This window comes from Sardina pilchardus, chromosome 13, assembly GCF_963854185.1.
Source record: "Sardina pilchardus chromosome 13, fSarPil1.1, whole genome shotgun sequence".
In the NCBI taxonomy this organism is placed as follows: domain Eukaryota; kingdom Metazoa; phylum Chordata; class Actinopteri; order Clupeiformes; family Clupeidae; genus Sardina; species Sardina pilchardus.
In genome coordinates, this window is record NC_085006.1 from 23,958,970 (window position 1) to 24,031,058 (window position 72,089).

A 72,089-nucleotide genomic window follows, 5' to 3' on the forward strand; every position below is an offset into this window, starting at 1 on the left:
AAAATTAGCATTATTTGTTATTCAAATATGATGATGAAGACCCAGCGGTCCTTCCCTTCACTGCAAAAACTGCTTATTTAATACATTCTAACCAAGTGTTATTAATATCAAGATCAAAAAAACTAGCTGTGTATTAGTAACTAGGTATTGTTTTCAGTTATAAAAAGACTTATCTAGCACTTTCTCAAAAATCACCAAAATAAGGAAAGTATAGGAAAAGATGTGACATTTTGATAAGGGTACATGTTCAACATCAGTGTTCAATGTGGATTGAATTTCAATAGCCGTAATAATATTTGGATGTGGATTGAATTTCAATAGCCGTAAAAATATTTGGATGTTTGTTTATGTCAGCAAGAGAACTCAGTTGGGGGGGGGGGGGACAGAAAAATAGCAATCATACACTGACAGGGAACGCCAGGGAGAAGAGGTGTGTTTTTAGCCTGAAAAAAACCAAAAATATTGACTTTTCCAAAATGCTGTTGTGAACACAATATCCAGAAAGGCATCTTTAAGCTATATTAGGCTAGAGAAAGAGACAAAGCTTAGTCCACATATCTACAGTATTTCTATGTTGCGAGGCTTATGGTGCATTCCTTTTAGTGTTGTCAGTCTCGTAGGTTTACCCGCCCGACATGTGAAAGTTAGTGGCTAGCGTGAACGCTGGAGTTTGTAGTCTTTTGGGAAAGAACATGGATGCCACCAGGGCAGCAACTGTCTCTTAGTGCTGGACATTTGTCTAGAACACAATAAGATGTCCCTCACTCTCCCTTGTTGGGTATGGTAAATGTGAATGAATAATAAAAACATTTTTGAGCAATTTCAACAAGTGCTGTCGCATTTCTAATGAGCTAGATGGGCATTAGCAGGCTAGCTAGTCATTGTTACAGTTTGGCGCTATCCTCTTTAGCAAACCATCTGGAAAACAAATCATCACATTGTATTGCACGCGCACAAGACCGTTTCTTAAATGTATGAATTGGTCTCCCATCCAAGTACTAACCAGGCCCTGCTTAGCTTAGCTTCTGAGATCAGACGAGCGGGCGTGCTCAGCACGGTATGGCCATAAGCGATTACCTCTCCACTCGGACCCAGTCACCAAGCGCAGCTGGTGTGGCCGTTAAATGTATGAATTGGTGACGGGATTGATGCAGCAATGTAATCTAGTGTGTTAAAGCAGTCATTAAAACGACCAACACGGTACAAATACAAAGAAAACACATGTCATCTCATCTCAACTATGGGCGCAGCCATGTTTGTTGACAGGTCGTAAGCCCAACTCGGGGTACTCGCAAGTACTGAGGTAAAGGGGGCGTTCCTCCGTAAAATGGCGCAAGAAAGTTGGGTAATTTACACTTTTCAACTCGGGCGGGCGATTTACGTTACAAATGGATCGCAGGGTTATTCTTACCCAAGTTCTTGCAAATCTCCAATACCACACCCTAAGCTATATCCTTTTCACAGCTGGAATTTGTATCTTTAATGTTCGCAGATGCCCTCTTAGGTTTCACAAACAGAAGGGAACAGGGACCCACGTCTTCAGTCTGAGACTTAAAACGACCGACAGATGAAAACAAAGATCATCGAATCAAAGACATTGAAGAAACAATGAAAGAAGAGTGCAGCCCCCTTTCTACAGCCCCCCCCAGTCCTGAAGGATCATGGGAGCTGTAGTTGAAGTGCCAATACACAATATTCCTTACCATTTCATTCAACTCTTAACAACAGTGTTTTATCTTACACCATCACATTGATTTTTTGGCAACACTATAATAACTGCAAAAATCCATAATCTATTAAGCATTTGTTACCTATTAGTTAATGGTTTGTTCATCATTACTAATTTATTGATCATGTATAATTTATCATTAGTAAAGCATTTGTTCACAAAGTTATGAAAATGCAATGTCATATTGCTATGTACTTTCTGTCATTGTTATGTCTATATTGTCATGTCTAAATGTAGGCCTACTGTACACTGTGGGCCTGGGGTGAATGGGTTGTTCATAGTAATTAAAAAATGTTTGTAAATACATGATTTATAAGTGAAATAATTTCCCTATCATGAACCAGTTGCAAACTATTAGTAGGCCTAAATGCTTTGATCATATTTCACCAAAATGTGGTGCATTTCTAAGCGGGTAAGAGGGATAACTATGTTGATAACCAATTGTTATTCCGCCACACAATATAGTTATCCCTCTTACCTGCTTAGAAATGCATTTTTTTTGTCTCACCTTACTTGAATGAACTGGGCTAGCTAAGTGCTATCAAAGTAGCTAAACGGGCCAGAGCCAGTGACTGCATGCATTGAAACGTGAGAGGTATGTATCAACTCGTCTTACTTAAGGGGATAACATAGTTTACTATGAAAAAACGGTAAAGTGTTACTTTAAATTATAATCCCTTAAATGTATCAGTGTGTATTCTGAATACCACGAATTTAGATTGTAACTGTATACATAATCTGGAATAGCCTACATGTATTTCAATTACTTCCCAGCACTACCTTTGAGCCAGCTCCTATTTATATTATATCTATGGCGATATACCTTTTGTTTGCACCTCTAATGGCGTACCTTTTGCCACCCATAAATGCCCACATTAATTTTTTGCAGTTGCATGGTTCGCCCTTACCTTATTCTTTGCAGGTATTCCTATAAGTTATACTGTTCTTTTCCCAGCCTATGGGCCTTGTATCCATAAAGCCAGCAGAGACCCACTTCTGACTCACAATTAAGGAAACTGGGACCCGTGTTGATGAAATGGAGTCTTTAGACGGAGAGTGAAAAGATCTAACTCAGATGGCACTGTTGTAACTGGCAGAACAAGATTCACAGAACACCCTATCTTTCTGGGAAGTGGTATAGTATGTTTCCATTGGCTCCACGTCATGCCCACAGGCGAGCACAATTAGTGTGTGCGTCATAGGTAGGCGTGCTCACCAGGGCTGAACCGGTTTAAGGAACGGAAACGAAAACCGAAAACGAACAGAATTTTACGAGGAATAGAAACGGAAACAAAAATTATTTCAAGTGTATTGTATAGAATGCATACTTACAGTATGTAAAATCCTATCTTTTATTGACAGAGCCCTCACAAATAAACTGGTATCAGGAATTAACATACAGTAGATGGTGATGGTGGAAAGGGTGCCTTCACAAGGTAATTATAATAGGCCTATCTGTTTGTACACTTGATTGACTTGTCTTACTTTTCTTTTAATGCTTATTTTTTTTTATCTTGCTCAACAATAGCCCCTTTCAGACCGTCGGGCCAAAGCCGAGCTAGCCAGGCCGTGCCAGGGCTAATTGCTTTCACACCTCTTGGCGGGTGCTAACTGCGGGCCAAATCGGGGCTACTAGCCCCTGATTTCTGGCCCAACAAAATCGTTGGGCCAGTCGGGACTACAGTCGGGCCAGAGGCGGCGTCAAGGTGAAGGCGGAGTCAACCTGTTGCTGTGTGTGGAGTCCACAAACATTGCACATGGAATTTAGACATAACGTTACATCCACATAGATATTTGCCTGTCAGTAGGCTAACTCCGTCCAGAGATCACCATGTAGCACAGTAAAAAGTGAACTAATATAACTAACTAACTAACATAGCGTCCCACTAATTTAGGCTATTCCTGCCAGTGTGTTTTCTGCTATTGATACGACCAAAGATCCTTAAACAGTAGCCTAGATTAGCCCAGCTTCACGTTACATTATAAACTTTGTTTTTCATGCTAGCGCGAACTTCTCCTTTTAGTACACCAGAAGAATACATAAACGCCTGGACATGGTAGTGATTTTCACCGCTTAAAATTCATTTATTTTCATTTGGAAAGAAACATGGTGAGGCAATAGAAAATGCCATTGCAGGTCGTTTGTTTAGAACAGGAAATCGCGTTGCCGGGACAACCTGACATTTTCACTCACGCACTCCAGCCCCTTTCGTTCGGAAATTCTAAAATAACTCTGTTTGTTAATGCTTCAAAATAACATTTAATAAATTAACCTTACATTTTCCAGTAGCCATAGAGTTGTGGATTTAACAAAGTCCCGTTTGGTTCTTAGCAGGAGCGTCTACTACTGGCTTCAAAATATTTTCTTTAGCCTACTGCTTGGTGCTAGGCTGTGAACTCGTGGCATCGTCGTGAAACTAAAATTCCACTGGAGCTCCATGCGGATTTTACTGTCTATGGATTGTACACACAGCCTTACAAATGTTTACTGCTCTTCGAGTCAGGTAAAATGTCATTTATGTTACATAACTCATTTAGATACACTGTGCCATGCGTTTCTTTAGGAATCCACCGTCTTGGTTTGTATAGAAATGAATAAGTGACATACAAACGGACAATAAATGGTGACTGACGTCTAGCACAGCATAGGAAAGCCTACGCGACTTTCTGCTTATCCTGCTTGAAAAGGTGTGGTAATGGTGACGTTTTCACAAGCGAGGGCGTGTCGAGGTGTAATGCGGAGAGGCTATGGCCTGACAGTCTGAACGCAAAGGTGAGGCTTGTGGACCCGGGCTATTAGCACCAGTTTGGCCCGAAGTTAGCCTGGCCCAAGCTGGCCCGATGGTCTGAAGCCGGCTAATTACAAGATGTATGTATTTTTTAGGTGCCATTTCACAATCTCAGTGTGGAGCCAAAGGCTGCTATTGCAGGTCAGATGGGGGACGATCGATGTAAGACATCAGAAAGGTGGTGTACGTACAAAGGCTGGAGCTGCTGGAGACAGTGTTGCACTTAGGTATGATATCACACAGATATAGGCCTACTATTGCTCAGAACTGTGGGGTCACTTTGAAATATCCTTCCTATCAAAAGAAAAGCACCCGACATCTGCTTTACTTACAGTGCCTATAGAAAGTCATCATACCCTTTTGAAATAGTTACCGTTACTTTTTTTGTCTTACAGCCTGAAATCAAAACCCATTTTAAAAACAACCTTTTCCAGTTTTATTTACAAATGTAGCTGTGCAACATCAAAATAATAAAAAAAAAGTCCACCGTTCTGAAAATTAATAAAAAAAATAATAACAATAACAGGGTTGGAAAAGTCATCATACCCCTGACTTAATACTTTGTAGAGCTTCCTTTTACTTTCATTACAGCCTGACTTAAATCCTATAGAAAATCTGTGGATTGACTTGAAGGTAGCAGTCCATCGCCGTTCCTTACAGAATTTGACTGGATTTTAACAATTCTGCACGGAGGATTGGGCACATATTCCCCAATCTAGGTGTGCAAAGCTATAATAGAGACATATCCAAACAGATTGAGGGCTGTAATGAAAGCAAAAGGAAGCTATACAAAGTATTAAGCCAGGGGTATGATGACTTTTCCAACCCTATTATTCTAGTTTTAATTTTTTTATTAATTTTCAGAACTGTTGACTTTTTTTTCATTATTTTGATGTTGTACAGCTATATTTGTGAATAAAACTGAAAAAGGTTGTTTTTAAAATTGGTTTTGATTTCAGGCTTGTCATGTCCATGTGTAACGCACCCTGTAGAATGTTCAAGGTATTATGGGTAGAGCAGAGGAAGGAAGTTCATTAAAAGATTCGCGCTCAGTGAGTAACAACGGTGTCTACGTGTGGTCAATATTATTAAGATTAAATTGTGTAGTATCTCCTTAATTCATAAGTTAAGTAGAGATATAACATTGGCGACGAGGATTAATTTCCGTTAGTTAGTTAAAATTACAGTTTAGCTAGTTAGTATGGAGAAATCCGGAATTCAGCATTTTGCATGCTACACCGAGCCAGCCACGCTAGGCTCCAGATGGAAGCGATGGCTAACGTCGTTCGAGCTATATGCTGACGGCAAGGGGCTCATCATAACTGAGGATTCAACTGATGCTTTGAACGCATACTTCGTACCCAAGGTCAACACAGCGCTAGCAAGACACGCATTTCAAAAACTGCACCAGAAGCCAGGTGAGAAAGTGCAGCAATTTGCTACACGTCTGAGACAAGCTGTGAGAGACTGTGGTTACGGGGGTGATTCTGACAATCAGATAAGGGACGCAATATTGAGCAAAGGAACGTCAGACTATGTGAGAAGGAAACTTTTAGAAGAGGGTCGTGGATTGACGCTAGCATCTACACTGGAAATAGCTGCCCGTTGTGAGTGCATCGACGAACAAATGGCGGACATGGCGGGTGCGTCAGCTAAACATTCCACTGACACTGTTAACCGGATTGCATTTAAAGAAAAAAGGGGAAAGCATGGATATGGAAACGCAAAAGGTAAACCGAACAGAGACAATAAAAATGATGGAAAATGCTATAGATGTGGGAATACTGATCATATGGGCCGTGATCCAAAATGCCCTGCACGAGGACAAACGTGTCACAAGTGCCAAGGGAAAGATCACTTTGCAAAAGTATGCCGCACTAAAAGCGGGAAACCGAAACAAAACGTGAACAATGTTGATGTTCGTGAGGACTTTGCATTTGCCATTGAAAACAGCCACATGCCAGAGAGACTTAACTTTTGTGTCGGGGGAGTGAATATTAAAATGTTGATAGACTCTGGGGCAACAAGTAATGTTATGGGAGAGAATGCATGGGAGAACTTGAAAACAGAAAATATTAAGTGCCACTCCTATGTTCCTAAGACGGAGAGGAAACTTTTCTCATACTCTTCTAGTCAGCCATTAACAGTCAAGGGGGCATTCACCTGTGAGGTGTCCATAGGGGAAAAGAAAGAACAAGCAGAGTTCATTGTAATCAGGGGAAGTGGTGAACCGCTGCTGGGGAAAGAGACATCAATGAAACTGGGGGTCCTAAGAATAGGTGCCAACATTGCTGCTATTACAGACATTAAATAAACGCTACAGCAGCAGTACCCCGAAGTGTTCAGTGGAGTCGGAAAACTGAAAACAAGACAGGTCAGTCTACACATTAATCCAGATGTGAAACCAGTAGCCCAGCCGCTCAGGCGCATTCCATTCCACCTTAGGGGGGCGGTAGAGTCCAGAATCAAAGAATGGGTGGACTTGAACATCATTGAGCCGGTGGACGGACCCACTCCGTGGGTGAATCCGGTTGTGATTGTCCCAAAACCAGGGAATGATGTTCGACTTTGTTTGGATATGAGGCGGGCCAATGAAGCCATAGTGAGGGAACGCTTTCCAATCCCCACAGTGGACGAGCTACTTCAAGGCATGAACGGCTCAATTGTATTCAGCAAGTTAGATTTGAAATGGGGCTACCATCAACTTGAACTGACTCCTGATTCACGTGACATCACCACATTTGCCGTGCACAACGGAGTGTACAGGTATAAAAGACTCTTGTTTGGTGTGTCATCAGCTAGCGAACAATATCAGCACGAGATAGCCAATGCATTAGCTGGTATTGAAGGAGTAGAGAACATATCTGATGACGTGATCATACATGCACCTGACCAAGAGACTCACAACAGAAGGCTGCATGCAGTCATGGAAAGACTCAGGGACACAGGATTAACACTGAATCCGCAAAAGTGCCAATTCAACATGGATAGACTGATTTTCATGGGCATTCTGCTATCGGAAAAGGGCATTGGTCCAACAGAAGAGAGGGTGCGAGCTGTGACCGAAGCACGGGAGCCGGAGACCGCCACAGAGGTGCGTAGCTTCCTTGGGCTCGTTGGATACAGCAGCCGGTTTATCCCACAGTTTGCAACCTTGTCAGAGCCACTGAGGCGTCTGACCAGAAAAGACATGTCGTTCGACTTTGGACCAGAGCAAAAGCAAGCTTTCAGCGCCCTCAAAGCAGCACTTGCAAAGGCAACCACCCTTGCTTACTTCGACAAAGAAGCACCAACCCAGGTAATAGCCGATGCAAGCCCTGTTGGGCTAGGCGCAGTCTTAGTGCAGAACCAGAAGGGAATTAAGGTCCCTGTGTGCTATGTAAGCCGTAGTCAAACTGATTGTGAACGGAGATACTCTCAGACAGAGAGAGAGGCAGAAGGTCTAGTATGGGCCTGTGAGAGACTACATCCATACCTGTACGGGCGCCAGTTTGACCTAGTCACAGATCATAAGCCACTGGAAGTAATATACGGTCCCCGCTCAAAGCCATGCGCACGAATAGAGCGGTGGGTTCTTCGCTTACAGCCATACCAGTTCAAAGTAGTACACATAGCAGGAAAAAGCAATATCGCTGACTCACTATCAAGGCTCCTACCAAACACAGGGGAACAGATAAAACATGCGCACGGCGCTGAGGAGTATGTGAGATTTGTGGCAGTGAACGCAACTCCAAAGGCACTCACGACTCGAGAAGTTGAGGAAGCATCTGCCACTGATCTAGAGCTCCAAGAGGTGCGCAATGCCATAGACACTGGACATTTTGAGAATTGCAAGCCATATGCTGTTGTTGCAAATGAGCTTTGCAAAATAGGATATCTTGTTCTGAGAGGCACGCGTATAGTGCTACCCCAAGCCTTGCGAACACGTGCTCTTGCACTAGCCCACGAAGGTCATTTGGGCATAGTGGGAACAAAGCAGCATTTGAGGACCAAAGTGTGGTGGCCGGGTGTGGACAGAGCAGCTGAAAGACATTGCAAAGCCTCCCACGGATGCCAAATAGTTGCTAGACCTGACCCACCTGAACCACTGAGGCCTACGCCGCTACCTGATGGACCCTGGCGGGACGTCGCAGTTGACCTACTGGGACCTCTCCCGTCCAATCATTCAATTCTGGTGGTAGACTACTTTAGTCGATATTATGAGTATGATGTTATGACCACCACCACAGCAGAGAAAGTTATCGACAGTCTGGAGTCAATCTTCAGCAGACACGGATTGCCAGTCACATGTAAGTCAGACAATGGTCCACAGTTCAGATCCGAACAATTCAGACTGTTCTGTGAAGAAAATGGCATAACACACTTGAAAACCACTCCAAGATATGCTCAGGCCAATGGAGAGGTTGAGCGTCAGAACGCGTCACTCATGAAAAGGATCAGGATCGCACAATCAGACGGACTGGACTGGAAGAAAGAGCTGAGAAAGTATGTGACAGTCTACAGGAGCATCATCCATCCAACAACAGGTAAAAGCCCTGCTGAACTGCTTTTCAATCGGAAAGTAAGAGGTAAGCTGCCTGAACTGATTGAAGTGCATACTGATCAGGAAGTATGTGATCGTGACACAGAGCAAAAGACTAAGAGCAAGCTGTATGCAGACACTCGCAGAGGTGCACAGCTATCCGAGGTCAGTGTTGGTGACACAGTGCTACTGAGACAAGACAAAACTGACAAATTCTCCACCACATTCAATGCAACACCACACAAAATCATCAGCAAGACAGGAAACAAGGTGGTTGTGGAATCACCAGCAGGAGCAAAATATGCAAGAAATACCACTTTTGTCAAGAAGTATGAAGGGAATGGACTTAAACAAGGGACATTTCAAGAAAAGGGGGAGATACAGGAAGCCGAGGACGCCGGAACCATCGGCGTTAGAGGAATACACACACACCACTGACACAGACACACAGAGTCCACAAACCAAAAAGGATGTTGACACACAGATACAAACACACATGTCATCCAGGCCGCAAAGGATCAAACACATGCCCAAGGGGTTGTCTGATTTTATTCTCAAATGATGTTAAAAAAAAAAAAAAAAAAAAAAGAGAGAGAGAGTTGTCACATTGTTCATGATGTATAACCTGTGTTACAATATGCAAGAAACAGAATGTGTTTGATTTCTAACAATAGAAGAAAATATTACAGTTCATGATATTGAAGGTTTCTTAAATGATAAAATATTACAGTTCATGATATTGAAGGTTTCTTAAATGAGAGCAATACTATGTTCACTAAGCTATGAAGTGATTTTGATAACCTAACACATGTTCATTTGTGGAGATGTTATGTTACAGATCTTGATGCTCAGACAGTATGATTTAAGAATTTCTGAAATGTGAAATTATAATCTTGAGTTTTATTTTCTGTAACTGAAAGAGTTTAATTCTAAGAAAAGGGGGGATGTCATGTCCATGTGTAACGCACCCTGTAGAATGTTCAAGGTATTATGGGTAGAGCAGAGGAAGGAAGTTCATTAAAAGATTCGCGCTCAGTGAGTAACAACGGTGTCTACGTGTGGTCAATATTATTAAGATTAAATTCTGTAGTATCTCCTTAATTCATAAGTAAAGTAGAGATATAACAAGGCTGTAAGACAAAAAAAGTAACTATTTCAAAAGGGTATGATGACTTTCTATAGGCACTGTATAACTATTGCGTCTGACTTATAGTTTGCTAGTGTGGGTATGGTTTTCACACTAGTGACTAGTTTGAGTAGTTTGCATTAGTTATATTCATGGACAGGGCCTATTGTACTCTTTTACAGACACTTGACTTTTACTACTGAAGGTACCATGAGAGCACCACCCTACCCTGCAGGACCAGAAGGACAGGGGGCCAACATTTTTCACTCTGACCATTGACTATTTAAACCATTGAGGTAATGCAGACGTCTGATCACACTTGGCTAAAACAGAAGACTGAGGAGGAGTTTCTTTCCTCATGCCATTCGCATCCTGAGCACACATAACTCTTCATACTACATTACATGGACTTGCCATACTGCACTTACACACTGCACTATTTACCCCCTGACTCATTCCGTGTCAAATCAGACAAGGTTGTTGCTGCACCGTCTCAGGCCTGTAAAATATTTTTTTGTTCAGTCCTATGTCTTCATATTATAATGTTTGTATATGGCCTGCTCATTGATTTTCATTGAAAAATGTTCATTAAAAGTTAAAATGGTATTTTCTTTGTTGTTGCTTTTATTGACCTATACCAAAACATGTTGGTATAGGTCAGGTAAATCACAAATCAAATGTTCAAATGTACAATATCTTTCACTGTAAATTCACAGCAAATTGCTGGCTACTGAATTGCATGACTTTTACAGTAAAAATGAAAATATACAATATGGTATTGTGATTATACACAACATGATACTGTAAATTCACAGCAAATTGCTGGCTACTCAGTTGCATGACTTTTACAGTTAACACATGGAATTCACAGTAATTTACTGTGAGATAGTACCGGTAAATTACTGTGATGTTACTGTGAAAGTCATGCAATTAGTAGCCAGCAATTTACTGTGAATTCACACTGAAACATTTTACAGTGTAACCTACATGAATTGGAAGAAATTTAGGATTTGCCAATGTCCAGCAGGTCACGCTATAAATGGACTAGAATACAGGAAATTGCATCTTAAACATTTAAATTTTTCTGGGGGAGGACCCCCATACCCCCCGCAAGACTAATTCCCAGATGTGCATTTTAAAATCCACCATCCCCCCTGCCATTTTTTAACAACTCGACTACTGTGAAGATGACAAATGTGTAGAGGGCAAAACGTCTCCGACTCCGTTGCAGACTTCTTCGCCCCTGCTTCATTAGATAGGGTTGTGAAATGGGTTTGTAAAATAACATCTGATCATCAGAATCAGAATCAGCTTTATTGGCCAGATTTGCGTGAACAAACAAGGAATTTCACTCCGGTTAATCTTTTCTCTCAAGTGCAACACTCAACAATGAAAAAAAAAAAGTAAAAACTGTTTTAAAAAGAATAAGGGCAGTAAGCTATGTGTAAGAATAAAGGAATACATACAGTATGTGCGTTTACAAATACCTACAGTAGATGCTATGGGTGGGATAGGGTAATAGCCTACAATTGTCCAGAGTGGGAGTATGGCCTTGTTGTCCCCAGGTATACCATGGCCGTGGAGTAGTGCAGTATCAGTATAGGCTGAGGTTTAAGATTAAATATAAATATAGTGCAAGGCAGTACAATGCAATGATGATGTATTAATACAATATTGTAACTGTAATATTGAAGTACACATAATATGAGGTAGATGAGCAGAACAGGTTGATTCACTTTGTTCGGTGTAAGGGTGGTTGCTATCTCTGAGTGTTCAACAGAGTGACAGCTTGGGGGAAGAACCTATCTTTAGCCCCTTTCACACTGACAAATATAACGTTAATATTACCCGAATTTAACGTTAAGGCTATTCCTTTCACACTGACCGACAAGGGGAGGGGAGCCAGCCCGCCCCAGCAATGATCCCATCTCGAGGGGTATAGTAGTCATATTGCTGAGACGGGCTCAGTGTGAAAGGAACTGGTCAACCCCACGACTAGGGGTGTGTGACTGATGACGTATTTTGCAAGGCAGGAGGTTAAAAGACAGGAAAGAGCAGGTCAGAATAACACAAGAGACGAGGACAGCTTTAACTGCAAGTTCAATGTTACCTTTCTTTTCATTTTTCTTTTCATTAGGGGATTTTGGAAGATGGCCAACTGGGGGGAGAGAGAGAGAGAGATCAGCGAACTTTCGTATTCTTGTCTGACTACCTCCATTGAGCATTGAGCATAGCGTTGGTATACTCTTTGCACGCGTTCGTCTGCAGCTTCCGATGACGTTGAACGTATCCACATACAGTACAAAAGCATGACCATGAACTTTATTCGCAAATGAATGGCTGAAGAGGCCAGCCACATCAACTCCAAGTGTCCCGCCATCATTTGAAAACTAAACCACGTAGCATGACAGTTGTGTTGATCTCCGAGGCATGGTTAGACATGTAGCCCTTTTTCCATAAAAATTTCAAGCGAATAAACTCAGAAGTCGATGTAATTTTGAGCGATATAAGAAGCACCAAAACGGTTTTCCATTCAATAGAACGATTCTAGCGAATCAAAATCTTGTCATCAGAGCCCTGTTAATGGGCATTTTCTACTGCGCTAGATAGTTTTCCATCAATAGTTGTAGCGAATGGAACACTTCTAGTGAATTGGGACACGTCTTTGTATGCGCGTTCAAATTGACAAAGTTCAAATTGTAGCGCTATGTTGTGAACATTCCTAGTAGGCGTCACAGTAACTTATCGCTCCAAACCTTTTCCATCACATTTATATTGATTTAACTCTCGTTAATTCACCTCTGGCGAGCAAATGAACTTATCACGACATAACCGACGTTACAGCGATATAAGTCATTTCCCATCACATATGTTGCACTAACTTTTTGATGCGCATCGTTTTAAAGCGAATTAACTTTTTTTTGGAAAAAGGGTTCACGCCCAGCTTTGCGTGTGACGCGCTGTTAGGCAACGCCACCCAAAACTCGCCTCTGAACTCAGCTTCAGACAACCTGGGACCAAAACATGTCTACCTTTCACACAGCAAAATCCCCCTGAGCCCGCTATTTCTGTAACGCGAATGTAACGTTTCTCAGTCTGAAAAGGGCTTTTTTGTCGTCTGGTTTTGGCAAACAGTGCCCTGTATCGTCTACCAGAGGGAAGGAGGTTGAACAGTTTATGACCAGGGTGTGAGGGGTCTGTAGAGATTTTTGCTGCCCTTTTCCTGACCCTGGACCGGTACAGGTCCTGGATGGAAGGGAGGTCAGCTCCAATAATCCTCTCTGCAGCCTTTATTGTCCATTGCAGTCTGTCTCGTTTGGTGGCTCACCCAGTGGTGGGGGACTTTTCCTAAAACCACTGGACCAGCTGCTCCGCTTCCTGTCTGTAAGCAGACTCATCACCATCCTGGATCGAACCAAAGTCATCGACATCTCAAAGTTGCATCAGCCGTTGACTTTGCTGTTAGAGCCAGATTAGAGCGGTCACGTGGTTAGTGGTCTCAGTAGTTCCTTTGGTCCCTGGTTTACCATGGGACTGACAGCAGCGATCGCATTAATATTTACGGTAAATACTCAATGAAAATGACTATAAACTGCATTGCCACATACATATATTACTCACTGAAAATGCATTATTAAGCACACGACCATAAGTCATGTAGAAAAGTCTTATGATAACACCTTCATTCCCCCATTGAGAGGAACTATTGAACGACCATGACATACCGGATGTGGCGCCATTTTTTGGACACGGGAGTGAATGGTTGTGTCGCAACTTTGAGATATCAATGGCTTTGGATCGAACCAATGACAGTGGTGTCATCTGCAAACTTTAGGAGTTTTACAGATGGGCTCTTTGAGGTGCAGTCGTTAGTGTAGAGAGAGAAGAGCAGCGGGGAGAGGACACACCCCTGTGGGGCGCCTGTACAGATGGACCGGATTTCTGATGAGACACTCCCCAGTCTGACAAGCTGCTGCCTGTCAGACAGAAAGCTGATGATCCACCGACAAGTAGAGGCAAGCACTGATAGCTGAGTGAGCTTCTGATGTAGGAGTTCAGGCATGATGGTGTTGAACGCCGAGCTGAAGTTCACAAACAGGATCCTGGCATACGTCCCTGGGATACGTCTGGGATCTGTTGTTGAAGTTCCATACCTCCTATGTTACTATCAGATACAAAGGTTAAATACTCAATTCATCCATTCTATGTGATCTTTAAATCATATGCTGGACAGATATACATCAGTGAGGAAAATGGAGAAGTACAGTGTCAATAGTAGATCCCTACAGACAACATACAGCCCATCAACCACTGTATGATCATAAGACACTGCCCCACATACACAGCACACTGGCCAACCCCCCAACACACACACACTGCCCCTTACGTACGGAGGGATTAAAGTTTTCCGGCCCCGTGCCGGAATTCCAGCGTGCGGCACTTAACTGCAGGCGGTCAAAACTAAATATCTAAAAAGGAAAATATCCCCATTGTGTTCGAGTGTAATCGTTCGTCTGCCAATGATATGAGAGAAGCACAACTCTCCCACTCTGAAACTAACATTATTATCCAATCAGAGGTGAAATAGGGCGGGTCTTGAGGAAACGTGCCTCGACCAAGTTACGTAATTGCCAGAGTAGAGAGAGAGAGTGGAAAGATGACTCAGTTTATGGCTCCAGCCGAAAATGCCCTGATAATCGACTGAGGGTTGAAAAATAAATGGCGAGGCACGGTTCATATGGTGTCTAACGCTGCAAAGGCCCTCATGAGCCCTTTCAACTCAGAGATGCAAGACTTCAGCTCTGATGTATATTAAGACATTTAGAAGGCACCAAAGCAAGAGGAAATCTTTGCTGAATTTCAGAGATTGCTTCATTTTATACCCAAGAGCTTGATCAGGCCTATCAGCAGCAGATTTCTGCAGATGTTATGCAATAGGGTGAATGAACTCCTTGATGTTCTCATTGTACACTACTACCACATACTGGATCCAGGCGAAGAATATAAATACTGGTAATACAAATCATGCAAAAATACCAATTTATGTTAATGATATGCCTGCCTGTATAAATGTTAACATGCCTTAATATGACAAATCCTGCATCAGCCTATACTGCAGTTTCAAAACAGCTGTTTTTACTATTGTATTACTGACGTATACTGCAGTATTGCTATGTGTAGCTGAGCTATTACTGCTGTAAATGCAATATTACAACTGGACACGAAAAAAACACATGCTACAAAAATACTACATTTTGTTGTATTTTATTGTATAATATGATATGTTGGATATAGATTTTCCTGTTATACACTGCAGTTCTTCATAAGGGATGTAGTAAGTGCATTGTTTTGGGTCTATGATGTATATAATGATGTGCAGCCTTTTACTGTATATAAAGATATCAAATATTAGGCTATACATCCATGGATATTGTAGTCTAATTGGTTCATGCTCCACGCTAATTGGTGACAGTGAATCTCGTTACAGTATCTTGAAACTTTCATGATTTGCAGTAAACATGGAAGATTGTGTGTCTGTTTCGTGTTTCCATACAACTGCATAAGAGTAATGCAACAGTTACTTATCATTTTGAGCAGTTGTATCAATTGATAGTTAGATCATTGTAAGGAAATGAATAGACGCTCATTTGAAATGTAATGTGTGAATTGCCTTTTGAAATAGTAGTACTTTGATGTTAAGTTGTATCATATTGAACAGGTGAGTTTTGTTGAATGAACAAATGATCTAGTTGTATGTGTATTGTATCCAAGCAACTGAGAAAAGGGTTAGAGTTTTGAAAAATGTGCATTTTGATCATTGGTTGTGAGTTTTGTGTCTAGAGTTGTGAAAAATGACATCAAGGTTCTGAAAATAGTAGCAAAGTGATTATAAAAAACTGTAATACACATTTGAGTTGTTGGTTTTATAAGAGGGAGCATTGTGTGTGTGTGTGTGTGTGTGTGTGTGTGTGTGTGTGTGTGTGTGTGTGTGTGTGTGTGTGTGTGTGTGTGTGTGTGTGTGTGCGTGCGTGCGTGTGTGTGTCAGCCAGTTGGGACTGTCTAAAGTATAGCATATTTGGATTGCTGTGATTCACTGTGTGTGTGTGTGATTGGGTTTATATTGCTGTGTATTTTTTTGCTGTGGTGTCCTAATTGAATCACCGATTGCCGTGCCTACCTAGGGTGACGTGATTGATAGCACTATTCCTAACAGACTTCCCATTGGTGCGCACAAATGACTCTTTGCCATGGACAATTACAGACAATTATTGCCTGGCCTATCAGCGAATGTATGGAGGTGTATAAATGGGGAGGAATAAAGACTTACGGGAGTTCGGGCGGAGACAGCAGTACGGGTGCAGACCTGCCAGCTAGGACGGACCGGAGTTGACCAAGCCACGAACAAGCCACGAACGCCAGCTACGAACGCCAGCCACGAACGTCACGGGACCTAGCTTGTGTAAACTCCACGCACACGATTCCCTTGCAAAGGGCCGTAAGAACGCCTTCCAGTTGCCTGAATGTCCTTATCATTGTCTGTGTCTTGGTCTGCTTTGCTCTGATTTCCTCCTTGCTGACCAAGGTGTTTTGCTGCCATCCGGAGCGTTGAGTGGAGGACGAGAGCGTCTCTGGCCTGCTGGGAACTGCCGAGATCCGACGTTGCTTGAAATCAACGCTCACTATCTCCAACAAAAAGGAAAGTTGGATTACCATCTTGGTTGTAGCCTATCCATTGTATGACTGCTGTGTCTCGCTAAATTTACTGGGCTCTGATGATCGCTGTTTGTTGCCCGAGGTGCCTTGGCTCGCCGGTTCCGGTTTGAATCACCACGCGTCACTGGGGATTCCCTGTTCGTCACGAGGGGGCGTGGCCTACATCACACACCGGGATTCCCACTGCAGACGGCTCTCTCCTGGATCCTCTGCTGCTCTATACAGCAGCTGACCTTGTGAACTGTGACTGGAACTGTAAACCGAAACATCTACTTTTAGAATATTGATTTAATATTTATATTAATTTATTGCCTTAAATAAACATTTGCATTTTTATACTTATTCAAATTGTAGTGCTTCTGTGTTCTGGGCATCTGGACTTGGGGAGGAGTGATTACGGGGTACATTGGTGGCAAAAGTTACCCAGCCGTGTGGCTGACATGTGCACTATAGAAAGTTACTTAACCAAGTCATGGTTGACTTGTTCAGAGGTATCTTGTAGGAAAGCTTGTGGCCAGTTTATATAAATGTATTTGTTTAGTTAGTGGTTATGGTCCAGCTCTGCCGGACAAAATTGTATTTAAGACAAGGTAAAAATGGAACGGTCAGGTCTTTTTTCCCCAACAACAGTAATTAACCTCAAGAGATTACATTGTATAGTTAATATCTGATGTCTTGGTTTGAGTTTTAATTATATCGAAAACATGTCTAAATATTTGTGTTGATGTTTACAGGTGTCCTTCCAACATTTCAGGTGTTTCTATAAAAAAACTCCAACATGAGAAACCAATGGTTCACCTGTTGCATGTGGAAATGGTCACCCTGGTGAGAGAGCTGTTGTGCAAATTTCTGAAGCCAGGAGTTATCCCCCTGAGTATTGACGAGATCCTCAAGGTCAATGTGCGGGATACAGCCTCACAGCTCTCTAACAAGAATTTGTGTTTAGGAAGGTTTGCCTTCTCTTCCATGACCAAGGCCTGTGTGGAGAAGAAGGTATGGGTGGGAACTCTATATGCCTCTCTGAGAGAAGGATACATGAGTGTAGCAGAGTTCCTCCTCAAAAATCTTCCTCTTCAGAACCAGATAATCACCTCACTCTCCACTCTGACTCCATCTCTTATTCAGTGTGACTATGTGCAGCTTTCATGACCTTAGGAAATGCCTTGCCTAATGTTGTTCAGCCTGAAGCACTCGGCCAACTGCAGGAAGAGGTTCGGGCTTACTAAATAGATGTTGACCTGCTACCTCTGGCCATGACCTATGTCGAAGACAACAGCAGAGTCGATGTGGACTGGTGGAGTCAGGTGGCACTTTTGAAAATTACAGAAAGAGGTGTGAGGTACCCAACCCTGATTAAACTTGTGAAACCCCTTCTTTCAGTTTTCACAGGCCCCCTGGTGGAGGGATCCTTTAACCTAATGGACGACATCCTGGAGGCAGGCAGGTGTAGGATGAATGTGGAAACCTACGAGAGCCTTGCCATTATGAAGTCAACCATGAAAGCCAGGAACTGCACAGCCTCAACAATGTTGATAGACCAGCCTTTGAGGAAATCCTGCCTTTCTTCTTATGAAACTTACCAACTCCACCTGCGTAAAAAGAAGGCAAACAAACAGGCATTGAAAAAGAAAAGGATGGATGAGGCCATCTGGATACGTTTAACAGCAGTAGCGAACCGGATAGTGAATAGGGCCAAGAAAACAACAAGGCCAGCTAAAGCCTTCTCCACTGGGCCATCTACCTCATCTCGACCAACCAGACTAAACCCTAACTCCATTGGAGAAGCTAGACCTTCTCCATCCACTGTGCCATCCACCTCCACCTCTAGGCCTGGTAGACAGCCCTCCTCTGCATTAGCCAAGACCTCATCAGGACCAGCCAGGCAGCCCTCCTCCTCTGTGCCATCCACCTCCACCTAGGCCACCAACTTCCACATCTGGAGCAGCCACCTCCTCTTCTGGACAAGCCAGGTTGTTTCCTCTCTTTTATGGGCCAGCCTCCTCTGCATCAGCCTCAACAGTCTCTACAAAAAGGAAGAGTTCTGATGACTCAAACCCCACTAAAAAGAGGAAGAAATAGTTTACTGTGTTTGTGTATTTCTGTTTTAAATCTAACTATCTGATTTAACGATCTAATTTGTTACTACTTCATGTAGAAGTTAATATTTTTATGTTATTTATAGACTTGATTTTCTAACGTCTAGTAATTTCTTATAATTTGCCACTATTTATTATTATTTACATATAGTTGTTGTCAAAGGTTTTTTTTAATTCTTTTTTCCCGTCATCGATCCTGAATTTTTCGTCAACGATTCCCGGGACACTGTAACACCGGAGCACATGAAACTTGGTGGGCATGTAGCCCCAGTAGACTTCTGCGGAAAAAAATTGTTTGGTCCTCGGGGGTCACTCCACCCCCGCGCTGCCCCCGCCCGAAGCCCAAAAATGACAGTTTTTCCTACATAACTACCTGAACCGTGGCCTCTTTCTTTTTCACTTACTCACCCTCACAAAGCACTTCAATAAGTTAAAGCATTATAGCGTGTGAATGCATGTTTATGAACCAGTTCCTTTAATTTTGTGATGACTCGAGCTGAGTTTTTTTTTTACAAGACTCAACTTTATTGTCATTGTGCAAAGTACAAGTAAAAATAATATATGATAACAGGAAATGCATTTGATCAGCAGAAATCATCTGAGAACAGTTTGGCGCTACAGTAAGTATAGATGTAGAGGTCTAGATTGAGAAGTCTGAGAGGCTGAAGCATGTCAAGCTTTAGTGTTTCAAAGTCAAGTCCTTAATGTAGTGGAAGCCAGTCTAGGGACTTAAGTATTGGAGTAACGTGGTCGGTTTCTTGCGCCATTTCAGGCCCTTACCCATCCTCAGACAGCTGTGTCTATATCTACTTTGTGTCATTATCTATGCGTCTGTACAGCATTTCTTTGTCTGCAGAGGAAAGCTATTCACAACAGATCATTCGAAGATCATTGAGGGCGGTGTCGTCATCCCCCCCCCTTGTGGGAACTCCACCCTGTCTTGAAAACCACAAACTCCATTTGGGCATCTTTCGCTCCATCCGCCCCAGTTCCCCCAACTTTCGCCCTCACCCTGGAGAATATCTCCATTGCTGCAGTGGACGTTTATGTTGTTGGCGCCTGTGTCGTCTCCTTTGCCCTGAGGGCGCTCCACACGCAGTTGGAAGGAATCCAGATATCCAGATTTACAAGATTGATTTGCAGTCCAAATCCCCCAGCTAGTCATAGAAATAGACAAAATTAGTCTTTTTTCAGGATTTCATTCGAACAACAGTTGAATTGATTGTATTGATAAAGAGCTTATGAATGTAAAACCTATAAGGTACTTACTATCCTGGTGCCTCCACCACTATATCATCAATCGGATAAGTTGTGTGTTTGCAGAACAGACGGATTCCATTGAGGGCTGTGTCATCACGGCGTCCTACATGCCTCTCCACCTATGGGACAGGAGATTGTCAGTTAGCTAGTTGGCTTAGTTCCAGTCAACACCATCTTGCAAGGAGAAAGTCCGTAACCAACATGATTCCAGTCGATTACCAATAACTCCTCCTTTCTTGTCCATTTTGTGCCATATTTGGTAATCGAGGTCAGAATTTTTGATGTGTCATCATGAATGCAACATAACCAATGGCAGCCAAACAGTGATTTTAAACCTTGTCTTCACACTTCCTAAAAGTCCTCATCTAAAAATACACCCAGGTTGAAAGATAACTTTTTCCTACAAGAAGGAATGCAGTTGTAAAGTCTAGTGTGATGGGATCTGGGAAACCCCATCACATGGTGAAATAAAATCTTGATTTATGGTCCATATCAACCCTGTCTGGTGAAAGTTCCCCAACGTAAGATCATTACCATTCTAGCAACATCCTAGATATCATCCTCTTAAAGTCCTGGACAGGGCTGGACTGGGACCAAAAAACGGCCCGGGCATTTTTGGCCATAGTGGCCCACCATGATAATTTACACGATAAAACATATGTGCACACTGTTTTGTTTGTAAAAAATATTTACGTAAACCGCAGTAGCCTGCATGGAAGCGAGTAGGCTAGCCTACCCTTGCTAAAAAAATATTAATTATTATTATACTCTCTCTCACACACACACACACACACACACACACACACACACACTAGAGTGACCTTTAAACCAGCAAGGATGAGGTTGTGCACAAAACTCATGCTATTAAATGCTTCACTAAATAAAACCTGCTATAATTTATGTTGAGCATTTGCACAGTTTTAGCCAACAATTCACCTTGATACTATTTAGTGAAGATGTATACACATCCCAAAACATTTTCATTGTTAATTCCATGGGCTATCACCATTCCTGTTTCATTCCATGCGTCTGACTGCATGTCTGTGTGTATGGGTGTCTGCTTGTCGCAAAGAAATGCGATAGTTTGCTTGTTGTACTGCCTCAAGATTGACAACAATTTCGACCAATCGTGACTGTCTTAAGATTTCAGAAGGTTGATGGCGAGCCGACAACTCGTTAATTTAATGGGTATCGCAATTCAAATGCATGCGAGAGGGGTAGGCCTACACAGAAACCACACAAAAAGACGCGCTCACACTATAGAACTTTGTTTTGCTTAACTGGGTGCTGAATCCTACATAGTAGGCAGGTTAATACATCTAAAATAAGCAAGGGGAAGAAGCAGTCGCAGATTTCAAACTTTTAATTGTTCGTTGTGCGCCCAAAAAGTTCAGCCAACATTTCGGCTACTTCTTACCTGCCTCACAGTAGCTATTCTGACCTCCTCCTCAATCTGTCCCTGCTGGGTCACGTCTCTCACCTCTTCCTCCTCCTCCTCCTCCGAATCAATTTGAATAGCTACTCCTTCCTCTGTGTAACTCTGTTGCACACTCGCATGTGCCTCTCTGAAGTCTGCACTCGGTGCTGCTTCTGCACTGCTGCTATATGTCGACGGCCCTGTTTGAACTTGTGGTGGTAAACATTTCTGTAATTTTAGCACATTTTTGCTGCATCCACTTGTAGGCTTTTGCCTTTTATCTCGCAACTTCTCTGCGCCCCCCTTGCGCTTTTGTGGTTTGTCTTCGTACATTTTCATATACGGACGGTCTCAAACTCCGGTCGAACTCCAGTCAAGAGGGAGATGAGGCCGAGAGGGCGATAGGGAGGGCCCTGAGATTTCATTGGACTAGCCCAATGTCCATTAAGGCAGCCAATCAATGGGCCGCGATTCGCTACCGTTGTGGCCGTACGCCTAATATATATTTTTTAATTATTATTAAATTGACAGCCTCGGCCCAAATATATGCGTCGGCCCACCGGGCATTGCCCGGTATGCCCTATGGCCAGTCCATGCCTGGTCCTGGATGATGCGAGGATGGTATCAGAATAATAAATCGGTGAAATGTCACCATGATGGGTTTTCCCATATGATTGCCAGTCTAACAGAAGGTAAAGTGGAGTGAGCCTCACCCTCATGCTGAATCCATAAGCGTAAAAGTCCTTGGGACACATCCGAACACCTTGCCAGCCACCCCAACCTCCTCCGTTTGTAACTCCAATGACTTTAGATCCCTCAGAGTGAGCCACCAGACACAAGATGAGCAGACCTGTGTGCACAGGAAGGTTTTCAGTCTTTATTGTCATAACTGGAAGAAAGAAACTGTACTCTTCTACAGGAAAATCACTGAAAGAAGATCTCTTACCCATCTGCCACAGTTCTGCCCCTCGGTACACTGGCTTGGCCATGATAAGTCGACTCTTCCTGGCTAGATTGGCTGTTATGGTGAGTAGCTGATGTACAGTTCTTGATCAGACAGTTCTGAGTTGGGAATGCTGAGCAGGTTCTGGCCATTCTGAGGTTGTGATTGAGTTGCCACCTTCTTTATAGTGAAATAAGGCCCGCCTCCCTAGCCCCCCCACCCACCCCCCAGCAGCAAGTCCTGCATCCCTCTGGTGATTCAGTGATTTGGGGTCCCACATGCCAACCCAGTGCATGCTGTAACGCCCTGTTGTGTACTGTACCTCTAATAATGACAGCGAGATCATGTTTAAACATGGAATCAGGGCAATATTGGGTTGACCAAGATTGTGCAATAGAAAGCAAACAAGGCCAGTGGGTAGTTTTACAGCATGGAGGAGTCTATGCTTGTTAGAACAGTGCAATACTGGGCTGACCAAGATTGTGCAATAAAGTCCAAACAGGGCCTGTGGGCCAATTAGTGAATCAGAGTCAATCTGAGAAAAACCAACAGGTCAAAACGTTATGTAAGACAAACATTAGAAAATAAAGCGAGCAAACTAGTGATGGTTGTAACTGTGCTACTGCCATTCACTGGATTACATGCATTGCATGCATGGTTGTTTGGGCTAGTCAAATTGAATATCTACTCAGACCTTGCAAATGCATTAATCTTCATAGAAGTTATTTGAAAAGATTTATGTCAACTTGCTTTGGTTTTAGAGGAGAATGAAAACAACTGAGAAACAGGCTATGATACATAGTAATAATAATAATTATTATTATTATACAATACTCTGGAAAAGAAGTCAAGTCAAGTCAAGTCAAGTTTATTTATATAGCACATTTCATACACAGAGGTCATTCAATGTGCTTTACATAAACAAAAAACAAACAGTAATTATAGCAGATAAAAGCATAGATGGGCAAAGAGTAATAGTAATAAAAATAATAATAATAATAATAATAAAAAGATCATCATAGAAAATAAAAACAAAGCATAAATCAAGATCAAATCAATAAGGAATAATTAACATAAAAGACTCCAGATGGAATAATTGCAAGAATTGAAGAGTTTAGATGCTAAACCCTCTAAATCCATCTGACCATTTTTTAACAGGGTCCTGGTTCTTGCCTACAAATCAATATTTCAGACCAGGAACAGAGTGGTATTTAGTGGGTTTTGAAGTGAAATGATTTGATTAACGTATGTGTGGAGAGCATTACTGTATCAGTATCTCTTTTTTACGGTTATCTCATTTTTGACGGAGGTGGCGTTTAGAGAGTTTTGTATGCATGTGAACTCTTCAATTGCTTATTCATATACAGTATATATTAATCATACTGTTCTTTTCCGTCGTTAAAGCCATCAGACCTCATACAGGAAGTCAACATCAGTCATCATCCTCTGACTAAAAACATAACATAACATAACGCATACCTTGTGTCACAGCCATGCCAGGTTCTCAGCCACACCCACCCCTCACTCTCCTGTCAAATATTGCATATGGCAGAACAAGACAGTTTGTCATAGTTCATGTCTTTGGGCGCTTCTGTGTTTTGGATGCTTCCCATTCATCTTGTTCAGTTGGATTGATCTACTGTGAGTTTGACTGGGACTCTTCTGAGACCTGATTCCCTTGTGTGATTTTGAAAACAAAACTGTGATACTGAGAACGGATCCTGTTGACCTGAGTCATTGTGCATCGTGACATAGCCTAACTCAGACATAACATAACATTTTGACAGTGTTGGGGAGTAACGCATTACATGTAATTGAGTTACGTAATTTAATTACAAAATAAATGTAACAGTAATATATTACAGTTACTGTAGAAAAATTGTAATTCAATTACAGGTACTTTTGACATTTTTCAAAATTACAATTTGAATTACATCTCAATATTGTCAGCAAAACTTTGCAAAGAAAATTGTATGTAAAAAGAACTGTTTCCCTCCACAGCCATAATTTGATACGGGACCTTCTGATAGGCTCTATCACGTCTACAGCGCCATCAGCGTAGGCCTACATGCCTGCCTGTAAACGTGTTATGATTATCATTATATTATCCTCACAAAAAATGTGATGCCAATTCATGTATTGAATGCCCTTGCTGCCTTTTGCGCTTGTACAGAACTGCTCGGCAGCCTGTAGACCAAGGCCGAAATATTCGCATGGATTTGGGGACTATATATATCATTCAAAAATCGGAAAAGTAATCAAAAAGTAATCAAAAGTAATTAGTTACGTTACTCAGAAAAAGTAATTCAAATAGTTATACTACTATTACATTTTAAACAGAGTAACTTGTAACTGTAACTCATTACATTTCTAAAGTAACCTTCCCAACACTGCATTTTGATAGTGGGGTCTGAGCAGAGAAGCTGTGGGAGTAGGGGCATAGGATCCAAAGTCTTCACCAATAGACTGGCTTGGACTGTGGCCATATAGGCCTACATGTACACAGTACTCACAGAAGTCAAGGATATTTGGCTCGGGTAAAATTTCAGGATGAACCTAAAATCCACTATAACCTTTACATGTGAGGTTAATGTGCCCTTCTCTAAACTTTTGAATGTGCATGTCTAACCGTTACATTTTCACCCAAAAGCTAATATACCTAACTTTTTTGTGAATAGTGTATATTGGGGATGGAAGATGACTCAGTCACATATGAATAGTAAAAGTAGTAGCAATAGTGTAATATTGTCCATGAGACTTCCTAATTTTTTAGAGGACAAATATTTATTGATGAGGGATGCCTTTTCATAATAATTTTACTTTGATTAAAGGTTGTAGGGTAAGGTTTTTAAGTCTAAGAGTAAGCTAATTCACTTCAAGTTAAATGTCCTACAAACATTTTCACTAATCTTTACCAGGGATGACTTTGGAGAACACTGCAGGTCTATCTGTGTACTCTCCTAAGGCAATCCTGACCTCGGTCACATCACATCATGCTTTGTCCTGTATCTGCTGGACTAAATGAGTGGTAAAAATAACTCCCAGAGGGACACTACTTTTAAAGACCAATGATTTCATAGATAAGGATTTCCTGATGACATGGAAGGGCTGAGTTGATAGACAGCCATCACCAACAAACATGTACTGTAGCCATCACCAACAAACAAGTGAAGTGATAGATCCTTGTTGGAGCCTGAGTTCTGTTCTTGAGTTGGAGAATTGTGTATATGTGAGGGTTCAATCACCATAATAAAGTTTAGAGATATGGAATAACTTTATAAAGTGATTAACTTGGCTTTCACGAGACTGGACAAATTGTCCATGTGGATTCCTATTGTCATTAGGTGTTTCCTGCCACAAATCTGTGATACTGGTTTTGTCCACCAGATGGTGCCATCAGCATTTAGTCACCCTCTCTTTGTCTCTTGATTTGTAGTAGCTGACTTGTTCCTGATCTGACTACTGCAATGTTGTGCTACCTCTGACGCTGTTTACTTCTTATGTTGGAATATTCTTGTGAGATTGTGACTGTTAGTCTTTGTTATTACTGAACTGATTTTTGGATGGTCGTGAGTTAAAATGGAATTTTGCCCCATCAATTTAGGCTATGGAACTGATTTGTGATGATTTGTGGACTGCTGCAAGTTTGATGATGAACCTTCACTTGTCATTTGTGATTGTTTTGGTGAATTTTTCCTTTATTTCTGTAGGATCTTTGTTTGGTGGAGAATTGCTCGCTGGATTATTTGTGTCTGAAAAAAAAAAAAAAACATTTTACCCCCTACTTTAGTTCAGAAAGTGAAAACTACACTACACTACACTACACTAGGTATAAGATGTTTTTTACACTGTCACTGGTTTAGGAGAGGCTTGACACTGGGAATGCAACACTTTTAGTTCATTTCCTGGAAACATCTAGCCTGGCTAGCGCCTACCACTTACCAAATGAGACGTGGTCTGGCAACCAGACATTCATTTCCTCGTATTTGAAAAAATGCCCATCCGTGTATTGAACCAAACTGGGAGATTTAAGGCTCAGGAAACTGAAATTGAGTTAACTGAGATGATTAGAGATCTGCTCAGGCTGACAGTTTGGGTTTTTATCAACTTTTTATTTTAACGTTGTGACATAGCCGATTTACTGTAATTCATGAGCTGTAAGCTGTAATCATCAAAATTAAAACAAGGCTTGAAATTGTTTACTTTATGCTGTAAGTAGTAAATAGTGGAAATTGTCACTTTTTGAACTAAATTAGGGGGCAATTTGGCAAATATACAATTTTCCGTGATATTCTAATTTTGTTGAGACCTTCTTGTACAATCATATATGAATGACAGAGTGCATTTGGTTAGATACTATGTAAAGGAATGACGTGTGTATGTGCATACGTGTGTGTGTGTGTGTGTGTGTGTGTGTGTGTGTGTGTGTGTGTGTGTGTGTGAGAGAGAGAGAGAGAGAGTGTGACAGTATCATTCTTAACCAGTAACCCTTCGCTCAATAGCACCACGCAGGCTGATGGGTGTACAGTCACTAAATGTACACATAAATACATTTATTTTATAGCTCCCCATGGATAAAATTCCACAAAACTGGTATACTCCCAGAGGATGTCAGGTTGATCATACATGAAATTTGGTGCAGTTCATAACATTTCATCTGAAGATAGGGGCGATTAAAGCAATATAATATTGCATTTTCATGTTTCACCTTAGGTGCAAATCACAAATGACTGGTTATAAGCTAAGTTGATGCGGGGGTCTTGAGACCAACATACCATAAACATTTCGTCATCCTCGGTGCCACGGTTCAGATAGTGATTTAGGAAAAAAAATTTTGGGGGGTTTCAGGGGGCTAGCACGGGGGTGGAGTGCCCCCCGGGGACCAAACAAAAGTTTTCCGTAAAAGTCTACTGGGGCTACATGCCCACCAAGTTTCATGTGCCCCGGTGTTACGCTAGCGGCGGTCATAATTCGTTTTTAATAATATTGGGATACTTTGAGCTAGGCCTACTGTGTCCATATAATTGTGTGCACAAAATATCGCAATACTGAATAGAATCAATTTCTTCCCCCACCACTAGGCTGCGCTGTACCCTATTATGGAGGAGCAGGCGACTACCGTGGAGGAGGAGCAGCCACCATGGAGGAGGAGTTACAAAAATAGTCTTCATTGATCTCAGAAAAGAAATGTATGTTTTTTTTTTTTAATTAATTTAGAATCTAATGCCATGTGCCAATTGATGGAATTCATTTCCCCCGATATCGTTGGCCAAGGTCAAGGCTTAAAGTAACCTCTAGTAACCATGTATAGTCACTAGAATTAAGCCACAACTGTGAATAGTTTGATAATAACCATACTACTGTAAACACAATTATGTTTATCTTATTACTTGTTAGAGAAAAAGTTTATTTAGTGACGTAAGGTGACACTCCCTATATGACTGTACCGTTCAGCTCCCATAGTAACAAATTGCGTTGCTCCATCTTGTTACAGTAATAATCAAGGATCTTTGGTGGCTGTTCACAAGAGCTTTGCTGAGACAGACTCAGATTTCCCTTTTTATTTATTTTGTTGCAAAATACAATTTCAATTTCGGAACGTTAGGATCCTGCCATTTAAGAATACATGTGGGAGAGTCACATGTAGGCTATTATTATAGCTGCAGCCATATTTCTGTCTCCATTTTTAGAATATATTAGCCAAGGAAAGACATAACTGAAATTCTAGCTGTGCCTTTCTTGCTTGTCGGTTAGTTACTGAAACACAGAGTTGTGCTTGTGGCTGCCGGGAAACCCCTAAACTTGAATCACCTGATGATCTCTGACTCTTTGCACAGAGATAAAAGACCACGTTAGCATTATCTTGAACTTTGTATCTTGAACAGTATTTTCGAATAATGACAAATCCATTTAACAAATCCATACCAACATTTTTCACACACTAAATTACTAAATGCAATTTACAATTATTTCTCTAAAATAACCTCATTGTGAAAAGGAATACGGAAAAAAAAGTTGTACATGACATCTGTTAACGTCAGCTAAGAAATTTATGGTGCAGTTTCCATAACTAGTAAATCACACTTAAATCGAGTGAGGGGAGATGGAGTCTGTTGTAATATCGTTGTAAGGAAGTCTAGCCTTGCTAGCAACAGATCATCCGAACATCATTGAGGGCGGTGTCATCACCCCTTCCTTGTGGCCCCTCCACTTTGACTTGGAGACCACATATCCCGTTTGGGCATCTTGAGCTCCAGCTGCCCCAGCCCCCCCAGCTTGTGCCCTCACCCTGGAGAATATCTCCATTGCTGCAGTGGGCGTTGATGTTGTTGGCGGCTGTGTCGTCTCCCTTGCCCTGACTGCCCTCCACACGTAGTTGGAAGGAGTCCAGATAGCCAGATGCACAAGCTTGCTTTGAAGTCCAATCCCCCCAACTAGTCATACAGACGGACAAATGAGTCAAACAACAGTTGGATTGATTGTATTGATAAAACCCTATTACGTAAAATGATGTATGATATAAGATACTTACTGTCCTGGAGATTCCACCACTATATCTTCGATCGGATAAGTTATGTGTTTGCAGAACAGTCGGATTCCATTGAGGGCTGTGTCATCACCGCGTCCTTGGGACCTCTCCACCTAAGGGACAGTAGTTTGGCAGTTATCCCGTTTTAGTTCCAGACAGTCGACACTATCTTGCAAGGAGAAAGTGCTTAAATGTAAGGGCCTTATCATCTAAAAATACACCCAGATACGTAACTTTTCCTTTAAGAAGGAAAGCAGTTGGGTGTGTAATGGGTTTTCCCAATTCCCGTCACACATGGACTAGTGGCTGGTCTAACAGAAGTTAAAGTGGAGTGAATCTCACCCTTAGGCTGAAACCATTAGCATAGAAGTCTGGAGGACACATCTTAACATCTTGCCAGCCACCCCATTTTCCTCCGTTGTCAACTTCAATGATTGTAGATCCCTCAGAATGAGACACCAGTGTCAACATGAGCAGAGCTGCGTGTATAGGAAGGTTTGCAGATTTTATTGTCATGACTGGAAGAAATCAATAGATATTTTACAGCACCTGGACATACTGGATAGACTGTGTCGTCTCAATCTGTTGGTACTGGGCCTCACACATTCAGCAATTATGAGACACATCACTGCTACCCCAAAAACCACTATCAATTTGATCTTCTTTTACAGCACTCGTACTTATTGGATAGGGAAACAATAAGTCGGAGCAATAGTATGTTTCAGAGGACGCAATTATTTTCAGATACAACTAAAAGAAGTAAAAAAAAGCAGGGTCTCAGGATAAAGCACTTCTTTGGAGAAACGAGGACCATGACCATGTTATGCTGGTGAATAACATATATATGAATACATTGCTTCCCTGTGTATATTACAGCTTGAGAGGGTAGTGCACAGGGCCTCAAAAATCATTGGCTGTAGTCTGCCTACCATAGCCTCACATAACATCACCAGATGGAGGGGACTTTACACTTACACTTTTACAATAATGCAATAAGTGCATTATTTTCCTAGAAACACACGGTGCAGAGTTGATTATCCCGCTTATACCACTGCTACTATTATTTTAGTTTATATTGCAGCTGTCTTAGATACAACATTGCTGTTTTTACCGTTACATTCACATTGGCGAATTAATATTCAAGTGTAATAAGCTCAAAAGAAGGGAACTACTTCATAGCCGTGCGGTATATCGAAAAATAATGCACGTTCCAAATAGCGCATCACAATAGGAAATTTGACCAAGCAGTGGTACTGTATAATTTAACTAAAGTGTCCCATATGTCACTCACTGCACTATGGATATTTGATACATGATCTTGTCCAAAGCAAAGTATTGTTATTTACAGTAATTATATTGTTTATTAATGTTAATAAGTAAGCTTACAATCAATGTACTGCCATGGCATTTACACATACTATTGAATGTAGGCTATAGTAGCCATAGACTCTATATACAGTCTACACTCTTAGAAATAAGGGTACGGTTGGGGTCCATTTTTGTTCTTTAAGGTACAGATTTTGACAATGTACCTTGCAGGGATCAAAATCGAGCCTCAAGGTACTGATATGTACAATTTCTGGAACATTTATGTACCTTTTCTAAATAAATTCGCAAAAGGACCATATATGTACCTTTGAGCAGCAAATGGGGTACTACAATCAATGGCATGTCACTCAAAAGTTGGGGGAGGAGATTTGGGAGCAACCGTTATTTTTTCTTCAACATAACTTTTCAGTCACCAAGTGATGGAGCAGCTTGTAGCAGAGGAGCTTCTGAAGTTTGAGAAAACATGTGTGCATGAAAAATGTATTTGGAAGAAGATGAACACTTTTCAGAGGTAAGGCTTTGAAATGTAAGGAAATTCGGGTGGTAACTTTGAATACTGACTGTTAACTGAGCCAAATGAGTAGCTAAAAAGCTAACATTATAACTAGCTGTCACTAGCAACCTAGCCTTACGTTAGCCCATGTTAATTAACCATATTTAAGATGGTGTTTACATGCTTTCGATAATGTATGACTATCATGATAGTTATTACGGAGGAGGACTCTGTTATGTGCTTAACTTATCTTTTTCCTTGCAAATTTTAAGTTTGTCGAATGTCGATTGTAGAAGCCAGCTAGCTAGCTATCATTGCTAGCTTCTTACTGATAGCCAAGCACGATTATCATTATTATTAATTAGCCAAACGTGCTGATTCAAAGTCTCAAAAAAGGCTGGTTTAAAGTTAGTGCAGTTGAAAAATCATGTAAGTAACGTTATCACTCCCAACAGTATCTTTATTTTGATGTGAAAATGAATTAGTTGAGTTGCCTATGTTGACGAATTTGTGTTATGTTAATCCCACCAATGCAGATTATGGGCGGAATACGTGGGGGAAATGAAGTACCTCTCCTAAAGGATCTAATGGCTACGTAAGTTACAGTAACACATCTTTTTGTTTTGTATGAATAGTGATGGTATTTGTTTTTGTTATTCATTTTAGACTACAAATAAGTATTGCATTGTTAAATTAATCATACAATGTGTGTACTGTATGCTTATTTTCATCTAAGACTAATGCAATTTATATTTGTTAGGGCTATATTTGTGTTATTTTATTGCTCCGATATTTTGTGTAACGCTATTGTTTTATTGCATATGGCATTTGTATCTGTCAAAGCAGAGCATTCATGAAGATGAGGTGAAAAAAGAAGTGAGAAGTTTGGGGTCAGTCCATGGAACTCATTGCAGATCCAAGATAGGTGAGCGGATTGACACAGCCACGTACAGTATACTGTAAATATTAGACAAAGTATTTTACATTATCTGAGGCCATTCATTTGTGTGGTTGGAAAATTCTAACTCTGAGGTTTGTGTGTACATTTTATTGCTTCCAACAGACTTCTAACCCCTGCGGCCATTAGTGAGGATACTACTGCTGTTGAAAGATATGAGAACATCTCTGTGCACATTTGTGCGCGGCGAAGATTTGCGTTATTGACGTGCAGCCCCAATTGTTGGGAAGAACACAACACTCCTGCATGCTGCATTGCCATTTTCGTTACGCACCGCATGCTTGGGACGCATATCACAGCCTTAAGTCAAAGTGGGATGGAGTAGACATGCTCAGAGTAAGAGAAACTGAAGAGGGGGTAACAGCAGCCTCCACTGCATTCTTTCTCTTTAGCATTACTTAGCACCCTTTCCTGAACAATATGCTGGCTTTCTTCCATATTGGACTTTGGATTTTATTAGATATTGGATATCATATTGGATATTGGATAGTGTCTTTTTAGACTCTGCCTTTTTTAACGCCACACCCTATTCCACCTATTTGTAAGGATTGGCATTTGTGAACATGGCAACATTTCATTGTGTGCTTTTTTTTATAGCTAATTGCTCACTGGTTTAAATGTTGCTGTATGATTCATTTCACCACACTAACACTGTATATTGTCCTCTCCATTCACTCTATGAAAAGTTCCAGTGTTTAAAGATTCAGACACCTGCATTCAAAGTTGATCCATGTTAAACCATCATGTACATTGTTGGACTATCATGTACATTTGTTGTTGTTGTGATGTTTGGAATTAGATTATTTAATGGAAAATAATTTATTGTATTACACCATATTGAAATTGTGAAAACATTAATAAATGTGTAAGTTCAAAATATTGTACTGTTTCATCTTGTCTTGGGGTACACATTTGCCACATTAAAGGTACAAACAGCTCGCCACACCGGCAGTACCCTGAAAAGAACATATTTGTACCTTTTGCAAGGGTACGATTTTGTTCCATTACATAAAGGTACAAGTTTGTACCTTATAGGGTACATATGTGCCACCAAAGGGTACAAATAGTAAAGGTACAAATATGTACCCTGGTTAAAAGGTACAATTATGTGCCTTTGAGGGTACTGCCGGTGTGGCGAGCTGTTGTACCTCTAAAAGTACAATTCTGTACCTTCTTTTCTAAGAGTGTATGATAGTAACCTGTACCAAAAGCATATAGACATATTAAATGCTTTAGTAGAAATGCTTTAATAGTACAATCATGTCAAATTAAATCACGGCAGTTAACACAGCATGTGTGTCCTCAGTCTGCTTGTACTTGGCCTCACAGCATTCAGGAGATATAACTGCCTAATTTACACTTACTGTATTATGTGAAAGCCACCATTTTCAGGTATAAACCATTCCAAGTTAAAACTGAAGTCTGGCCTCTCACGTCTGAGTTGTCGGAATGCAGCATAGCTGACTCATTGCTTGAGATACACTTCTACAGGAAAATCACTGAAAGAAGATCTCTTACCAATCTGCCACAGTTCTGCCCCTCGGTACACTGGCTTGGCCATGATAAGTCGACTCTTCCTGGCTAGATTGGCTGTTATGGTGAGTAGCTGGCGCACAGTTCTTGATCAGACAGTTCTGAGTTGGGAATGCTGAGCAGGTTCTGGTCATTCTGAGGTTGTGATTGAGTTGCCACCTTCTTTATAGTGAAATAAGGCCCACCTCCCTAGCCCCCCCCACCCCCCCCACCCCCCAGCAGCAAGTCCTGCATCCCTCTGGTGATCCAGTGATTTGGGGGAGTCCCACATGCCAACCCAGTGCATGCTGTAAGGCCCTGTTGTGTGCCTCTAATAATGACAGCGAGATCATGTTTAAACATGGAATCAGGGCAATATTGGGTTGACCAAGATTGTGCAATAGAAAGCAAACAAGGCCAGTGGGTAGTTTTACAGCATGGAAGAGTCTATGCATGTTAGAACAGTGCAATACTGGGCTGACCAAGATTGTGCAATAAAGTCCAAACAGGGCCTGTGGGCCAATTAGTGAATCAGAGTCAATCTGAGAAAGACCAACAGGTCAAAACATTATGTAAGCCAAACATTAGAAAATAAAGCAAGCAGACTAGTGATGATTGTATCTGTGCTACTGCCATTCACTGGATTATATGCATTGCATGCATGGTTGTTTGGGCTAGTCAAATTGAATATCTACTCAGACCTTGCAAATGCATTAATCTTCATAGAAGTTATTTGAAAAGATGTATGTCAACTTGCTTTGGTTTTAGAGGATTAAAGGAGAATGAAAACAACTGTGAAATAGGCTATGAGAATTAATGACAATAATAATTATAATATACTCTGGAAAATAATAACCTTTACATGTGAGGTTAATGTGCCCTTCTCAAAACTTTTGAATGTGCATGTCCAACAGTTACATTTTTCACCCAAAAGCTAATAACTTTTTTGTGAATAGTGTATATTGGGGATGGAAGATGACTCAGTCCCATATGAATAGTAAAGGTAGTAGCAATAGTGTAATATTGTCCATGAGACTTCCTAATTTTTTAGAAGACATAAATACATCTCCTATCGAGAAGTCCCAGATCCTTGCGAAAGTCAGGTTAGGTGTTTCCTACCAGAAATCTGTGATATTGGTTATGTCCACCAGATGGTGCCATCAGCATTTATTCCCCTCTTTGTCTCTTGATCTGTAGTAGCTGACTTGTTCCTGACCTGACTACTGCAATGCTGTGCTACCTCTGACACTGTTTAATTTTTATGTTGGAATACTCTTGTGAGATTGTGACTGTTATTCTTTGTTATTACTGAAATGATTTTTGGATTATCATGAGCTAAAATGGAGTGTTGCCCTATCAATTTAGGCTATGGAACTGATTTGTGATGATTTGTGGGACTGCTATTTTTCAAGTTTGACGATGAACCTTCACTTGTGTTTCAGTTCAGTTGTGATTGTTTGGTGAATTTCTCCTTTATTTCGGGAGGATCTTTCTTTGGTGGAGAATTGGTCGCTGGATTATTTGTCTGATTGTATTTGTCTGATTTTACCCCCTAATTTAGTTCAAAAAGTGAAAATTACACTACACTACACTACCCAGGTAAGACACTTTTTACACTGTCTTTGGTTCAGGAGTGGCTTGACACTGGGAATGCAACACTTTTAGCTCATTCTCTGGACACATTTGTGCGTACTGCATGACTCTTGAAACACTGGCCCCAGCCTCTGTCAACTCCTTGTGAGGCTCCCTTAACTTAAATTGTCCTCACTTCACAATCCTCCCATGGCTGTGGTCATCAGTTTGCTTGTGCACCTTTTCCTGCAACACTTTTTTCGTCCAGTGAACTATCACACAAATATGCTTTGATACAGCACTTTGTGGACAGCCTGCCCTTTCAGCGATTCCCTTCTGTGTCTTAACCTCCTTGTGGAGAGTGTCAATGTTGACTCTGCAGTCCTCTCCATAATTGTACAGTAGCTGTGTGTAGCCTACTGAACCAGACTGGGAGATTTAAGGCTCAGAAAACTGAAATTGAGTTAACTGAGATGATTAGAGATCTCAGTTTTGTGTTTGACAACTTTTTATGTTAATGTTTTGACATAGCCAATTTAGTTTTTTCATGAGCTGTAAACTGTAATGATCAAAATTAAAACAAGGCTTGAAATGGTTTACTAGTAGTATATTATATGTACTGGAAATTATCACTTTTTTAAAGTAAATTAGGGGGTAAATATACCTGGCTAACGCCTACCACTTCTCAAATGAGACGTGGTCTGGCAACCAGACGTTCATTTTCATCCAAAGGGATGAGTCAGGGGCAAACAGTGATAAACAGGGGGGCAAGGATTAGCCTGATCGCCATCGACTTGAAAGGCTCTACGAGACTTTAGTCTGACCAAGAGCCTGTGCTAACACGGTTTCTCCAAGCGCTGGTTGACCCGCCTTCTTTAAGTGCCTCGATTTGCTACTGGTCGATGTCAGAAAGCGGTTTGGCAAGTTTAAACCAATAACAACACTTTCCTCTGCCTTGAACACGCCTCTACCCAGAGCCGTTGGAGCTGCTCAAAGTTGATTGGTTCTCGACCAAAGGGGGCAGTTCCACAGATTTCGGGAATTCAGAAATCCTTCCCGATTAGCAGTTGACCAGACCAGCGACAGCAACGCCGAAGGTGTTACGTCACTGGGAGGGCGTGCCAGGCTAGGCAAGGATTTGAGAGATGCCCTGTCTGCTTTTTTTTCTTTCTTTGCATCTGAAGAAGGCCATGTCATGTGACCAACATACAGTATATCTGTTGCAAAAGAAAAATTACAATAGAAGACAGCAATTAAGGTGCAACTATGTAGGAGATAGGTATACAGTAGGTGTAGGTATCCGAGTCTAAGTCTTAGCTCGTATTTATAGTTTCTTTTTTTTACCTTTGAACTTTGAAAATCGTTTTTTAAATAGTTGTGTTTACACCATGGAGGTATTATATACTGTAACTGGAGAGAGGGACTAAGTCCCGTCCCCATTCATTTCAATGGCCCATGCTAGGCTAGCTACTTCAGCCAAAAAAGTTTGAAATTGACCACAGCCATCTTTGAGAAAATGGCGTTTCATGGGTGTTTGGTTAGATATAAAGGAATGAGACACAATATATTGAATGCTGAATCAGAAGTTTATTGATTTAACATAGTAGGCTTAGCTTAATTGGTACAAGTACAGACACAATTGAAGCTAACCAAATCAATCTAAATGTTGATTCTAAATATTCGACAGAGGAAAGCTAGCCTTCCTAACAACAGATCAGTCGAACATTATTGAGGGCGGTGTCATCACCCCCTCCTTGTGGGCTCTCCACCCTGACTTGGAGACCACAAACCCCATTTTGGCATCTTGAGCTCCATGTGCCCCATTCCCCCCAGCGTCCGCCCACCCCATGAAGAATTTGTCCACTGCTACAGCGGGCGTTCATGTTGTTGGCGGCTGTGTCGTCTCCCCAGCCTTGACCGCCCTCCACACGTAGTTGGAAAGAATCCAGATAGCCAGATGCACAAGCTTTCCTTGAAGTCCAATCCCCCCAACTAGTCATACAGACAGACAGACAGACGGACACAGAATTTGCCTTTTTAGCATTTGAAAAAAACTATTGAATTGATTTTAGGCCTATTGATAAACAGCTATTATGTAAAACGATAACCTAGGCCTACTTACTTTCCACCGGATTCCACTACACTTATGTATGTCCCGTGTTTGCAGTACAGACGAATTCCATTGAGGGCTGTGTCATCACCGCCTCCCTGGGGCCTCTCCACCTATGGGACAGGAGATTGGCAGTTAATTGTCCAGTTGGTTTAGTCCAGGACGTTGTCATCAAAGATCCGCTTTAACCCTCTCTGTTGTCATCTTATGGTTATGGCCGGTTAGCAGACAGTTTTGTCCAAAGCGACAGAGTGAAAGGAAAGAGTGACTCCTGATTCACCACCATTTACATACGTTGGAGCTGATTATTTCGGCCCAATTATAGTGAAAAGAGGACGCACTGAAGTAAAGAGATATGGCGTTATTTTCACATGCCTTACAACCAGAGCAATTCACTTAGAAATAGCCAACTCCCTTGACACTGACTCATGCATAAATGCAATCCGCAGGTTCGTAAGCAGAAGAGGTCAGGTACAGCAAATAAGATCAGACAACGGAACCAATCTGACTTCTGCCGATCGTGAACTTAAGAACGCTGTAAAAGAGTGGAACAAAAGTTACACCCTACAAGTCGCTCTACAACAAAAAGGCATAGAATGGCTTTATAACCCACCTGCCGCCTCACACTATGGAGGAATTTGGGAAAGGCTAATAAAACAGGTCAAACAAACACTTCTAGCTTTAACTAAAGACCAAACACTGGATGATGAATCCCTTCACACCTTCTTCTGTGAAGTGGAAGCCATCATCAATAGTCGTCCACTCACTACCATCTCAGACAGTCCTAATGACCTTGAACCCTTAACGCCCAACCATCTTTTACTCCTCAAAACGCAACCCACACTGCCTCCTGGTTTGTTTCAGAAATCTGACACTTACAGTAGACGTAGATGGAAACAAATACAATACTTGGCAGACATATTCTGGAAACGATGGGTTAGGGAATATCTTCCAACCTTACAAGAAAGACAGAAATGGTTTAAACAGAAGCGAAACTATATGTGTGGTGATGTTGTGTTAATTGCAGACCCTATTGCCCCTAGGGCATCTTGGATGTTGGGAAGGGTTATTGACACGAAAAAAGATTCAAAGGGGATGGTACGTAGTTTGACTCTGAAAACAAAGACAAATGTTCTAGAAAGACCAATTACAAAGGTTTGTTTGTTATTGGAGAATGACATGTGAATATGAACATGAATGAATGAATGTGAATGTGTATTTTGAATACTTACCTTGTATGGACTAACATGTACACTGATAGTTCCAGTCTTCACATGCGCACATGGACTATGGACTCTATAAATCTACGGATTTATTCGTACACACATGCGCGTATACATACATATACAAATACAGAACATACACCAAGAGAAATGGACTCTTCTGTTACACCATGCCTCTTATGGCATATGGACTACTGTGTTACAAACACTTCACAAGAATGACTCTTATCAATGAGCTCTTGAAAAACATTATTTCAATGGACATTTGAAAATGATTGTCTTGTTTGAACTTACAAAAAAGGAAAAAAAAAGGGGGGAATGGAACTGTGTAAAAAGAATGTGACATTTATTGACTGATATGTATAATTTGATAATGATTTTTTATTTTGTATGGCTCCGTGTTTTTGTTTGTTGTTATTGTACCTTTGCCCGGTACCAATAAGAGGGCCGGTGTGTAGGAGCCATTTGTTCCTTTGCTTGTTTAGGACCCCTGCTGGCCAAATATACGTTTAGTCGTGGCCTTGGCCATAACTGGTCAACGGCACAGAAAGAGTTAATGAACGCACCTGCGCCAATTATGGAAGCGCGCGCCTAGGTGCAAGACAAAAGGTGCTCGGGTTTTGAATGCTAGTGGAAGTTTGGAGACGCCAGCAGGCATAAGGTTTTTCAATTTTCTCTCTTGATCGTTTGATTACTCTCTTTTGTTTCATCGAATGTCGGTTATATTATTTGCCATTATCGTTTTGTTTAAGGAAAAGTTTAGTTTGGACGTAGAAGACGTTTATGATTTATGTTTGTAATAAACGAGCAAAGTATTGAAACCACCTGAACGGCGTCAAAGAAGTGCTTAAAAGAAGACACTACAGTAACAAGTTAAATTTAACAGTAAACTATACTTAAAAAGTTGGTATGACTACATTAAGGAGAATAAACAATAATGTAAATTCAATCAATCAATGAAAATATATAAATACTATAATATACAAACTGTAACGCATAAGAAAGGCTTAATAAACTAAGTACATGTTGAGCAGATGTGCCTTTAGACCCCTCTTCAAAGACCCTCAATGATGTTCAAATGACCTGTGTCTATATGAAGAGTTCTTTCCAAAACGCTATACAGTATCCACCATTTTAATGAATTTTCATAGATAATTATTTTAAATTTTGTTTTTCAAGTAGGCCTAATCTCTGTATTGGGTTATGTTGATTTATCATTACTCAATCAAAACAAAACAACTACATTTTTATTTATATTACCTGAAATACATAACATGATTTTTTAATGTTTTCAAAAATGGATTTATAGCGTTTTTGCGACATATTACCCATTTCACGAGTTTTCACCTAGTTCCATTTCTCAAGATCACCGAGTACTGTCGGTTGGCCTACAGTATTTTTCATGATCTTCCCAGATTTATCGTGAGACTTGCTGGTGCAGTTCTTAAAGGAGAATACAGTACGTTTTTATGTCTCAGTTTTTCAAGGCCACCGAGTAAGGTGTCATCTTGAGTTTTGATTTAAAACAGTATAGCAGTTTGTGCTATTTCTTATCCTAATTTAGTTGAACTGCTGTGAACTGAGGTGAACTGCATATGCAAAAATGCTGCCTCACCGTGTTTTGCACTAACCGTGGTTTATAAGCAAATTCGTTTCGGTTTTTAGAATTTACTCAATATGTAAGCAGAAACTACTAGGCCTATAAAAAAATAAAGCCATCCTATGTAATTCCATGGTCTGAGCAAGGGGGCAGGCATATAGAGCTCCCCAGTCCCGCCCCTCCTCCGAGAGAGGTGCTTGTCCGGAAGTAAAATTCTCATTCATTTCTCCCATTGACTTCTGGAAAAATTCGGATATAAAGAGTTTTAGACCATGCCTTAGGCTAACCAGCTACGATGTGACTCATAAGCATATAACTTATAATTTCGAGTGAAAAAATGAACAGAAAATGTAAAAAAAGCGAAAGGTACAAGACTGTGTACATATCTTAAATTCCGAGATAGAGAACTCAAATCCCAGGATGCTTTGCAAACGTACACACATTTCCAACATTTGCAGCCTAAAGATAGTTTAACATGGTTCCATATTAATCTGAGAGAAGAAGATGATTACTTCCTACCGTTTCCATTGAGTAAATTCAACCTTCAAGATGAGAAAACCGTTATTTTTCGGAAGACCACACATCGGTCCTGATCAGCCCTGCAGCCATTTTAAGTTTTGAAGTTCCAGCGAGACGAAGCTGGACGATAGGCGCGGGAAAAGCTGAGTACAGTTTGTTTGGCATTGCCATGGCAACGGCGATCTCTACCAATCAAAGGCTCTGCTTTCACCAGTTTTACACGTTAGGGTGTCGGGTAGTAGTACTCTCTCGTTAAATCGTGAATAAAGCATTGTTTTCTCAAAACAAGGTTGATGCCCCCATTAACTTTTGACATCTATATGAGCAGGTATAATCGCTTAGTCACATCGTAGCTGGTTTTAAGTCTACCATGGACGGTTACGATGTTATGGCTTATTCTCCAATTGTCAATGGAGAAATTGTATTGGATTTTTACTTCCGGACAAGGCTGTGGGCGGGACTGGGGAGCTCTATTCCCGGAAGTAGAAACACGAAATGAGCTGGTGATCAACACTCTGCTAACTCCCTTGGACGGCCATATATTTCAGATTTTTTTGCGATCCCATAACTTCATATAACATGTGCCCTTTGTCTCCCTTATAGCTTCTGTGTATTCTATATAGGGTATCGAAGGCAAAATTAATTCACTTCTTCCCCGTATATGGTTTCCCGTAAAGAAGTATTTTAGCATGTCTGTTGTAGGGAAGCTAACGATCGCCCGTAATGTTTGGATAAGAAGCTTAGTGAGCCTGCACGAAAACCATGACGGAGAGTCATTCGCAAGATCAGTGAAAATGCGTGTAGCCTACGGTAGCCTACTGTTTGATATGGTAAAGCATTACCTAGAGGCAAGTACACATAATAATAATATTTAAAAACGAACGTTAACAATTTCAGAGGTTTTCGATCTATCAGACGAGTTACAGCAGGCTAACGTCACGAACTGAGTACGAGTCTGCGCAGTACGACGGAAAGTAAACGGAATTTTGTTTCAGCCCCCTTCCATCGAGAACAACGGAGTCTGTTTGTCCATTTCTTTTAGGTCTATGGGTCTGAGTCTTGCCATTATAATCTTAAAGATAATTTCCTTTCCTCAGCTGTCAATACAAACTTTGACCATGTTCTGTACATTACCAAGTTAAACATGATGATCTACTGAATAAATATGCTGAAGCTGTACTGTAAAAGGAAGCTTGCTTGTTTCCATAGCATTTCTAGGCTCTTATCTTACAGGTTCTAATAGATTAATAATTTCTCCTTGCAGTCAACACATATTTGGCCATGTACTGTACGTTCTGCAACATTAGCAATTATGACATTTTACTGAATAAGATGAAATTGCCTGTGTGGCTTAATTGCTTGTCTAAAATAAGTTAAAGTGGAGTGAGTCTCACCTTCAGGCTGAATCCATAAGCACGGGAGTTCCTGGGACACATCTGAACTCCTTTCCAGTCACCCCATGGTCCTCCATGAACATGAATGGACAACTCCTCAGAGTGATGCACCAGGGACAAGATGAGCATGCCTGTGTATAAGAAGTTTAGCAGTTTTTATTGTTATCATTGAAGGAAATTTGGCATTTGTAGAAGCTAGGGGGGCACTGGTGGTCATGATCTCTACAATAACGCTGATAAACAGAACCCAAGTTTGTGGGCTAACAGTTCAATAACTAATACAAATGTACAAAAGCAGATTGCAGTTCTTCAGTTATAGGCCTATTATAATTACTGTTATCATTATAATAATTAATGATAATAAGTAAATAAATAATGTTACAATGAATGCAATGACATCCTGATGCAACAACAGCTGTACAGACAGACTACAGTTAATACAGCAGGTCTCGGTCTGTTTGTATTGAGCCTCAAACAAAACATTCAGATATAATAGACTAATTGCCTGAATTACACTTATACCCAGAAGCCACCATAAATTACATTTGCTGTGATATGTTTACAGCACCCATACAGAAATTGATGGAGAGCTAGACTGACACTGAGATAGAGAGACAGAGGTGGGAGGGAAATGAGCTAGAGCAATTGTTTATTTCAGAAGACGCAATGCTCATCAGGTAAACCTAAAAGAAGAAAAGACAGCAGAAAGTCTGGTGGAGGAATAATTGCCCACATTTCATTAATGCTCAACAGGTAGATTTCAAAAAGATAACCTAAAAGAAACAGAAAGTCCAACAGAAAGACTAAATTCATTGGAGAAAGTAAGTCGAATTACTTGAAGGAGCATGCCATTTAAAATTGATATCTGAATGTAAAGAAAAAGAAAGAAAGCTGAAAACCATCTTCTCACCCATCTGCAACAGTACTGCCCTTTGGTGCACGGAGATGGCCATGACGAGTCAACTCTTGATTGGCTGTAATGGTGAGTAGTTGCAGTGTTGTGTTCTGATTGGGATGTTCTGAGATGGAGTGCAGGCTCTGATCGTTTTGATGGTACGCCGGGTTGCCATCATATATATGGAAAAATAAGCTCCCACCCCCACACAAAGTTCCCTGCCCACAATCTCAAGTCATCTCCCCTGGTGATGAAATTTTGAAGCACTTTATTTCAGGCCAAATCAACCAAAATATTCAGACTGTAATAAAACATATTAAATATTTTAATATTACAGTAATTTGCTGCGTATAAGCCGCATTGTGTATAAGCCGCAGGACAGTGTTTTATGCAAGTTAAAAGAAACAAAACCATATTAACACCATATTAACTGCCCCCCTGTATTAACCTCATAGCGGGAAAAAAATATCAAAATCAATGTATAAGCCGCGGCTAATAGTCAGGAAATTTCATTTTTTGTATCAGCTGGATTAGTCAGAAGCTGCTTCAAAAATCCTGACATTTCCAATTGTGAAAATGCTGAATTAGTTACAGTAGCTCAACATAGAAATAATTTTAAGTTTAAGTTTTACAGGTATTACAGTAGATTTTCATGTTGTACAGGTATTTAGACAGATCGTGCTCTTTATTTGCTGTGGCAACAATTAAATGTTTGATTCATTTGTCAATGAAGTCCTGGCTTGCACAAATTAATACCAGGCAGGATGTCCTGGCTCTAAGTAGGATGGGGCTCTCCCATCAAGGAAGAAACATGCAAAACAAATTGAGAGAGTTATAGCCTCCATCATCAGGTTTGACAATCTCGATGAGATCATGCAGGTGCATTATGAATGTAATTATTTTGATATAAACTGCGACTGATATGAGATGTCTTCCTTTTGGAGTGTATCTCTTTCAGTCAACATTATCATATACAGAATTATAATACTTTCATGTGTCAAAAACACATTTTTGGGCCAATATTGAGTATTTAGATATCATTTTAAAAAAATACACTATGGTATCATAATATATATTTTGTGTATGGGTGTCATGGAACCGAGCCTGGTTACCATCGAAATTGTGGGGTGATCAAGGAAGCAGAGGCAGTATAGCGATGGACAAGATATTTAATGTTTCTGGGCATAAGTCCATATATAGGCAAAATATTCAAAAAGGAAAAAGATAATAAACTTCGTAAACAGGCCAGAGTCCAACTCGTGGCTCTAGCAACATAGACACAATACAAGACACTAACACTAGTCTGACTTCCAACAGAACAGAGGGGGAACATATGAATTTTCATTTTTTGTATCAGCTGGATTAGTCAAAGGCTGCTTCAAAAATCCTGACATTTCCAATTGTGCAAATGCTGAATTAGTTACAGTAGCTCAACATAGAAATAATTTCAAGTTTAAGTTTTACAGGTATTAGATTTTCATGTTTTACAGGTATTTAGACAGATCGTGCTCTTTATTTGCTGTGGCAACAATTAAATGCGTGATTCATTTGTCAATGAAGTCCTGGCTTGCACAAATTAATACCAGGATGTCCTGGCTCTAAGTAGGATGGGGCTCTCCCATCAAGGAAGAAACATGCAAAACAAATTGACAGAGTTATAGCCTCCATCATCAGGTTTGACAATCTCGATGAGATCATGCAGGTGCATTATGAATGTAATTATTTTGATATAAACTGCGACTGATATGAGATGTCTTCCTTTTGGAGTGTATCTCTTTCAGTCAACATTATCATATACAGAATTATAATACTTTCATGTGTCAAAAACACATTTTTGGGCCAATATTGAGTATTTAGATATCATTTAAAAAAAATACACTATGGTATCATAATATATATTTTGTGTATGGGTGTCATGGAACTGAGCCTGGTTACCATCGAAATTGTGGGGTGATCAAGGAAGCAGAGGCAGTATAGCGATGGACAAGATATTTAATGTTTCTGGGCATAAGTCCATATATAGGCAAAATATTCAAAAAGGAAAAAGATAATAAACTTCGTAAACAGGCCAGAGTCCAACTCGTGGCTCTAGCAACATAGACACAATACAAGACACTAACACTAGTCTGACTTCCAACAGAACAGAGGGGGAACATATGAATTTTCATTTTTTGTATCAGCTGGATTAGTCAAAGGCTGCTTCAAAAATCCTGACATTTCCAATTGTGCAAATGCTGAATTAGTTACAGTAGCTCAACATAGAAATAATTTCAAGTTTAAGTTTTACAGGTATTAGATTTTCATGTTTTACAGGTATTTAGACAGATCGTGCTCTTTATTTGCTGTGGCAACAATTAAATGCGTGATTCATTTGTCAATGAAGTCCTGGCTTGCACAAATTAATACCAGGATGTCCTGGCTCTAAGTAGGATGGGGCTCTCCCATCAAGGAAGAAACATGCAAAACAAATTGACAGAGTTATAGCCTCCATCATCAGGTTTGACAATCTCGATGAGATCATGCAGGTGCATTATGAATGTAATTATTTTGATATAAACTGCGACTGATATGAGATGTCTTCCTTTTGGAGTGTATCTCTTTTAGTCAAGTTCACTTGACATTATCATATACAGAATTATAATATTTTCATGTGTCAAATACATATGTTTGGGCCAATATTGAGTATTTAGATATAATTTTAAAAAAAATACACTATGGTATCATAATATATTTTTGTGTATAGGTGTCATGGAACCGACCATCGAAATTTTGGGGTGACCAAGGAAGCAGAGGCAGTAGTAGCAATGGACAAGATATTTAATGTTTCCGGGCATAAGCCAAGCATATAGTCCATAGGCAAAATATTCAAAAAGGAAAATGATAACAAACTTCGTAAACAGGCCAAAATCCAACTCGTGGCTCTAGCAACATAGACACAATACAAGACACTAACACTAGTCTGACTTCCAACAAAACAGAGGGGGAACATATGAAATTATTTTTTTTTGTATCAGCTGGATTAGTCAAAAGCTGCTTCAAAAATTCTGACATTTCCAATCGTGCAAATGCTGAATTAGTTACAGTAGCTCAACAAAGAAATCATACTGCCGTTAGATTTCCGGTGTGTTCGAAGCTGCAGCTATTGCTATGGTAATTCGTGTCTACACGGACCCAGTTGACTGTTGCACCTATAGCGAATCAACACTTTACGATAAAGAAGGATTTGAGCATGTTTAAATTAATTTAATTTTTGGGAAAACAATATATTCCGTGTCTTAGTGAATATTTAAGGAGCAGAATAAAACAGAAGATGCCGTTTCAATATAGTTAACGCTCCACCGGAAGTCAAACGGCAGTAGGCCTACTAAGTGATTTTAGTGCACCAAGCCCATTATTTTTATTTATACAACAATTGGGTTCTTTGAAGCTGTTTCTTTGTTTCTGATTGGCCGAGAGACGTTCCATGAGTTGAAATATACCACGATAATCCACTCTGACTTTTCACAGCTAGAGGCCACGGCCGAACAACACCTGTGGGAATATCCAGCAACAACCCACTCCCACTCGTGCTATATTGCTTAATTATTATACAGCTCTCTAGAATGTTGAGAGAGCTCCCGTTCACTTTGAATGGGCCTCCCCAACGTTCTGCGGTGAAAGTCTAAATATACAAACTTTATGTTGAAAGTGTAACTGCGATTTCCATTGGAATACATTCTAATTAAAATCCTCGTTGCCTCATGCACACCGCAGACAGGGCGACGACTCTACTTCCGGTATTTCGCCGAATCGGTGTATACGCCTGGTGCTCAGAACACATGAGTGGATCTCTTCTCCAGAGGCCGACCACCCCCCATAGAATGGTGACTACACCCCACGGTTGTGGCAAAAATATGGGAGAAATTTGGTGTTGCAACAATAGGTTTCTGTGAGCTCTGGTTCTCATTTCACAATGACAACCCATGGATGGATGGCACTCAGGGCCGCAAAGACCAGAGATGCATTCAGATTCAGCAAAAAGTAGCCTAGCGTGCAAATGTCCCAGGTGAACATGCTTTCTCTTAACAGTTAAATTTGAAGGACTTTGTCCAGCACATGTTCAGCTCCACTGTATGTTCGCAGAGAACTACCTCCTCGTACTGTTTGCGTGTTCAAATATTCACAAAAACTCACTCACATCACTCAAAACCTAGTATTTGTCAAGTTTGAACTGAACTCTAGATTAATGATAGTCAAGTGTTAGCAAATATTCTTTGAAAACTCAAGCCAAACAGAAGCCTGTTTGCAAAGGTTTGCAAATGTTTGCCTATGTTTGTGAATTTGAATGCACGTAAGGATGAATGTCCTGGCTCTTGATAGGACCGGGCTCTCCCATCAAGGAAGAAACATGCAAAACAAATTGAGAGTTATAGCCTACAGCAGGTTTGCCAATCTTGTCGAGATCATAGAGGTGCATTACAGATGTAGTTATCGTGATGTATAAACTCTGATTAAAGTAACATTTACCGTAAGGTGAGTCCTGCTATCAAAGGCAGAAGGGATTTCTAGATTAATTTAAGCTGCACTCTCTCTCAGTGCTAACAAGCAAATTTGTGATGCTATAGATAAAATGTTATTTAACTTTGTATGGAAGAATCGTATCCATTATGTGAGAATGTCAGTCTTAATGAATGAATGCAGCAAAGGTGGCTTAAGTGTTTTAGACTTCACTACGCTGAATTATACATTTAAAATCAACTGGATCAGACGTTTGTAAACGAAAAGTAGGAGATGCACTGCTGGCTATACTTTGAACTGACTTGACCTTATAGCATGCTAACTAGCATTTAATCATTATGGACAGCCCACAGTGATTAAAAAGTAATGTAATGATTAATGTTGGAATTAAATACTTGTTTCAGCAATAAGTATGAAATATCAAAATAGTATACAGCAAGAAAATAGACTGTCAACACACATCGCTGTGTTGACGTTCGTCGCAAGCTAACATTCCCATATAATGGAAACAATGGAAAAAATAGCCTCCATGACGAAACCTCCCCAGATCCAGAAAAAATAATTAAATTGAAATCGGACAACGTCGTTATCTTTGGTAAACTCTTAGGTAGCTGTGGTATAAATTATGTGACAAAATTCGAAGTCTAAATATACAAACTTTATGTTGAAAGTGTAACTGCGATTTCCATTGGAATACATTCTAATTAAAATCCTCGTTGCCTCATGCACACCGCAGACAGGGCGACCACTCTACTTCCGGTATTTCGCCGAATCGGTGTATACGCCTGGTGCTCAGAACACATGAGTGGATCTCTTCTCCAGAGGCCGACCACCCCCCATAGAATGGTGACTACACCCCACGGTTGTGGCAAGAATATGGGAGAAATTTGGTGTTGCAACAATAGGTTTCTGTGAGCTCTGGTTCTCGATTCACAATGACAACCCATGGATGGATGGAATAGATGCGCTTCTGCACTCAGGGCCGCAAAGACCAGAGATGTGTTCAGATTCAGCAAAAAGTAGCCTGCAAATGTCCCAGGTGAACATGCTTTTCTCTGAACAGTTAAATTTGAAGGACTTTGTCCAGCACATGTCCAGCTCCACTGTATGTTCGCAGAGAACTACCTCCTCGTACTGCTTGCGTGTTCAAACATTCACAAAAACTCGAAGAAATGCACACACTCACATCACTCAAAACCTAGTATTTGTCAAGTTTGAACTGAACTCTAGATTAATGATAGTCAAGCTCTCTGCCAAGAGTTAGACAGACATACAACAGTGCTTAAAATAATTCCACAGAGGTCATGGTCTCTGTGCTCAGTCACCTGAGACTGCTCACCTGAGTCTATAGTTTCCGTAGACTCAGCAGCAGTGCCGTTCGGCCTCCTGCAAGTTTCAGGCCTGGCTGACGACCAGGTGCATGGCTCTCGGGACAGACACAGATGGCTTACTGTGGACCAGTGATGACGGTGGGCCCTGGCCTTTTGTTTTGCCGCTCAGAACAATTCTCTTGAACAATTTGATGAAAACAATCCATTGTAATAAATATGGTATGTTTGCAGAGAATTGTATCCTCAGACTGTTTTCAAGTGTTAGCAAATATTCTTTGAAAACTCAAGCCAAACAGAAGCCTGTTTGCAAAGGTTTGCAAATGTTTGCCTATGTTTGTGAATTTGAATGCACGTAAGGACGTCCTGGCTCTTGATAAGACCGGGCTCTCCCATCAAGGAAGAAACATGCTAAAAGAATTGAGAGTTATAGCCTACAGCAGGTTTGCCAATCTTGTCGAGATCATAGAGGTGCATTACAGATGTAGTTATCGTGATGTATAAACTCTGATTAAAGTAACATTTACCGTAAGGTGAGTCCTGCTATCAAAGGCAGAAGGGATTTCTAGATTAATTTCGCCGAATCGGTGTATACGCGATACAATTGCCTGGTGCTCAGAACACATGAGTGGATCACTTCTCCAGAGGCCGACCACCCCCCATAGAATGGTGACTACACCCCACGGTTGTGGCAAAAATATGGGAGAAATTTGGTGTTGCAACAATAGGTTTCTGTGAGCTCTGGTTCTCGATTCACAATGACAACCCATGGATGGATGGAATAGATGCGCTCCTGCACTCAGGGCCGCAAAGACCAGAGATGTGTTCAGATTCAGCAAAAAGTAGCCTGCAAATGTCCCAGGTGAACATGCTTTCTCTGAACAGTTAAATTTGAAGGACTTTGTCCAGCACATGTCCAGCTCCACTGTATGTTCGCAGAGAACTACCTCCTCGTACTGTTTGCGTGTTCAAACATTCATAAAAAACTTGAAGAAATGCACACTCACATCACTCAAAACCTAGTATTTGTCAAGTTTGAACTGAACTCTAGATTAATGATAGTCAAGCTCTCAGCCAAGAGTTAGACAGACATACAACAGTGCTTAAAATAATTCCACAGAGGCCATGGTCTCTGTGCTCAGTCACCTGAGACTGCTCACCTGAGTCTATAGTTTCCGTAGACTCAGCAGCAGTGCCGTTCGGCCTCCTGCAAGTTTCAGGCCTGGCTGACGACCAGGTGCATGGCTCTCGGGACAGACACAGATGGCTTACTGTGGACGAGTGATGACGGTGGGCCCTGGCCTTTTGTTTGGCGCTCAGAACAATTCTCTTGAACAATTTGATGAAAACAATCCTTTGTAATAAATATGGTATGTTTGCAGAGAATTGTATCCTCAGACTGTTTGCAAGTGTTTGCAAATATTCTTTGAAAGCTCAAGACAAACAGTAGCCGGTTTGCAAATGTTTGCCTTTGTTTGTGCATTTGAATGCACCTAAGGATGTCCTGGCTCTTGATAGGACCGGGCTCTCCCATCAAGGAAGAAACATGCAAAACAAATTGAGAGTTATAGCCTACAGCAGGTTTGCCAATCTTGTCCTTGATTGATGAGATCATAGAGGTGCATTACAGATGTAGTTATCGTCATGTATAAACTCTGATTAAAGTAACATTTACCATAAGGTGTAGTTCTCTTTCGGTCTTCTAAACATTAAAGACCACAAGATTGCTTGACATCAATCCTATATGAGAAAATGTCATTCAATGATCACACAGTGTAAAATTCTCCAGCGTGTGTCAGAATGACTGACTTGCATCAATAGACTTAAAGGACATGGTTTTTCAACTTCAGAATAACACACGGGCACAGAATCAGAATCTCAGGACAAGAAGATGCTGATGACATGATAGTCAATCTCTTTCCCAAGAGGCAGTTAGACATAAAAGTAAAGCAGTGCCTAAAACTGAGACTGCTGAGGCTTCTTGCCGCAGCCTCAGCATCAGGCCAAACAACATGTGGTAGTCTATTTTACCCTCAGAATATATTGTTTCCCCCATTTTTTTGCCAAAACATATCACCTGACTTATAATCCATAAAACTTAAATACATAGAATTGAGGCAAAGTATTTGTCTGGGATGACACCATCACTTATGAAACACAGGCAATGGGTCTGTGAATGGGGCTTTTCATGGACTTGCAGCATTACAGTAATACGTTGATACGGTCATCAAAAGAATTTGTGGAGTTCAGGATGCCTTTTTACAGATGGCCACTCAGTCTCACACCAATGAGCGTTCAGCACATATATAACATGAGTCACTTTACTACTAAAGGATTCTCAAACAGAGGAGTTCCCAAACCCTTAAAGGAACTTTTTTCCAAAATGATTTCGCCATTGTCTGAGTGGCCCTCTATAGGAAAATTGCCTCCCTCCAAAGTCGAAATATGAGAGAGCCTCTATATACTACAGGCAGATGATGCAAAAGACTTGTATTAAGTTTGTTTATTACGATTTTCAACTGTAGGGGGACCCCAAGAGCAAACCTTCTTTAGTGCTGCTTTAGCCTACTGTTGTTGGGACTGGTGGTGTTCTCAATAGGAGTAAAGCAGGAGGGTGGCAAAACAGAGGATTAGCACATCTGACCAAATGTCCTGTGCTCTACTATATGCCTCATCATATACAGACTCTGTGACCTCTAGCAAGATCTCTTGAGGCATAACCCCTAACAGGATGTGGTTTTGACCCACATTACACTTCCTGCGTATGCTCTTTTGGTCTGAGGTTTGTTTTCCCTCTTTTCAACCACGTTGGAGTGAACCTCTGAGGTAAACCAAATGAAGTATGATGGATTCCGTTTGTTGATATCATGAAGCTTTATTGAAGTCAAGTGAAAAAAAAACCCTCATACAAAAACGTTCATGTTTATAATAGAAAAATTAATGCAAGACAAACTGGCAAATATTTTATCTAACTCCACATTCCAAAAAACAAACACATTTGCTGCAATTTTGATAAATATTTGTAAAATATTTAAATCAATAGATCAAGCTGCCTCATAAACAAGTAATTAAAGCTGTTAATTATGATCACACCATCACACTAAAACAATATATATCCTCTTGAATAATATCTAGACTTTAAAGCTGCAGTAAGCTTACTGTATAGTTAAGCTTCAACACATTACAAACATTTCCCTTTTTCTAGATGTTGAAGTTAAAAGCACAGTAAGTGTGCGAAAAACACTTCAATGTCTCAAAGGCATGTAGGCATAGAACTCATGGTCCATTTACCTCTTAATGCCTGTTATGGCAGATTAGACTTTGTTCATGAGTGAAAAACACATGTGAGGACAACACAATCTTATCTGTAATCATTTATAATGCAATCACTGTATTCAGAAGAAAATAAAATTAAGTTGGCCTTCCACATTTTGTCTGTGTAAACATGGAGTTTTTATTACGTATCTTGTTCTTAAATATATTTGTGTTTTTGTGATGTATGACATAATTTCTCATTCTCTAAATTTGGGTCCTTAAAGGGACACTTCACCGATTAGCATTAAGCTTTGTATCTTTAGAAAACCAGTCATGTTTTTGAATGGTCGTGCATCATGCCCTCAGTTTGCCTTGAGATGGGAGAAAAACGGATTTCAATGTTGAACTTCCTGCTTTCAATGATGTAAAAATCATCATTTTACATCATTGAAAGCAGGAAGTCCTATTCATGGGTTTCATTGAAATCCGTATTTCTCCCATCTCAAGGCAAACTGAGGGAATGTTTATCTTCTGATCCCTGGTTGACCACAGCACTATGTCAGGTCGGAGGGTTGTTTGCATCACCTCAGGAAACTGTAGCCTCCTCCCAAGATCCACCCTCATCTCCCAGGAGCTTGCGGCATGAAGAAGGCTGGGTCTTTTCCTTTTGGTGGTCTGCACGGGCCTAGCTCCTTTCTTAAGGAAGGTGATGGCTCTCTGTGCGGTTGTGGGGGCTGGTCTCTTCTTGACCCTCTCCCGCTCTATGGTGTTGGCCAATGAGAGGAGTATTTGGCGTGGCGCCACCTATACCGCCCCTGGGTTAAAGATGTTTTGCACCCAGACAGTATATGGGCCAAGGTGTTTGTAACCCTATGGAATTTTGGTTATAAGTTTTATTTTCAGGTTTGTTTATTTACAAGGAATGTGAATTCATAATGTTCATAATGCAAATGTTAAAATGAATACTAATTCATAAAGTTATTATTGTCATGTTTAAAATGTTAAGAATGTGATACAGAAGAGAATAAGGTTACCTGCAAGAATAAATAAATAAGTTAGTTTAATTTACTTACCTTTGATATGAAGCCAATCAGCATCCGGGGTGAGAGGTCAGGTTGGAGTAGGAAGTGGGTGAGTGGAGGAGAACGTGGGGAGAGAAGGAGAAGACATGAGTGTGAGAAGCTGCGCAGTTAAGCTGCGAGTAGGAAACATGAGTAAAGTACGACGTTTAAAGTGAACTTTAGCATATACAAGTAGACAAACAACCCGTGCGTCTTGTAGGTGTATGTTAATGTGCTTTTACGTTGTTATTACCGGAGTTAGTGTCGTGTTTAATGTGGAAGGATTTGTGAATTCCAAACCGGCATTCACGCGAGTGGATAGAGAGCTAGTCAGCCCGAGTAGCTCCAATGACCAAGAAAGACTGCTAGCGAGAGACCTGCTCGGCCCTCGTGTTTGTGGCTTTCGAGGACGCCCTCGCCTACCACATAAGCTACAGCCTCCGTCGGGAAAGACGACGCACCAGCCATATCACCAGCCCCACGCTGCGTGATGAAGGGGAGCGGACATCTTGCCCTGCGTGAGTTGTGTTTTTTTGTTGCGCCACGCGCGAAACAGCCATTTTGTTTGTTGGCTTCCACGAACCCAAGCACCGAAACAGGCCTGCACCGCGAACTTCCAAGATACTGTTTGGGTACCCATTCATTGCTATTTAGTTAGCTTTTGCCGGCTATAGGTTTTTGGGTTATATTTGCATTGTAGCCTACTGTGTTTGTGCATTGTTTACCGCGCTACAAGCAAATGTCATTTGAGTGAATAGTACAATTGAATGTGTGCATGCTATTTCTGAAAAGTAAATAGTTAAATGTATTTTTGTTTGCCTTTTGAATATTTCATGATGGTAATGACTAGTATAACTGTGAAATGACTTTAAAAGGGGTTTATTGCATATCTTATTGAGAAGGTTAATGCTTTAAGAGTTTGAGTACATTCACACTGGTTTGACTTGATTAGTCTTATTTGAACATAAGCCTACATTTAGATAATAGTACATGCTTAATTAGTGTAATAAAGTGTAAAAGCTTTATTAGTGGTTTAGGACATTTAGAATAGTGTTAATTACCTATTTACAATACAGCATTAGTTAAACCTTATATTAAGAGGTTGTAACTACGAATTCGGGGAGCGCACTCCAATTAACAGCCAGACAGCTAGGGGGCGCTACATAAAATGGGGGCTCGTCCGGGATGGGTTTAATTCGTGCTTAATTAGGTAATTAGTCATTTCTAATTAGCAGACAATTTCAGTTTTCTCTCTCTTGGCTTATTGTTAGTCACTCAGGGAAAGTGGAAACTCGGCTTGTTGAATGTAATGGTAGAGTGCAAGCTTTTTGAACATGGCTCAGAGTAGACACACAGTATTGGTGAAGGAGCTCCAGGCATGGTGCCGTGGAGAGGGCTTGGATGGGGCTCATTCCTTCATGGTGCTTATTCCGGAAGGGCTAGAGATCTCACGGAGTGAAGATGCCATGGAGGCCATCGAGGTGTTGGGTCGAGTGTGCGTGAGAGGCCGTGCATTCAATGAAGGGATGAACCGTTTAGTTGTTCTATGTGGGTGCAAAGAGAAGGTAGAGCCTAGTAAGGTTCCCTCTGAAGTGTTGCCTATTGGTGGAACAGCGAAGTGGAAGATGTTTTAGTGTCTGATGAGGACATCTAGACATTTAGTAAGGGGAGGATGTAACCCTATGGAATTTTGGTTATAAGTTTTATTTTCAGGTTTGTTTATTTACAAGGAATGTGAATTCATAATGTTCATAATGCAAATGTTAAAATGGATACTAATTCATAAAGTTATTATTGTCATGTTTAAAATGTTAAGAATGTGATACAGAAGAGAATAAGGTTACCTGCAAGAATAAATAAATAAGTTAGTTTAATTTACTTACCTTTGATATGAAGCCAATCAGCATCCGGGGTGAGAGGTCAGGTTGGAGTAGGAAGTGGGTGAGTGGATGAGAACGTGGGGAGAGAAGGAGAAGACATGAGTGTGAGAAGCTGCGCAGTTAAGCTGCGAGTAGGAAACATGAGTAAAGTACGACGTTTAAAGTGAACTTTAGCATATACAAGTAGACAAACAACCCGTGCGTCTTGTAGGTGTATGTTAATGTGCTTTTACGTTGTTATTACCGGAGTTAGTGTCGTGTTTAATGTGGAAGGATTTGTGAATTCCAAACTGGCATTCACGCGAGTGGATAGAGAGCTAGTCAGCCCGAGTAGCTCCAATGACCAAGAAAGACTGCTAGCGAGAGACCTGCTCGGCCCTCGTGTTTGTGGCTTTCGAGGACGCCCTCGCCTACCACATAAGCTACAGCCTCCGTCGGGAAAGACGACGCACCAGCCATATCACCAGCCCCACGCTGCGTGATGAAGGGGAGCGGACATCTTGCCCTGCGTGAGTTGTGTTTTTTTGTTGCGCCACGCGCGAAACAGCCATTTTGTTTGTTTGCTTCCACGAACCCAAGCACCGAAACAGGCCTGCACCGTCAACTTCCAAGATACTGTTTGGGTACCCATTCATTGCTATTTAGTTAGCTTTTGCCGGCTATAGGTTTTTGGGTTATATTTGCATTGTAGCCTACTGTGTTTGTGCATTGTTTACCGCGCTACAAGCAAATGTCATTTGAGTGAATAGTACAATTGAATGTGTGCATGCTATTTCTGAAAAGTAAATAGTTAAATGTATTTTTGTTTGCCTTTTGAATATTTCATGATGGTAATGACTAGTATAACTGTGAAATGACTTTAAAAGGGGTTTATTGCATATCTTATTGAGAAGGTTAATGCTTTAAGAGTTTGAGTACATTCACACTGGTTTGACTTGATTAGTCTTATTTGAACATAAGCCTACATTTAGATAATAGTACATGCTTAATTAGTGTAATAAAGTGTAAAAGCTTTATTAGTGGTTTAGGACATTTAGAATAGTGTTAATTACCTATTTACAATACAGCATTAGTTAAACCTTATATTAAGAGGTTGTAACTACGAATTCGGGGAGCGCACTCCAATTAACAGCCAGACAGCTAGGGGGCGCTACATAAAATGGGGGCTCGTCCGGGATGGGTTTAATTCGTGCTTAATTAAAGGTAATTAGTCATTTCTAATTAGCAGACAATTTCAGTTTTCTCTCTCTTGGCTTATTGTTAGTCACTCAGGGAAAGTGGAAACTCGGCTTGTTGAATGTAATGGTAGAGTGCAAGCTTTTTGAACATGGCTCAGAGTAGACACACAGTATTGGTGAAGGAGCTCCAGGCATGGTGCCGTGGAGAGGGCTTGGATGGGGCTCATTCCTTCATGGTGCTTATTCCGGAAGGGCTAGAGATCTCACGGAGTGAAGATGCCATGGAGGCCATCGAGGTGTTGGGTCGAGTGTGCGTGAGAGGCCGTGCATTCAATGAAGGGATGAACCGTTTAGTTGTTCTATGTGGGTGCAAAGAGAAGGTAGAGCCTAGTAAGGTTCCCTCTGAAGTGTTGCCTATTGGTGGAACAGCGAAGTGGAAGATGTTTTAGTGTCTGATGAGGACATCTAGACATTTAGTAAGGGGAGGATGTAACCCTATGGAATTTTGGTTATAAGTTTTATTTTCAGGTTTGTTTATTTACAAGGAATGTGAATTCATAATGTTCATAATGCAAATGTTAAAATGGATACTAATTCATAAAGTTATTATTGTCATGTTTAAAATGTTAAGAATGTGATACAGAAGAGAATAAGGTTACCTGCAAGAATAAATAAATAAGTTAGTTTAATTTACTTACCTTTGATATGAAGCCAATCAGCATCCGGGGTGAGAGGTCAGGTTGGAGTAGGAAGTGGGTGAGTGGATGAGAACGTGGGGAGAGAAGGAGAAGACATGAGTGTGAGAAGCTGCGCAGTTAAGCTGCGAGTAGGAAACATGAGTAAAGTACGACGTTTAAAGTGAACTTTAGCATATACAAGTAGACAAACAACCCGTGCGTCTTGTAGGTGTATGTTAATGTGCTTTTACGTTGTTATTACCGGAGTTAGTGTCGTGTTTAATGTGGAAGGATTTGTGAATTCCAAACTGGCATTCACGCGAGTGGATAGAGAGCTAGTCAGCCCGAGTAGCTCCAATGACCAAGAAAGACTGCTAGCGAGAGACCTGCTCGGCCCTCGTGTTTGTGGCTTTCGAGGACGCCCTCGCCTACCACATAAGCTACAGCCTCCGTCGGGAAAGACGACGCACCAGCCATATCACCAGCCCCACGCTGCGTGATGAAGGGGAGCGGACATCTTGCCCTGCGTGAGTTGTGTTTTTTTGTTGCGCCACGCGCGAAACAGCCATTTTGTTTGTTGGCTTCCACGAACCCAAGCACCGAAACAGGCCTGCACCGTCAACTTCCAAGATACTGTTTGGGTACCCATTCATTGCTATTTAGTTAGCTTTTGCCGGCTATAGGTTTTTGGGTTATATTTGCATTGTAGCCTACTGTGTTTGTGCATTGTTTACCGCGCTACAAGCAAATGTCATTTGAGTGAATAGTACAATTGAATGTGTGCATGCTATTTCTGAAAAGTAAATAGTTAAATGTATTTTTGTTTGCCTTTTGAATATTTCATGATGGTAATGACTAGTATAACTGTGAAATGACTTTAAAAGGGGTTTATTGCATATCTTATTGAGAAGGTTAATGCTTTAAGAGTTTGAGTACATTCACACTGGTTTGACTTGATTAGTCTTATTTGAACATAAGCCTACATTTAGATAATAGTACATGCTTAATTAGTGTAATAAAGTGTAAAAGCTTTATTAGTGGTTTAGGACATTTAGAATAGTGTTAATTACCTATTTACAATACAGCATTAGTTAAACCTTATATTAAGAGGTTGTAACTACGAATTCGGGGAGCGCACTCCAATTAACAGCCAGACAGCTAGGGGGCGCTACATGTTTGCACCTCCCCAGGTTTGGAATTGTGTTGTGCAGAGCCAAGGCCTTGTCGATGGTTTCACTGGTTGCCAGCTATATCCCGCAACTTCAGGGAAGTGTAAATATCATCAATCGTGTAAATATCAATCTGTTAATTTATTTCCACAAAACCTGCCAGAAGTCATAATTAAAGGAGTTATTTCCCCCTGGCTTGCCCCCGTACCCCCCTACCAACTTTCTGAGGTGGGCCTTCTTCATGCTTGACACATCATGACCTTTTGCTTTAGGTTGGGACCCAATGTTGTGACAATGTTGTTTTTTCTCCCCTGCCCTTCAAGAACTACACGCCACTGGAAGTATGTATAGCACAATGCGGCTTAACTCTGTACTGAACAACAATTAATCTCCATTATGTTACTTACAACATTACTGAATAGAATTGGGTAGCCTAAATATTATATACAGTATGTAAAGGCATGGCACACAAACAATGAGGCTATATGAATGCTGAATGAATGAGCAGTTTATTGTAATAATAAAAAAAACAGCCTAATAGTAATACTGTACATTTGTATTGTAATAATAATACATTTTATTTAAAGGCACCTTTCTTGGCACTCAAGGTCACCAAACATACATACATAAAACATTTAAAACACAACAATAAAATCCGTATATATAAAAAGCAGCAGAAAAGGGAATAGCATCAAATGAAATAAGCAGTTTTAAACAGATGTGTTTTGAGTTGTGATTTGAAATGGGGGAATGAGTCAATGTTTCTGAGTTGGGGTGGTAGTGAATTCCAGGGACGGGGAGCAGAGCGGCTGAATGGATCTTAGAGAGCGGGAGGGAGTGGGAACATGGAGATCAGACAGATATAGGGGGCAAGGTTGTGAATGGCCTTGAAAGTAAACAGGAGGACTTGGATGCGGAACTGAACCGGGAGCCAGTGGAGCTGGTGAAGGACAGGAGTGATGTGGTGAATGTAGGGGGTTCGGGTTATGATGCAGGCAACTGAATTCTGGACTAATTGAAGTTTATGGAGTAGGCTACAGACAAAATGCTGCAAAACTATATTGAATGTGGTGATTTTGAGTGAGGGACGGAGAGATAAAAACACTAGGAAGAGATGAATACTATACATATAAACATGGAAAGGTTGAAAGAAAAGCAAGGCAGTGCCCCAAAAGAGGCCATGACAAAAAGAAGTGCCTTGCTTCTGGCCTGTGCTTTAGCTTTTGCAAAAATTACACAATTCTGGAGTGGACAGAGATATAGCCTACATCAGTGAAGAAAATGGAGAGGTGTTGGGTTATTAAATGCTGCTCACAGAGTTTAAGCTGAGCTGTGTGTATACCTGCTTTGTATCTTTATCTATGCTTCTGTGCATTTCAACAACAGATCATCCGAATATTATTGAGGGCGGTGTCATCACCCCTTCCTTGTGGCGTCTCCATCCTGACTTGGAAACCACACGCACCTCTTGGGCATCTATAGCTGAACCTGCCCCAGCTTCCCCAAGATGATCCAGCACCATGGAGAAAATCTCCATTGCTGCAGTGGACATTCATGTTGTTGGCGGCTGTGTCGTCTCCATTGCCCTGCTGAGGCTCCACACGCAGTTGGAAGGCATCGAGATATCCAGATGCACAACCTTGCTTTGGAGTCCAATCCCCCCAGCTAGTCAGACAGACAGACAAACCTTTTGATTTGACAATTGAACTGATAAACATCTATCATGTAAAAAATATATATGACATAGGTTACTTACTGTCCTGATGATTCCACCACTACATCATCAATCGGATAATGTATGTGTTTGCAGAACAGACGGATTCCATTGAGGGCTGTGTCATCACCATCTCCCTGTGGCCTCTCCACCTAAGGAATAGTAGTTTGTCAGTTATCCCATTGGTTTGGTTCCTGTCACCTATACTTGTAATATATGTGTGATATTTTCAGCTTAGTCAGTGCCTTAAAAGCATGATGTACTCTCATATAACAAAGCCTTCAAGGTTCTGTAGCTATTTAGTTCAACTAAAAACGTTACTAAGACAACATTTTGGTCCCGACCCAAACTTTAGACTCGCTACAATCTAACAATACACCCAGGTTGAAAGATACCTACTGTAACTTTTCCTTTAAGACAAGGAACAACAGTACAAATACTGTAGCTCACGTAATGACGTCAAATGGAAAGCGGAAGTGTTGTTGAATTCAACGAGACAGAAAGCGGAAGTGTTGTTGATTTCAACGAGACAGTTACTTTTTAGTAAACTCTGTGTTCTCAATGCTCATGTGAAGAGACCCTGATGATACATTGAGCAAAGTTTCTTGTTCTGTCGAGCCGCTTAACGTTGTAAAAATAGCGATTTTGTGTGTGTGTGTGTGTGTGTGAGTGTGTGTGTGTGTGTGTGTGTGTGTGCACGCGCGCACATGTGTGCATGTGTGTGTGTGAGTGTGTGCGTGTGTGTGTGTGTGATCTGATATTGGAGTGACAGTGATGGCAGAGAACATAGTTAACATATACACATAGAGACACAAAAGCAAGGGCCCACAGGCAAACACTCATTTACATACATAAAAGTTGCAGTAGGGGATGGAGTAGGCGATGGAAATAAAGGCGTGATTTATATTTGTGGAGAGAATGTGCAGGACTGAGCGGCGGTCATATTGTGTATCGCTTTGCGGTACATCTAGTTCAAGATGTTTTAGCCTATATTTTAATTATATAAGATGATATATTTTTAAACATGTTTTTATTGTAACAGCACAAATAATTCTGTGTTTATGATGACAGTTGCCTATGATGAACCTGCAATTAGGCTGAAATTCAATAAAATTAAACAAAGGCTATCAGAAGGTAAAGTGGAGTTAGCCTCACCCTCAGGCTGAATCCATAAGCTTTAAAATTTGTAGGACACTTCCTAGTTGATTCCCAGTCACCCCATGTTCCTCCGTTTTCAACTTCAATATAACTTCCCGCAGAGTGAGACACCAGGAATAATATGAGCAGACCTGTGTGTAGGAAGGTTTGGAGTTTTTACTGTCATGACTGGAAGGAAGAAACTGTACAGGTTTATCAATACAATAGATACCTTACATCTACATGGAATACAGGCAAAAACAACGCTGTCAGTTGGAATGGATCCCCAGTCAAAATTATCAGTAGAATAATGCTTTTATTAATCAGATAAACATACACAATTACTTGTATTGTGTTGACAGCGTTCTTTAAGTTTCCCCATTGTTGTAATTCACATTATCCCAAAAAGAGTGCTTTTAAAGGGTTTAATGTAATTAACCATATAATGGAATGTTCAGTCCAAAATTGGAGTATGCATATACTATATATGGATGGATGTAGAGATAATGCAAACACCTCACTTTCCTGATAGAACAATGAGTGACAAAAAACACATTCTAAGTTAATGTTAATCTTGACAATGGCTGCTATTTGGAATTTGCCTGGCTCCGCCTGACTACGTACTTCCGCTCAATTTCATTTCTCTTCATACTCCGTCTGGTATAGCTTTATCCAGCTTTGTTTACTCCGGCAAGTGCATCTCCGCCCAATCAGCGAACAGAGGGCCTTCCCAAGTGTGATTACATTTAACACCCTGGAGTCTAAATTCCCCCCATGGGATTTGAAAAACTGTTCCAAACACACATCTCAATCTATGCTAGTGACACCATTAACCTTAAATCAACTAGTTTCAAAATATACGTTTTAAAAGAGAATGTATCAATGGCACTTTGTAAAAGCATTAAAAAAAAGATCCTAGGATTTCAGTCCTCTCACCTAAGGCCCCGTTTACATGACAACGTTTTTTTTTTTTTTTTTTTTTTGAGCTGGAGCGATGTCACGTTATAGAGGACACAAATCAGTTAAAACTAAAATTAAGTTAAAAAAAAAGAGAGAGAGAGTCTTGGGATAAAATATTTCTTTGGAGAAAGAAGGAACATTACCATGTTATGCTGGTGTATGAAATATGAATACATCAAGAAAAGTGAAAGAGAGAGAAAGCAGTAATCTAAAAAAAGACAACTCACCCATCTGCCATAGTTCTGCCCCTCGGTATACTGGCTTGGCCATGATGACTCTTCCTGACTAGACTGGCTGTGAGTAGCTGCTGCAAAGTTCTGATTGGACAGTTTTGAGGTGTGAATGTTGAGCTGGTTCTGGTCGTTCTGAGGCTGTGATTGGGTTGCCACCTTCTTTATAGTGAATTAAGGCCCGCCTCCCAAGGTCCCCGCCCCCTGCAGCAAGTCCTGCATCTCTCTCCGGTGACCCAGTGATATGGGGGCGTCCAACATCCCCATACAGTGCATGGTGTAACATCCTGTTGTATTGCACGTGCCTCTGATAATGAAGGGGAGATCACGTTAACCCTTGGAAGGTATTCATATCTTCGTTACTCAGCCAATGGTCAATGTCTGGTGGACCCACCACATTATTAGGCTTTTAAATCATTACAGCCATAACAATTTATGTAAAAATACTTTTCAGAACAGATGTTTACTTTAGCTAAATTATCAATGGTGTAGACATAATTTATGGTTCATTTTTGCCATTTACCATTCGTGAGAAAATGAGGAAAGAAAAATGAATCAAGGGAAACGAATAGAAACAAGATTGTTGATCATTATTGATGCTTATTTCTTAGAACTTAAAACACACACACACACACACACATTAAGACACACACAGAGACACATGGACTCATACACACACACACACACACACACACACAGACACACACAGCAGGCCCAGTTAGGAGGAGGACACAGTTAAGGTACATAGCACCCAGGTCCAGTAGACCTGAACATCACCTGAACATCACATATAATAGTTATGTTACATAATATCACACATAACTATGTGTGTGTGTGTGTGTGTGTGTGTGTGGTTTATCACACATTGAAAACATGTCCCACAGACCCAAACACACTTTACAAGGGTTAAAATGTTTGCTTTGGAAACAAAATGTATGAAATCTGTTGTTGCTGTCAACCTACCTCTCAATGTCTCTCAATCATATTCTTCTCCTCTGGGCTCAAAACTCACCCCTTTCCAGCTGACTATCTCATCTCTAACATAATCAGTAAGTACTATGTATCCTCCAGTCAGATTTACCCTGCCCAACATCTTTACTGTTTACAGTTATTTGGCCATCTGTAAAACAATTGCCTTAGTTCATGTGTCACTGTTCATGTGTCACTCTGGCATTGTTCCTATACTGCCCTCAAAACTGCTGCAACCCCTTAAAGAAGCCAGACGCAGATTCAACCTCTCTGTCTAACTATTGTCACATCCTCAACCTCCTCCTTTCAGCTTAGGGACAGGAAAGACTGGATGCTTCACTGTGTACAGTATGTATTCCTGTGTAATACTCCCTTTTAATTACATGCGTTACAATGCACTTAACCTGCCAGTGCCAACCCTACCGCTGCCACCACACATGAAGCAGATTGTTATGTGTGAGTAGGCCTATAAATAAACTAGCCATAGCTGCTAGATCTGGTGCTCTTGAAATGGGTGAAGTATTTATTAATTTATAATGACCCCCTCCCCTTTTGTATGCCTAATGTTAGGGTGTACTTTATACACAAAAACTAAATGTTACCCCTTTTTTCCCCACAACAGTTTTGCATAATTTGATATGTTTTTGTTTATGTGGCAAGCTAATTGTATGGGATTAATGTTTAGAAGCATCATTGAAAGCGTGGACCTAAAAGAATTACAACGTCCACCTCTGTGCACTAATCCACCAATGTTGTGTTGTGGGGTAAATAATGAGCAAATTGTGATATCCATTTACAGTAACTACTTTTTAGTGGCTATTTCTCAGTTCAAGATTGTCATATGAAAGAGGGCACAACCATGCTTCATGTTTATGATAGCTCTTTGTTTATGCACAACCTCTCATAATTCATGTAAACCAAGGGAAAAATGGTTGCCATTCTATGTCTCCTTTAATTAACAGACCTCCGAACGTTGGGAAGGCCCATTCATGTGAATGGAACTTTCTGCAACACTCTGATGAGCCGTGTAATAAACTTTAAATAAATGAATATAGGCGTTTCCTAATTTGTAGCCTTTTCCTTCCTGAGAAAGTATGCCTTAATAACTGGTTATACCATTGACAGTTGTGAAAAATATGCTCTTTTTCTAAAAACAGCTTGTGTTACAAAATATTACACTCACGTGTGAGTTGAATTTATTGCTCACAGACATTTCCGCATATATTAAGGTCAGCGAATTGATACTTTGAACCTGTTATGAGTGAAACAGACCAAACATCCAACTTATCTCAGGATTCTAGTTTTATAACTCACGGGAACAACTGTATTTATGGTTGTAGTAATTCTGGTAAAACATTACACTAATTCAGCATAATGATCTGGTGTGTGGACCAGAGATATCTATTATAGTCATTAAGCAAATTACCTCATAACACTGAATTACTGCAGAATTCTATCATAATCTGACACGTGTCTGAATGGGGTCCAGCTTTTCAGCATACCGCAAACAACTACCAGAGTGGACAGTGTTGTTGATTCATCACACCTTAGCACAGTAACTGATTCAAAAATCATGACCATATTAACAGTTGTGTCTCTAATTTGATGTGACAGCTATATTTTAACCTGTCAGTAAGAGGTTTGAAGTTGATCTCCACTGTAACAAAGTGAGAGCAATATGTTATATTACCCTCCATAGACCTGCAGTGAATAAGATCATGTAGACGTAGAGAAAATGTACATTAAAGTAAAAGATGCAGTGAATAAGACCATGTTATGATCAGTTATGCTGAGTAGTAAGTATCAAGAGATCCCAAACCATTGGTCTGAGATTGCAACACCTATAGTGTAGTTTTACACCAGCTTAATCTTTATCACATTGCAAAGCACATCCCAGAAACTCCCTGAACTGTGGCCTCCTTGGCATCCTCCTACCTGGAAAGAGAAGGTAGCAATTATGGTAGACATCCAACAGATGTTTCATTGTTTTTTGGTGTGCGAAGACCACAGTAACTTTATTCGCTTCTTAAGGTACAAGGACAATGACATTAACAAGGAAATCATTGAGTACTGGATGAAGGTCCACATCTTTGGCAATAGCCCATCTCCAGCTGTGGATACCTACGGGCTGCTAAGAGCCATCAGAAAAGGAGCACAGGAGTATGGTGCAGATACAGTCAAATTTGTGGAGAGGAACTTCTATGTTAATGGTGGTTTGACATCCGTCCCATCTGAAGCTGAGGCAGTCGACCTGCTGCGATGAACACAAGCTTCACTCGCAGAGTCAAACCGACATTTACACAAGTTTGCCTCAAACTGTGGGACAGTCACAAAGGCCTTCTCACCTGAAGATTGTGCCTCAGTAACCAAGGACCTAGACATGAGTGGAAACACTAGACCCACAGAGTTTAGGCCTGCTCTGGGAGATCATAACTGACACATTCACTTACTCTGTGTCAACCACATCAAAACCTTTCACTGTCATGGAGGTCCTAAACCTAGGAGCTCATTATCACATCACGGCAGCAATTGGTACTCTGCCAGCTGGCCAGCCACCTGGGCACCAACTGTCAGTTTCTCTGGCTTTAAGCATACAATCTCTCTGAAGACTACATATCCTGTTATACTGTTTCCTCTGTCCACAACTGTTTCAAAATAAAAGTCCTTACAGCAATATACACTATGAAATCATTTAACCATTGTAACTACTCAACTATTTAACTGTTCAACCATTCCAACTGTCAGTTATCATCAACTATGCCTCCAGTCAACTACATGAAACCTAACAACCAACATGATTATACTACCGTAACTTCTGTATTCCTGATAGTGGACACCATGGATACCCTCCTAGCAACAAAAGTTTCAAAATAAAAGTCCTCACTAGCAAGTTAGCATGGTTAGCATAGTTAGCATTTTTAGCATAACTGTTAAATATGATTAGCTAAGTTAGCTAATCAACCTGGTTAGCATTGTTAGCTTAGTTAGCATAGTAAGCATAACTGTTAGAAATCATTAGTTAAGTTAGCTAATCAAGCTGGTTAGCATTGTTAACATAGATAGATAGATAGATAGATAGATAGATACTTTATTGATCCCCAAGGGGAAATTCAAGGTCCCAGCAGCTTAAGACACCACACACAACATACAATACAATGCAAACAGGAAACTAAAAAGCAAAATAACAAATCAACATGACTAAAGGAGCAGTAAAATACTATAGATAAGATGTGCATTAATGTACTGAGGATTGGTACTGTGATCCAGTATGAGGTGTGTGTCAAGTTGGTAGTGCAAATAAGTCCAACAGTGCAAGATTAAATTCTAGTGACCAGCAATAAATATGTATATTTACAAAATGTAAGCATAGTAATAATAATAACAGTACTAGTATAAATATATGGACAATTAAAATAAACTTAACATAGTAATAATACAAGAGTTAGACATGAGGGTAGACATGTAAGCCATGCCATGTAAGTGTATAAGAGGGTGGAGGTGCAGATATACTATGCATAGAAGTCCAACTCTCCTTTTCCCTTCAGTGAAGCATTGTACAGTTGTATGGCCCTCTTCTATATGACTATATGACTATATGACTTCCTCAGTCTGTCTGTTGTGCATGTCATGGAGCATAGTCTCCAGCTGATCAAGCTCTTCTGCTGTATGATAGTGCTGTAGAGTGGATGACAGTCATTGTCCAGGATGCTGTGTAGCTTGTTCAGGATCCTTTTGTCTGATACTGAAGTGATGCACTCCAGATCAGCTCCCACAACAGAGCCAGCCTTCCTTACCAGCCTGTCTAGTCGCCCAGCATCCCTCTCACTAGTGCTTCCTCCCCAGCATGCCACAGCATAGAATAGGACGCTGGCAACAACAGACTGGTAAAACATCCAGAGGAGCTTGCTGCAGACATTGAAGGACCGCAGCCAAAAAAAAAGAATTCTTGTAATATGCTCTTTTTTTTTTTTTTTTTTTTTTTTAAAAAAAAGCTTGTGTGATAAAATGCTACAGTACACTCACGTGTGAATCCAAATTATTTAGGTCAGCGCATTGATACTTTGAACTTGTTATGAGTGAAACAGACATCCAACTTATCTCAGGATTCTAGTTTTATAACTCACGGGAACAACTGTATTTATGGTTGTAGTAATTCTGGTAAAACATTACACTAATTCAGGATAATGATCTGTGTGGACCAGAGATATCTATTATAGTCATTAAGCAAATTACCTCATAACACTGAATTACTGCAGAATTCTATCATAATCTGACACGTGTCTGAATGGGGTCCAGCTTTTCAGCATACCGCAAACAACTACCAGAGTGGACAGTGTTGTTGATTCATCACACCTTAGCACAGTAACTGATTCAAAAATCATGACCATATTAACAGTTGTGTCTCTAATTTGATGTGACAGCGATATTTTAACCTGCCACTAAGAGGTTTGAAGTTGATCTCCACTGTAACAAAGTGAGAGCAATATGTTATATTACCCTCCATAGACCTGCAGTGAATAAGACCATGCAGACCTAGAGAAAATGTACATTAAAGTAAAAGATGCAATTTAATATTATGCTGAAAAGAAATAGAAATAAGATATGTCTTACAAACAAAGAGGAGAAATTAATGGACATTATAGGCCAAAGAAAATAGATGGGTCTTTAAATTTGATTTAAAATGGTGAGACAGGACTTAAAGGGATAATCCGGAGTGAAATGCACTTTAGATCAATTTTTCGGACTATTGGGAGTAGCCTGCATACGTTGAGTTGAAACCAAAATCATGTCATTCGGATGTATTTTGAGAATGTTCGAGTTCACCGTTTTTAGCCAAAACTCGTTAGCCTGGAAGTGACCGGGGCAAGTCCTTTCGCCGCTACAAAACGCTATTTTTATACCTCTTCTACTGTTCCAAACAACACTACACTTACGTGGTAGTGAGTAGTGGGTCCCTAAAGCCAAACTGAAGTATGAATTTAATCGAGTCCGTACCTCTCCGGAAATGTTATTAAAATGTGCCAGCTGCAGCAGCGACATTTCCGGAAAGGTACTGACTCGATTAAATTCATTCTGGACTCTCTATCCGACCACATAAAGACGTGGGGATACTTCGGTTTGGCTTTAGGGACCCTCTACTCACTACCACGTAAGTGGCTTCCTTCAGTTGCAGCGTCCCCCTTTGCTAACGCTGGTTCTGAGCTAAAGCATTTCAACGGTAACATCAGTCTGACATCAACAACAGTCTTACTCACTCCACCGCACACCCGAGACAAGTCAATTAAAATGTCAGACTATCGATATACATGTCCGTGTTGATAGAATCATTTTAGAAATAAAACTAACCTTGCAACTCAATGATTTATTACATTTTGAGGGACTAGTTTCTCAATATCAATCCGCCGCTGCCATACAGGGAACAAAGTAGGCTATTGCAATGCGATGCAAGGTTAGTTTTATTTCTAACATTGTTCTATCAACACAGGCATGTGCATCGATAGTCTGACGTTATAATTTATTTGTTTCGGGTGAGTGTTTTCAGTGGCAGGCTGGATGTTACCATTGACTTGCGTTATCTCGGCACCAAGTTAGCACGAGATGAACGCTGTAACTCAAGGAAGGGCAGAAATTCACTGAAAATGGTCTTCACCGACCTATATCACCCCGACTAAGTTGGAAATGAGGTCCTATGTCCAAAATTCCGAACTATTGCTTTAAATCTGGACTGTGTTGAAAGCTTGGGGCACATTATTCCTTACTTGATGAGCAACCAGGCTTCACAGTAGAGTAGGCTAAAGGTGCTCCTCTGGTTGGTGTGCTGGTTTGGCTTTAAAACAAAACAGCAGCATAGCAACATAGCAGCTTAGGACAACAGTAAGGAAATTTAGTTTAAACAAGCAAGCACAGCTGTCAGAAGAGGCTTGCTTTGAACCACTTTAAGGCATGTAAAAGCATACAGTGGCTGTCACTAGAAAAGATTTCCTATGAAAGTTTTTTTTTTTTCACTCTCTCAGAGTTGAGCTCAAAGGGTAGTAAGTGTGTAACAGTGAACGTTGTGATTACTGTACTGTATGATTACTGTATGAATGTTGTGATTACTGTACTGTATGATAATGGACATTTACGCTATTCCTGTTCCGTAGTCTAAATCTTTGGATTATTGAAGCCACAGAGAAACTGCTGATGTTGGGTTGGACCATGAAGTCCTGCTTCTCTCATTGGCATTCCATGAACCAGAACGTGGTCGATGATTGTTGCCCGAATTTCATAATTTACAACTCGTGGGACTCTTTGTCTTTCTCTTCATCCTCTTCCTCCTACCTGCACCCTCCTCTTCCTTGTAACCCACCTCTAACACACACTTGTTGTCCCCTGCATCTCTGTCAACTCTGAACTGACTTATTTTGGTTGTCACATCATTACTGTAGACACAAGTGTTATCAATTTTACAGTTTTTCACAATTGCTAGAACACCTTTTTCAGAACTCTTTACCTTTTTCTCAAAACTGTGAACACAAAACTCATTTCTCAAACTACATTCTCGAAACCCTTCAATCTTGTTGCAAAACTGAACAATCACCTCAAAACACTTTTAACTTTGCTCAAAACGAACAAATGGTCTCAAATCATTGAACACATCAGGCAAAATTACACTCCTGCAGAGCAGTGATAAGACAATACACAAAACAATGGAAGACACAGTTTTCAGGGCAGGGTTTATGGCTCCTGGAGGAATTGTATTCATTCTGATTTGAAAAATATATATCACAATGAAAATACTGTAAAGAATAAGGACTTACATCACTTTCTACTCATATCCTCTAGCCTATATGAAGATATAAATCAATAGTTGTGTAAGTGAACAGAAAGACAGGCCAATACTGTACTGAATATGATTTGTACTGATGCCACAGACTCTGATAGTACTGTAAGTATGCAATAGCCTACTGTAATATTGTATTGTGCCTAAATTTATTTGGACATACTGATAACTCAGCTCTTTCACTCTCTCAGAGTTGAGCTCAAAGGGTAGTAAGTGTGTAACAGTGGATGTTCAGTGATTACTGTACTGTATGATAATGGACATTTACGCTATTTCTCTTCTGTAGTCTGAATCTTTGGATTATTGACGCCACAGAGAAACCACTTGGGTTGGACCATGAAGTCCCGCTTCTCTCATTGGCATTCCATGAACCAGAACATGGTCAATGATTGTTGCCCAAATATCATCATTTACAGTATTGCAACTCTTGGGACTCTCTGTCTTTCTCTTCATCCTCTTCCTCCTACCTGCACCCTCCTCTTCCTTGTACCCCACTTCTACTGTAACACACACTTGTTGTCCCCTGTGTCTCTGTCAACTCTGAACTGACTTATATTGGTTGTCACATCATTAGACAGAAGTGTTATCAATTTTGAGTGGTAGTGTTCAAATGGAGACAACTGTGCACTAATTGTGTTCAACTTCTGCGTTGTTTGGTTATCAATATAATTAAGAAGTGCATCAGAATGCACAATGTGTTCACAGTTTTGCAAAAAGGGTTAATGAGTTTGGTAAAATGGGTGAAAGTGGTGAAAGTAGTCTGGTTTTGCCAAAAAAGGGAGTAATTAAATAAATGTGTTCAGGCATTTGAGAATTTGATTCAGAGAATGGGGTTTAGTGTTTGAGCAACTGTGAAAAACTGTAAGTGGTGTTCAACTCAAATGGAGACAACTGTGCTCTAATTGTGTTCAACTTCCGCCTTGTTTCGTTATCAATATAACTAAGAAGTGCATCAGAATGCACAATGTGTTTAGAGTTTTGCAAAAAGGGTTAATGAGTTTGGTAAAATGGGTGAAAGTGGGTAAAAGTGGTCATGGTTTTTCCAAAAAAAGGGAATAATTCAACAAATGTGTTCAGGCATTCGAGAATTTGATTCAGAGAATGGGGTTTAGTGTTTGAGCAACTGTGAAAAACTGTAAATACACAGTTTATAATCCCTATGAATGACTGAAATTCCATTTAGTGTCCAGAATATTGAAGAAATATGAAAAGAGAAGAGCTAATGCTTCACTTGTGGACAGACTTTCTATTGTTTTCTGCCATTTTGATTGTATCAAAACTGCCTAAGTCAAGGAGATGACTTAGGTAGATAGTGTTTTTGGGCTGTAATAAGAATTGTGATTGGCTAAGAGCATAGGCAGTAATGCAGGGTGATGCAGCAGTAGTAGGAGAGTAAAGTTATGCAGATATGTCAATTTGGCCAAAAAATGACTTAGGCAATTATGCTATCAGGCTGTACCCTTCAACTCATCTCGGCATATACCATATCACCAGTTCCAGCCACAGCACCACCTAGTGGAAGATAAAGATGACAAAAAATTGTTCTGTCTGTTCATATAATAGTTTAGCAATACATTGGTTTACATATACAGTACATTTTCTTAATACTGGTTATCATGGGAGCCATGAGAAAATACTAGTACCTTCAGTGGACAATGAAAACATATCATACCAGATCTGACTGAGTTCCCTGATTCAGGAAGAGATTAATGGCTTTAAATTAATCAACAAAGAAGAAAACTCAGGTAAACATTATATGAATGGAATGGCTTACTTAAAACTCTGTTCTGTATTGTGACTGTTGCTCTGCTGCAGACCACTAGAGGGAGACTGAGATCTTCTCATCAGGAAAACAGTACACACCACACACACACCCACCCACACACATGTATCACATCACTTTCGATAACATACAGCGAATCCAATCAATTCAGAAGAGCAAAACAATAAATGTTCTAATGAAACTACAAACCTGCAACCGTTATCTCAGCTGCATCACTATATTGAGTGTAGAAGACTGGGTCTCCTCTCCCAGCTCTGCACCAGTACTGTCCTCCATCAGAGATGTTAACAGAGCTGATGCTGTAGGAGCCTGCAAAAGTCTGGGTCACAGGATCAGAGCTCCGTGTGTCTCTGTACCAGTAGAACACCAAACCAGAAGAAACACCCAACTCACATCTCAGAGTCACTGAGTCTCCTGTGAGGAGCTGGTGGTTAATCCCAATGGTCACGGAAAAAAAAAAAAATCTTGCTCCTGTGCCTTTAAACATGTCATTGTATGAATTATCAATACATTTCCCCCAAAACTGAAACCTGAAAGGGTCTCAGTTAAATATGTGAAGTGCCAAATGTGTAGTGTAATTTTTCACATGGTCAGAGCTGCTTATGTTTTGGTTGCACCCTGACCAGGAGAGCTGCTACCAGGAGAGTGAGAACCTGTGTCCGCTTGTATGTTTGATAAATAGGTCCATCTCAAGTTTA

General features: G+C 40.6%; 3 protein-coding genes across 3 annotated transcripts; all 3 read right to left on the reverse strand.

The window, feature by feature from the left end:
* Nucleotides 1-19,434: 19,434 nt before the first annotated feature.
* On the reverse strand, nucleotides 19,435-22,762 carry LOC134099127 (vitelline membrane outer layer protein 1-like). The gene is made up of 4 exons (XM_062551915.1): nucleotides 22,600-22,762; nucleotides 22,367-22,503; nucleotides 20,246-20,355; nucleotides 19,435-20,133 (listed from the first exon to the last, which is right to left on the reverse strand). The coding sequence occupies exons 1-4, from the start codon at nucleotides 22,640-22,642 to the stop codon at nucleotides 19,854-19,856; spliced, it is 570 nt and encodes a 189-aa protein (XP_062407899.1). The 5' UTR covers nucleotides 22,643-22,762; the 3' UTR covers nucleotides 19,435-19,853.
* A 5,780-nt stretch (nucleotides 22,763-28,542) lies between these two features.
* Nucleotides 28,543-33,583, reverse strand: LOC134099128 (vitelline membrane outer layer protein 1-like). The gene is made up of 4 exons (XM_062551916.1): nucleotides 33,424-33,583; nucleotides 29,468-29,604; nucleotides 29,129-29,238; nucleotides 28,543-29,030 (listed from the first exon to the last, which is right to left on the reverse strand). Exons 1-4 carry the CDS (start codon nucleotides 33,464-33,466, stop codon nucleotides 28,742-28,744), a joined length of 579 nt encoding a protein of 192 aa, XP_062407900.1. The 5' UTR covers nucleotides 33,467-33,583; the 3' UTR covers nucleotides 28,543-28,741.
* Nucleotides 33,584-36,692: 3,109 nt separating this feature from the next.
* Nucleotides 36,693-41,964, reverse strand: LOC134099214 (vitelline membrane outer layer protein 1 homolog). The gene is made up of 3 exons (XM_062552005.1): nucleotides 41,836-41,964; nucleotides 37,112-37,212; nucleotides 36,693-36,981 (listed from the first exon to the last, which is right to left on the reverse strand). Exons 1-3 carry the CDS (start codon nucleotides 41,962-41,964, stop codon nucleotides 36,693-36,695), a joined length of 519 nt encoding a protein of 172 aa, XP_062407989.1.
* Nucleotides 41,965-72,089: the final 30,125 nt, after the last annotated feature.

What these genes read in the sequence shown, in the direction of transcription:
- LOC134099127 (XM_062551915.1), bottom strand. Translation starts at nt 22,642, where the DNA reads ATGGCCAAGCCAGTGTACCGAGGGGCAGAACTGTGGCAGATGG. An exon ending in CTTATGGATTCAGCATGAGG is followed by an intron (nt 20,356 to 22,366) that starts GTGAGGCTCACT and finishes CCTGTCCCATAG; the next exon opens with GTGGAGAGGCATGTAGGACG. An exon ending in GTGGTGGAGGCACCAGGATA is followed by an intron (nt 20,134 to 20,245) that starts GTAAGTACCTTA and finishes TTCTATGACTAG; the next exon opens with CTGGGGGATTTGGACTGCAA.
- LOC134099128 (XM_062551916.1), bottom strand. Translation starts at nt 33,466, where the DNA reads ATGGCCAAGCCAGTGTACCGAGGGGCAGAACTGTGGCAGATTG. An exon ending in GGCAGAACTGTGGCAGATTG is followed by an intron (nt 29,605 to 33,423) that starts GTAAGAGATCTT and finishes CTATACACGCAG; the next exon opens with CTCTGCTCATGTTGACACTG. An exon ending in GTGGTGGAATCTCCAGGACA is followed by an intron (nt 29,031 to 29,128) that starts GTAAGTATCTTA and finishes CTGTATGACTAG; the next exon opens with TTGGGGGGATTGGACTTCAA.
- LOC134099214 (XM_062552005.1), bottom strand. Translation starts at nt 41,964, where the DNA reads ATGCTCATCTTGTCCCTGGTGCATCACTCTGAGGAGTTGTCCATTCAT. An exon ending in CTTATGGATTCAGCCTGAAG is followed by an intron (nt 37,213 to 41,835) that starts GTGAGACTCACT and finishes CCTGTCCCATAG; the next exon opens with GTGGAGAGGCCCCAGGGAGG. An exon ending in GTAGTGGAATCCGGTGGAAA is followed by an intron (nt 36,982 to 37,111) that starts GTAAGTAGGCCT and finishes CTGTATGACTAG; the next exon opens with TTGGGGGGATTGGACTTCAA.